General features: G+C 36.8%; 1 protein-coding gene across 1 annotated transcript; it reads left to right on the top strand.

Moving 5' to 3' along the window:
- Positions 1 to 14,804: 14,804 nt before the first annotated feature.
- Positions 14,805 to 63,692, top strand: ADAMTS5 (ADAM metallopeptidase with thrombospondin type 1 motif 5). The gene is made up of 8 exons (XM_032220475.1): positions 14,805 to 16,378; positions 30,212 to 30,344; positions 46,741 to 46,908; positions 54,300 to 54,583; positions 56,088 to 56,271; positions 57,240 to 57,415; positions 57,732 to 57,907; positions 59,103 to 63,692. Exons 1-8 carry the CDS (start codon positions 15,311 to 15,313, stop codon positions 59,668 to 59,670), a joined length of 2,757 nt encoding a protein of 918 aa, XP_032076366.1. The 5' UTR covers positions 14,805 to 15,310; the 3' UTR covers positions 59,671 to 63,692.
- Positions 63,693 to 72,089: the final 8,397 nt, after the last annotated feature.

The following is a 72,089-nucleotide window of genomic DNA, read 5'->3' as shown; positions in this document are numbered from 1 at the left end:
TCCTAAAATAAGCATAGCAGAATTTTAAAAGTTATATACCCCAATTTACATAGGCTCATCCATACTATATGTATTATAGTATGTATTATAAAGAAACATTTAAACAATGTGGTAATTATCAAAAATCTATATGTTTCTGCATTGTACATAATGACTTTGAAGGGAGATCTTTTGATTGCAGTTGCTCTCTGTGAAAAAAAAAACCAACTAGAAGATTTAATATGGATAAAATATATTGTTTCCCAGTGAACCTAGATTTGTTATGATTACCTCAATCATAAATCTGATGTAACTGTCTGAGAAAATACATTTTAAAAAGTTAAGATAACTCAGCTTAAGTCTTAGGAACTAGGCCTGTTATGTACACCTCAATCTTCTGTTTTCCTCTTTGACTGCTTTATTAGAGCAGGATAGCACTGAAAACTTTTTGGGGGACATATATGGGGAATATATTTTATTATATACTAGACTGTAGCAAGATTTGCCAATTGTAATTTCTTGATTTCACTAAGATTGAATGAAACAAAAATAGGAAACTATATATTGAATTAGGGAGAGAGTCCTTTAAACACAAACAGATCAACCAGGTAGGCTGCACATATCCAGTTGATTCAGTCCTAAATTAAAAGTAAAGCCCAACATTAACTGAACAAAAAAGAAAAATGGGTGCAGATAAGCCAACAAGATTTCTGAGAATAAAAAATGAGGAATACTATCTTTTCCATATTTAAACATTTATAAATATAAACCCATAGTTGAATTTCCCAAGATTTCCAGACAAGAAATGCTGATGTAGGGATTGGGAAAGAAGGAAGAGGAAAGACTGTTTGGAAATACTTTTTCTGTAACTTTCAATAGTCCAAACACTCTCTGATCCCTCTCCATTGTGCTCTTTCATTGTATAAAATAAGATTTTCACTCAGGTCAAACCAAGTTAAGAAATAACTAACAATCAATAGATTCCACTATCCATCAATCTGAATGTGGAGAATGAAATTTTTTTTCTATCCTCCTCTCCTATTCAATGAGTAGTTAATACCTATCTTTATGAATGAAAGAAGACCCAGGCAACATCAAAACAGTGTGATAACCTAATATAATTCTTTAAATATTGCTTCCCAAAGCAATATTGATGATGATAATACTCAATCCACCATAAGCACAGTATTCAAGTTAAAGCTATCATAACTGGACTTCAAAAGTCTGGATGAACATTTGATGAATAATAGCATTTCTAATTTTTTTTTGTTGTTGACATGTTAAGGTCATCTGGATTTTTATCAGCCAGATAAAGTAGGCCTATTGAAGTCATTATTCAGGCATAGAATTGGCAAATATGGAAATTGTTTCCCATATTACTGCTTGCACTGCAGTGGCTGAGATGGGCTCCTAGAATCCAGAACATTTTCCTGGTTTGGGGGCATGTCTCCAGCCCCTGAGATGCCTCTTTCTAAAGTGAAACATCTGTTCACACTAGCTGGAGTACTCATAAATTGTGGACTGCAGGGATCCATAGAATTGCAAATGTCTTAATTAAATATATAAATATTTAGCTAATCCTAAATATGCTTATTTGTCCTAAAGTCTGTTTGTGCCTTCATGATCGAAAAAAGAATGTTCAGAAAAATGAACCCTCCCAAAAAATTTCCAGAGGGAGAAAAAAAAAGATTATTGTGATATGCAAACAGCTAACTGGAAATCAGGAGTAGAGGGAAAGGAAAATGCATGTAAACAGGGTGGTGGCTAACCACAGTATCTGAGTCTGAAGTACTAAAATATATGTGATGGAGCGTGAGAGCCAAAAAAGCAGTAACAAGGTTCCATAAACTCAACATATTGTTGACATTTTATGAAAACTGTTTGATGTTGGAAACTTCATCAAGCTTGACATTATACAAAAAAGTGCAACAGTTCTAAAATATTTTGTAATGCTGCTTTCTTTACAGAAAAAATATAATTTTTTAACTAAAAAACTTTTTAAAAATACAAATATTTAATAACACAATTTTATGATGAAATAGAAAATACTTAGATTATAAAAATGTTTTCATTGCCATATTTTATATTAATTGTAGTTTCCTGATATTATTTTAAAGTTAGTCCCACAAATACAGAGTGCATGAAACCTAACTATAACCATGGCATGAGTAATTGAGGTCAAGCCAAGTTTTCTTACAGGCAGCTGCATTAATGAGCCAGCTGAATGTATAAATATCACTTCAGTGGATAGACTTGTACAGTGAGCACCAAATCCATAAGAATGTCCAAAATTGCATATCACTTGTATGACCTTCCATACAAATAGTATTGTTGCTTTGAATGTATAGCATTATTTGGAACTTATTTAGTCAAATATTAATGCTATCTTTGTGTCTATGATTTGCAGTTGAACAACACCAATGGACCATTTCCTGAGATATTTTTTAAAGCATCAATGCCTTAATAAATAGTCTCTTTTTTGGCATATTAAATAATGTGATATTAATGGATCCCAAATGTATGTATTAGAGATGCATTGTGAAACAGAACATATTCTCCACAGGAAACTAAAATTGATATTAGCCAACATATTCTTTCCACCAAAGTTTGTTTATTTAATATATGAGAAAGTCTGAGATTTTATCATTTTATTTATCAATGCATTCTTGATTGGAATCTTCCACCAACTGCTCTCTACCAAAACCACACATACCCACACACATGTATGTGTGTTGTGTATACAGTATGTATGTATGTATGTATGTATGTATGTATGTATGTATGTATGTATGTATGTATGTATGTCACACTCGTCATCTTCAGGCTGGTGCCTTTGGCCTTTGGCAAACTAATAGGAGAATAAATGCACATATCGCAGAACACAATAATGTAGTCAGACAAGAAGAAAAAACTTTCTCCCTTTTCCAGATCCTTAAAGGAACAGGAAATGAAATTGATTTTGAAAGAGCCAAATTAATCTCCAAAACTGAACACTTCAACAAGAGAATAATTATGGAAGTTATTGAAATAGAGAAACACTCCCACAATATGAATAAATGTGATGATACCTCCCGCCTAGCAGACATCTGGAAACTAACACTAGTCAATAAACGAGTCCCAGCCACAAAAACCGACACAGGATCCAGAACAACTCAGGACACCATCACTAATCACCCTCACCAAACATCAATTCTATCAACCAATCAAGATGTGATAACACAGCCAACCAAACCATTTAAAGCAACAAAGCCAACATTCCACACACACCTATATTTATAGAAAAACGGCTGCTCCCATCACGCTTTGCTGGCACAAGCACGAAGCCAAAGGCACCAGCCTGAAGATGACAAGTGTGACCTTGTCGAAACATCACCAAGATACTGTCAATCTTACACGGGAAAAGACCCAAATGCGCCAAGACATACACACACACACACACACACACACACACACACACACACACACACACACACACACTCTGTATTAGCAAAAGAAATGGGAAAGAAATGACATATAAATACTGCTTTTATTGTTCAGTGTGGGAAAGGTGTTAATCCTAGGCTTCAAAGAAGTATTTTGTGGATTCTTCAGATGTGGCTAAATCTGGAAATTTATTTTCAAAACCACCATTTTGGAATCCTCCATCGGTGGGGTGGATCCTAGAGAACTCCACATGAGAGTGTGCCAACGACTGATTTTCTTATGGAAAACACAGTTCTAGTAAATGTTTATAACACTAACTACTGTATAAATCCTGTGGTCTATAGTTTTCTCTTGATTGCTCTGCAATCCAGCAAAGTGCGAACACCCAAGTTGGCAAATAAAAGATATTTCAGCCATTTGAACTAAACAAAAACATCATAGTTCCCCCAAAATTCTTTCATACAATACCATTTTTTCCTATGAAAGGTGTAACAAATTTCAGAAATAAGAAGAGACTTCACTGGGATTCATCAGAGTAAATATATGGGAGATGGTCATAGCATTTTCTCTTAATCTACCAATTATATCTGGTTTTTGCAATGTCTCCTGACTTTTCTTCATTTTGTTCCAGAGTCTTGGATGCCCTACATTATAAACCAGATTTGGTTAAAAATAAAGATGTTTCTAAATGATAAAGGACTTAATGCTCCATGTACATGCCACACCATGTTTAATTAACAATATATATTTTGAAGCAGACATCAAGAGGAGAAGGAAGAATCAGAATACACAGTGACCATTGTGTATTTTGATTCTTCATTTCATCAATTTCATCTCTATATGCAAAAGGAATGTTTATTTACCATCTTCTGTTCAGCCAATTGTGATATACAGCTTTAAAGAAATGCATGAATAATTTTTAAATTTGTCTCAGCTTGGTGCTGTTCATTTTTTTCAGGTGCTATTCCAAAGAGAGTATGTACTCTTCAATGCTCATTGAAGGGACTTTAAATGTCTCCTACCAAAACTTCACAAATAATGGACAGAATGGTAATGTCCTTTAAATTCTAAGGAAGCAAGATACAATGCGACATATAATGATTGACTAGTACCACAAAACATGGTGGTGACATGGCTCACTTATTCTTTTTCCAATGTACTTGTAATAAACAACAGATGGGTTGCTATCTCCTGAGCATGGAAAAATATGATATAATTAGCAAGGCATGCTTTTCCGATTGCCATTGTCATATCCAGGAAAAAGCCCCCACTGATTTTGCATCACAAATCAAACATTGTAGACCGTCTCACAATAACTTTCATTTACTTAGTTCTACAGTATTTATATTGATTGTGGGCTCTGCTTTTTTATTGAAATCCATGCCAGTTATGACATTTGTTCTAAGGCTATATTAAAAGATATAATCCCATTAGTTCTTGGTTCTGCAAATCTACAATGTTACTCAATTCTTTCGAAATGGCATCCTTAGTCATTTATAATAAGGTGGCCTTTGTGCAATACCCCCAGAGCAATTTGTTCATTACTTATATATACATGAATGAGTTATTGTCTGGAGTAGTTACAAACTCTATAATGAATGAATTAATTAATTAAATGGTAAGACTATAGTGCCATTTGTGAGTTTGTTTCATACTGTTTTCATCTGTATCTCTCACACCCGGCCAGTGAAATGTATCACTAGTGCTAAGATATATTTGAAGAATTATTTATTTACTCTAACCAAACAGATTTACTAAGTTCTTCACAAATTTTACAAAACAATTTATAATTCGTTAATCAATCTGAAAATGTCTTATACCGGAATGTCTTTGAGAGTGACTGCTGCATTGGATGCTGTTCAATGACAATTTATCAGGGGCAAAAGAATGTAATTTCTTTTGTAAGTTGTCTATAATTTCTCTTTCCCTTTGTTGACTGAGTTTTTGAATTAGTGTGCAGAACAATAGAAGAAATAAGCTGGAAAAGATGCACAAATACATATTTTTTCTCTGATTTGTACATTAAAATGGAGACATGGAATACTCTGCCAAGAAGAATACCTGTTTCTTCAGAAGACATTCAAGTTATATCAGTTTATCAGTCTGGCAACTCTTATAAGATGTGCAATCAAAAAAGTATGACATATCCCTATTTTGTGGCTGTCATAGACTTCTTACATACTAAAATGACTGTCAGGGAGAAAAATTGAATGCTCATGCTTTCGATATTGTTATGGCAATAGTAGGTAAATATTAAGAATAATGTAAAATGTATTCAGTAGACATCAAACAGCTACTACAATAATAAATAATAATTAGGTGCTTACCATAGATTCCCCCTCCAAAGAAAGATAAAATTATGGCTGTGATAATAAATGGATGCAGAAGTCTAGATTTTTATTTTATTTTTCACAAGCCTTATCTTATACTTTGGCTTTGCCAAAACTCAGTTAATATTTAACCCGGTCTCTGATGAAGACAGAAAGAGAGGGAGAGAAGTATTGCAAATCTATTTATAGACTTTTGAAGACATGGCAGAAGACATCTGGTGGTGAATTCTGAGTGAGCTGCCATCAGCTGTGAGGACAACTGAGAGAAATTGAGCAACCACAGCATCAACAAAGGGCAACTTCAGCTGATTCACTACTTACTGAAGCTGCAAAGTCTATGCCTTCCCTTCTGTTTTGCTTTTTTGGAGTGAGAAAGTTCTCACTAGCTTTTTAAAGAAAAGAGAAAAATATATCTTTTTTCTGTTGTAAGATTTCAGTTCCAAATAATGAAGTCTTCCCCCAGAGTGTCTTGATCAGACAATTTCCTTTCTTGGAAGTTAAATTCTTTCCTACTGAAGTGTTGGAGCAAGACATCTTAATGCAATAGAATTTAGGTTAAACTCTAGAAGTAGCAGTAGTTAAAAAATTAGAAAATGTGGAAACAAATGAACCTCAGGATCAAAGAGGTAAAACTCACAGAAACACCAAGGCATCATCCACACATCCTGCTCTCCATGGAAGTAAAATGCCCTCTCTTTGTAGAGAATGTACACTTATGGCATTGGCTTCCTATCCTTCTTAGTTCATGGCTGGGGCAGTCCAAATCAGTTTTAAGTACTCTGGTGTAGAACTGGTGTTTTCCCCTCTTATCTCCCCGTGGAGATTCGTACCCTCACCACCGTCCAGACCTTCCGCATAGCCCTCAAGACCTGGCTATCCCGTCAGGCCTGGGGATAAGATCACAATCTGTCCCCACCCGAATGAAGAATGAATGTTGTGTACCATTTTACTCTTATGTATTGTTTTATGTTTATTGTTTATACCCCCCCTCCCTATTTTATGTAAGCCGCCCTGAGTCCCCGCGGGGAAAAGGGCGGCCTATAAATATTAATAAAATACTAAAATACTAAATACTAAAAATCTCTGCCCAATATCTCCTACGTAGACAATCTAGGGTGCAAGGGCAAGAATACCTCTGAGGTTTGGTAACATGCTTGGCTTCAATTAGCCTCTCAAGTTAATGCAACAAAAACTAAGGCAAAACTCTAAGGAGTAACATAGCTTATATTATTATTGGATGTATATGAGACATAAAACAGGAACAATGCCAACCATGTGAAGGAAATTTTAAAAGATAGAAGATGATCTTTAAAAAGGAAAGTAAGTTTGTAAGGAAATCTGGAATCAACACCCATTCTACCCAGCCTCCATATATGTGTTTGTATATATTGTATCTACATGCACATGCCTTTGCACATATCAAGCCCAAATCTGTATGTTGTACTTTAGTCAACAAAAATATGCTGTCTAAATTGGTCTTAGATAATTCCATAATGGGTAGATTCATAGACTGCTCACACTAAACATACACCAAACAAACAAAACAAAACACAATAACCCTTGGTTTAGCATGATATGTGAATTTAATCCACCTTTTAAGACTTAACACTAATTTTCTTTATGGCAATCTTAAGCATGGCACTAAAAAATATTAGCTATTCAAATTCTTGAAACTGCTTCAAAGGAATAGTAGCTCAAAGGGACATATTTGAAATACACTTGGCTCCAATTCTATTTGCCCTTTCCTGCTACAGCTGTGCTGTTACCATTCCAGGGGCAGCTATTAAGTGACAGGGGGAAAAAGATAAACATTTGTTCTTATCATAAGGCATGATACTTGAAAGGTTTCAAATTGATGTTTTGTAAAGCAACAATTGGAATAGATGTCCTACAGAATGTATATCGTGTTTTTAAACAGTGTAGATTTTTAACATGAATCTGACTTTTCTTTTTTTTCTTTTTAAAACAGAGCATTTAACATTTTATTCTTCCCTTGATATTCTTGCTGTGGTTTATAGAAGAGAAGGGGTAAGAGACCATAAGCATCTGATACTTCCTCTAGACAGAGATCTCCACCCAACATGTGTTTTAAACACATCGCATATTAGGTTCAGTGGTCAAAAATTACCATTTATTTTGCACAGTGATTTCTGTGAATTCAGCATTTGTACTAAAGTTTATATAAGGCATCAAATCTCTGCATGTTACATAGACTTTCTGCTAATAAAAGCTACACTGAAACTTCAGCTTTTACTATCTCTAGTGTAGGAATTATCAACTGATCTTCAAGTATTGGAATTATTCACAACATGAAATTATGAATATGAACCAGAAACGCAATTGAATTTTTAAATAGCATTTTTTTCATACACAGTACATCACAGAATGTTGCTTCTCCTAAAAGAATATAACAATATACCCATTAAATTATTCTTAACCCAACATTAACATTAGTCTTTATCTGGCTAGTTTCCTTAGTTGTAGGGAATCCATGAAATTAATACAAATTTGTATCAAACACATTCCTCTTGACAACTAATACAGTTCTCTCTTTTTTTCCCCTCTTCCTCTGAGAGAGAGAGAGAGAGAGAGAGAGAGAGAGAGAGAGAGAGAGAGGGAGAGAGAGAGAGAGAGAGAGATCTCAAAAACACAAGATTGAAGCCAAAGGCGTTTCCTTTACTTCCCACGCTCCACTCTTTCAGGAAGATATCTTGATCATAAAGAAAAGCAAAATTATACTTTAAAACTTACAGCGTTCTCACACAAAAGAAGTAAAACTTGTTCTACAGTAAAGGAAAAGTTTACCAATTTTAACTGGGATAACAAAGCATAGCTACCATAGCATCCATATTCTGCTTTTCTAAAAAGTTAATTTGAGGGTGTGTTCATATAAATAGTTAAGTCAGATTTTTAATACATTGTTCATGTTTTTCAGTCAACCAAAAATAAACAGTCTATGGTTTAGCATGATGTGTGAACTAAGCAGTGGGAGTGAATTGTTCTTGAAGTAATTGCTCTTGAAGTTGTATATCTTACTGGAAAAGAAAGTGTTAGTAAGAAGTATAGCAAAGCACACATGGAGCTGTTCTGAATGTTATTGTAAACAACAGAGCTCCTTGATCAGTTCCTTAATATTTTTTTAGCGTGAAATAGGAGTGTAAGTAAAGATAAATTCAATTAATTTCTGTTTCAAATCTAGTTTCAATTTATTTCAAATGTATTAATTTAATCAGTTCATGGGGCAATTATCAAAATATTGACTTGGGGGGGGGGGAATGCCATCTCCACTAAAAGTAGAACCAACAACTGCTACAAAATGAAAAGCTAGTGACTAGAGTGGCTTCATAATTCCTTTCCAGACAAAAAGAAGACTTGAGATCACCCATATGGGTTCCATTCAGATGTTCCTATGAGGAGACTGTAAGAAAGCAGTTCTTCAGTGGGTTTAATGTTCTGGGAGATGCAGGAAAGCCACCTTTCTTGTACAAAACGTGGTCAGAACTTTTGAAAGGACATTGAGTTCACACACTTTCATTTTGTGTCACTTTGTAAATTGCTTCTTAATTGCTTTTCAGCTATTAAAAATCTTTAGATTCACAAGTTTTATGGCATTGAATGAATTGCTTTCATTTCTTAGTAAAAGATTTATTTATTTATTTATTTATTTATTTATTTATTTATTTATTTATTTATTTATATACCACATTTATATGCTGCCCAATCCCGAAGGACTCCGGATGCTGTAAATAAAATAAAATAATTTCAGAATGAAGAAGCAGAATAGTGAGTAGAGCTCTGGTTTGAGAAAATTACAAATAGATGAACAACCCAGATGGATTTGAAATAAAATTTTAGAATTGATACAAGATTGATATAGAAAAAGGTTCTACACCGGATATACAAATGGAACTGCTGAGGTCTTAATAATTCAAAAGGAATATAAAAATATAAAACCAAAAGAGTGATGTGGTTAACTTTTCTATATTACATTTACTAAGTTAAATCTTTGAAGAATTAAGAATTGAGAAAGGATAAAGTTGGAATATTTGATCAAAGTTAATCTTAAAATAGTTATACTGTTATCTCTAGTAACCCTTTGTATTAGTTTTTATCTTTTGAATTGTAGTTAAAAATACTATAGATTAGATTTATTACATCTAATCTAACTAAAAAGGTTGAAAGCTAGAATATTGACTTCAACATTTGTTTTATTTACTTTTGCATTTCAACCCCAATGATTTTTTAAAAAAGAAATCAAAGTAGAAAAGTTAAATGGTTTCAAAACTGAAAACACAAGTTACTATTGCAGCAATTGCCCTTCTACCCCTTTCCCCAAGTGACTAGCCCACCTGGACCAAGCACACCAACACACCTTGGAAGGAATTATGGACTTTAATGAATACAAAATTAATATTAAAGTGATATAACAATTATAGTTGTTACGTAACAATCTCTACATAACATTATCTCTGTGCTGAGTCAGCAGTGCCCAAATGGGATTCCTTAGCCCAGAAACAATACAGAAGACATTTTCCCACTGGCCAAAAAAGAGAAGGGTCTCTGGGGTGGGAGAGCCAGCAATGGTGGCCTACGTGCAAACACATCATTGTGCAAATGATATGTCTTATGCACTTACATGAAACAGCAAGCATGTAAGTGCCATGTTTATATGATGATGTATTTGGCATGTGATGTCATTCTGATATCATTGTTTTTTGTTGAGGCTATTGTGGCCTCTGATACTAAAGATGTCAGAGGGGGTTGGCCTAGAAGACATCCAAAGTCCTTTCCAACTCTGTTTATTCTATTCTATTCTATTCTATTCAGTGTTGGCATGCACACACCCCATTCCAAGTTTGGGGGCTTTTAACTGGATCAATGCTGGGATACTGCCAATCGCACCTGGGCTTGAGAAGCTGGACCTCTCCTTTGGTATGATGGACGCTCACGTACACACATCATTCTGTGTGAATAACTTGCCTCCAGAAGTTGTGAATGCTCCAACACTGGAAGTTTTTAAGAAGGGATTGGACAACCATTTGCTGAAATGGCATAGGATTTCCTGCTTAAGCAGGGGTTGGACTAGAAGACCTCCAAGGTCCCTTCCAACTCTGTTATTCTATTCTAAACAGGCTCTCTTGAATATCTTAAAAACTAGACAGGATTCATAATGAAAGGGGCCTTCTCTCAATCAGGCTCCAAGCTGTTTGGAGTTTTGATAGTCAATGTCTAAAATATAAATCTGGCAAACATGTGTATTTCAAAACTTACGTTTGTGTTATCAACATCAATAATAGTCTTCTGCCCACCACCAGCTCAGCAGAGCTGCCAATTAAGGTAGGACCTAAAAACAGATTGGTGTGTGTGTGTGTGTGTGTGTGTGTCTGTGTGTGTGTGATGGGAGATGTGTATTTGGAGCTCTGAAGTCACCAGCAAACAATACAGCAGCTGAACAAAAAAGGTGGTTTATCTTTCAGGAGGAATAGTGGGTGTAAAAGAGAGGAAAAATGTATAGCAACAGAGCAGGAACAAAATACAATGTTAAAAAAGGGCACAAATTCTGGCCATTAAGAGAAAAAGGAGACTTCTCAGTGAGAGAGGACTTGAGACAGTACAAAGTGTCCAGTGTTTTTGTGTGTTTCATGAGTTTGGATTAATCCAATTGGGTATGCAAAACAAAACAAAAAAAAGTAACATTAGCACATTTAGAATTATGTAAAAGTATGCTATGTCACAGCTGCTACCTGAAAATGGGGTGATGTATATTTCCAGTGAGCAAACAATTCTTTCAGCAAAAGTGTAGGATCTGTCCAAATTAGGATGAGTTTCAATTCTGAAGTTCAGCTTTCTATATATCAATGCCCCAATTTGTCTGCTTTAATTTTAATGTGGTATCTTGCATGCAGTCTATTATACAGCTTAGGCAATTTTAACACCTAACATAATAAAGGTAAATTATTGCCTCTAATTACCTTATTAGCATGCCAGAGACATCTAGGAATCTTTCAGACAAAATTCATTGAAAATTCTAGGAAATCATTGCACCACCACCACCACCACCACCACAACAACAACAACAACAGACTTCGTTGTCATTGTAAATCATATATACAATGAAATTTATGGCCTCTACTGATACAATTCATAACAGAAAATACGACAACATGAATAGTATAGAGAATAATCCTTATACAAGTAAGGTAGGGGGGAACTAGTTATATGTTTCCATATGTACATGGAGTGATTGTGATTGTGTTTAGGAATCTGACAGCCCATGGGTAGAAGCTGTTTTTAAACAGCTCCAGTTGGCTATACTTCTGTGCCTTCTGCCCAATGGTAAAAGTGAAAAGAGACACTGGCCAGGGTGTGAATCATCCCTAAGTGTCTTCCTTACTCTGCTGAAACAGCAAGACCTGGCAGTGTCAGTCAGTGGTGTTAGAAGGCAATCAATGGTTTCTTGTGCTGAATTGATCACGCTCTGTAGTGCCTTCCTGTCCACGGCTGTCAAACCAGCGTACCATACTGTTATACAGTATGTGAGGACACTTTCTATTGTGGACCGATAGAAAGAAATCATCAGCCGTTTTTCCACCTGATTTTTCTGCAGTACTCTAAGGAAATGAAGTCTCTGTTGAGCCTTACTAACCACCAGGGACATGTTGTTTTTCCAGGTGAGATCTTGACTAATGAGCACTACCAAGAATTTAAAAGAATTACAAAGTCAGAGAAGTGATGAAAGGTAAAATTAAAATGTTTGTGTACATTATCTTGTATCCACCTTTTCCATCCCCCCACCATAACAACACCAGAGTTAGTTTGAGCTGAGATGCTGTCTCAAAGCTATTCAGTTAGCTTCTCTGCCTGAAGCAAACTTGAATTTTGATTGTTCTCTCCCATTCTAGTAGTATCATTAGTACCTACTCAGTACCAAATCAATCTGCATTTGCACATGAACAAATGTTCTGTATTCTCATCAGTTATGGAATCAATATAGGAAGATTTCCAGACTTACGTATGAGTACTTTAATAATCTGTATGGAGGAATTATCACATAGAGTTTGGCACCTTGCCCAGTGACTATTTACCACTTGCATTTCTACTTTCCATTTGCATTACATTGTGGTTTGTACTGGTAGGTAGAGGTAGGTGTAGTCCAATGCACAACTTCATGTGGGAGATGTTATAGTGAGTATACTGGGCTTTGCAGTGTAGGAGAAGACTCTTGAGAGCGCAAAGAAATCAACCCAACTCAAATCTTTGGAAGGATGGAGATTGAAGCTGAAGCTCAAATACTTTGACTACCAAATGAGAAGAAAGGACTCATTGGAAAAGACTGTGATCTTGAGAAAGAGTGAAGGCAAAAGGAGAAGGGGATGGCAGAAGATGAGATGGTTAGATAATTGTTATTGATGAAGTGGGCATGGGTTTGGCCAGACTCTGGGAGACAATGGAAGACAGGGAAGCTTTGTGTGCTGTGGTCCATTGGGTTGTGAAGAGTCAGACATGACTTAGCGACTCAACAACAACACTGGGCTTTACAGATGAATAGATGTGTGTGTATAAGACTATTACAATTCAGTCTTATGGGTAATGTAACTAACCATCTTATTAGAAAAGTAATTAACTCCTATAAAAACTGATACTGGTTTGTATTAGTAATAGTTCTAAGAAATAGGAAATTAGTAGCTAAGTGATGTCTCAGCTGAATTGCCTCATGATCAATGCCAATATTAAGTAATGACAAATTATGCTTGCTTATGACTTATTCTTCATGAGTCCATAATGTTGCTTCATTTTCCTTAATCCAACTCTAGATGAAGTCCGTAAGATGTGACAGCCATGGATCAAAATTTTCCCCTTTACTACATGGATCATACCATTAAAATGGTGGGGTTGCATCACACATTTGTAATTATCTATCTTTTTTATTACCACTGATTTTTAATATGGCCTTACAAGCATTGTGTGACATTTCAAAAGATGGTGATGAAACAGCTCAATAAATAAAGAATATCTTAAGGCATTTGCCTTAGTGTGGGGGGAGAGAGGAAAAGGTATAGACAAATTCAAATTAATATTAAACTGTATTTATTTAAAAATAGCTAGCACTAATGATGTTACCTAGTTTGGGTAATGAAACATCTGCAAGGAAGCAAACAAGATCAGAAAGCACCGAGGACCCCTAATTATTTATTACATTTATATGCTACTTATCTTGTGGTTCGAGGTGACTCCTTGTGGCTTACAACATAATAAAATATAATCCACATATATTGCAGTAAGAGTTAATTCTTCCTAATCATTTTCAGACCTTCCAAACTGACAGTTGACTTCTCCAGTTCTCCTTAAGCTAAAGAGACAAAGAAAGGGCAGATGAATTAATTTTCTTTCTCTTATACCAAATTCTGGTGGCATGGTGCTGCTTTTCCATAGAAGTGGAAGGCTCCTTTAGACAAAATGATAGTGTCATAATGGGTATTCGTTTGCCACCCATTGGCCCATAAGAAGACTCTGGGCAGCTTACAACATTAAGAGTCAGTCACTGTTTGCAAAAAAAAAAAAAGCCTCGTTAATGTAGTATTTTCTTTTTGTTTTTGCTCACTGAACTTCTGCTGAGAAATTCTGAGCAAGAGTCACTCTTTCTCCTCTACCCACAAAGTTGTCGCACCACCTCACTGACATGGCTCATAACAAGAGCAATGTCGAAACTGGCCGGACGGAAAGAGGGGGCTGAAGGGAAAGTATCTCGTCAACCTGATTGCTGAAGAAATAGCAGCCTTTTCCCGAAAAGGCTGCAGCTTGAAGGAAACTTGGGAATTCTCCCCTTTCTTAGTCAAACGTCGCCTCCCAGGTCCCCCCACTCCTCGCCTTCTTTCTTTCTTACCTCCGTGACCCCCTGCCCTGCTCTTCTCCCCCACCCCCTTCCGAAGGAAGTGTGGGAGTGGATGTTTCGAAGCTCTCCCTTTAAGAGGCAGCCTGCAATGACGAATTATTGAAATTGCCATTGCAGGATGGCATTCCGCTATAAATGCATTGTTCCACCTCCTCTCATCTTCACAACGCTCGCCGGGTTCTTCTGGTTCGCTTCGGCAGACTGGGGCTAACCGCCGCCGCCGCCCGTCAACTCAAAAGAGGAGGCTCGTCACTTTAACCTGGGACATCTGTCTCTCCCTTCCCCCGCGCCCCGCTCCCTTAACCGGCAAGCGAGGGCTTGTTTTCTGCCCTCCCGCTCCTTCGCTCGCTCCCCTTCCTTCCGCCAAACGACCGAAGAAGGGAGAAGAGCAAGAATAAAACAAGGGGAGGAAGGAATTGAGGGGTTCCTCCGGTCGGAGCGTGGCTGCAACTGCCGCTGGCTTCCTCAGCCGGATGACTCGTCGGCCGCCAAGTGAAGTGTTGAAGTCTTTCAACTTCTCCCATGCCTACTGGCCGCGGGAAGCGCGGCGTCTCTCTCCCCAAAGCTAGTGAGGAGAACCAAAACGATTGCCTCCGCCGCCGCCTCTTTCGCAAACGCTCGGTCTTCGCCCCGCTCGGCCGTCCCCTGCCCGGCCATCGCATCGCCGGTCCCGGAGCTCAGCACCATGCAACTGAAGATTGTTTGCTCGCTGCTGCTGCCACTGGCTGCAAGCTTACAAGCTGCCGCTGCTGCCGCCGCCAGAGTTTCCCCAGCAACTTCAGCACCTGCCTATGATAAAGCTTTGCAGCAATCCAAAGCGGTTGCGGCGCCGGGAACGACTCGGCTCCTCCGACCTTTTCTCCGGGAGCAGCGACCTAGCGGGATAGTAGAAAGCATAGACCAGACCTATGCCGGAGGAGGCAAGGTGGGTTACATCCTCTACCTGGATGAGAAGCGCTTCCTTTTAGATCTGGAGAAGGACGCGTTGCTTGGAACCACCAAGCAGCTGCTCCAGGGCAAGGGCCACTGCTACTATCGGGGCACGGTGGATGGGAGTGCCCAGTCTCTGGCAGTCTTCAATCTCTGTGGCGGCTTAGATGGCTATTTTGCAGTCAAGCATGCCCGCTACACGGTGAAACCTTTGCTCCGAGGCAAAGGTATAACAGAAGAGGAAAAGGCTTCTCACGACTGGATCTATGGAGATGTGTCTGGTCAGATACTCCATCTCTTCTTCAGGGATCATTTCAGCTTTGAAACACTGCCTTCCCGCCCCAGCTGTGAGACTCATGGTTCTTCCAGGACCCCACTTTTGGATGAAAAGAAACTGGCCCAAGGGCAGGAGGAGAAACTGGGAATAGATCTGACCACCAGAATGGCACTTTCCCCTATCACTTTTGCACCTCCCGTGGACTCTAGAAAAAGAAGGAAACGCTCTATCTCTAGAGCCAGACAGGTAGAACTTCTCTTGGTGGCTGATGACTCCATGACCAAAAAGTATGGCAAAGGCCTCCAACACTACTTGCTCACCTTGGCCACCATTGCTTCTCGGCTCTATGGACATGCCAGCATTGAGAATCACATCCGCCTGGTGGTTGTGAAGGTCGTGGTGCTGGGGGACAAGGAGAAAGGTCTAGAGATCACCAAGAATGCAGCCACCACACTCAAAAACTTCTGCAAGTGGCAGCACCAGCACAATCAATTGGATGATGATCATGATGAGCACTATGATGCTGCTGTTCTTTTCACCCGTGAGGTAAGTTGGGGAAGGGGCCATGGCTGAGGGAGTCCAAGAACACTGACTTCCATTTTCAATACCATTTCATAGCAGGTGTGTCAGATGATGATGCAGCTTCCTCCAGAACTTTATGAGGTTAGTACTGAGTTATAGTTGAGGTTCTGGTTTAACTTCTATTCACATCAGCACTTTACATATGCTGCTCTACTGGAATACTAATGAAAACCCAAAGGTGCATTTTTTTTTTCTCAAGAGGCAACTGGACTTTCTGGTTTTTCTTGGAAGACATTTTGCTTCTCATCCAATTAGCTTCTTCAGCCCTGACTGGATGGTGGAAAATGAAAGGATTTATGTCCCTTGCAGACAGCTGGATATTTACATTATTTAGCCAAGTCCAGTTGTCCAGCAGTCTGCAAGGGGTATAAATCCTTCCATTCCCCACAATCCAGTCAGAGCTGAAGAAGTTTCAGAAAGTCCAGTTGCTTCTTGGGAAAAAAAAAGCACCTTTGAGACAATCATGACCTGGTTGACTGTGACACTAATGAAATCCTAATTTAGATTTATATATCATATAATTGCTGGAAAATCCAACAATTATTGTATCTATATATTAGGAATTTCAAGGAGAAGGCAAGTGTTATCACACAAGTACCTTGTTTATGGGTTTTCTGGATATCACATTGCAGAAGCATCAATGGTAAATGACAACAGCATCATAAGTGTGGTGCTGAAAGTTGCATCCCTTTCATATGTATGGTTATGGATTCAGTCTTCAACTGCAAGTGTCTATGCAGCTATTCTTACTTGGGCTTTTTATAAACATTAGATAAATTCGTCACCTATTAGATCTGCTCAGAATCCACTTAAGTTGGAAATTGATCTTTAACTGTAACATAGAACAGGCATGCCTAATACATCATGATAATGTCATAAAATCCTGATATATGTGCTATGCATATCTTTCAGGGATCTCACAACATTTATGTTTTTATTCCACCTGGAATCTGATAAGATATTCTATGCAACTTCTACTAACCCTAACCGATTTTGCTAATTCAGCTTCTGGAACAATTCCGTAAGCCATAGAATATTTTCCATTTTAAAGTTGGCACTTAAGTGTGATACATTAAATTTCTCTTAGGGCTCTAACTTAACTAGGTACATTGGCATGAGCTATTGCTGAAGGTTGCTGGAATATTTTAAAAAATGTGCTCAGTGAAATAAGATATGAATAGAAAAATCAGTAATCCATCAGATTGCATTAGTATTCTTTTTTTTCTCTTTTAAGTGCTTTAAAGTTATTATATAAATGTGACATAAGCAAGTAAAAGGATTCTGAGCTTCTTTGACTCAGATCCAGAGTTGTATCTGTTGATATTAAGTAGGAACAAATAGTGTGATACAGTGTTAGGAAGCTTACAGCCTTCATGTATAGCTGCTGGCAACTTAACATGGCATTTTCAGCATGGAGGGAAAGCAGTAATAAAATTGGTGAGGCACAACATGTGTGGCTCAGGAGAGAAGAACATAAATTCAAACCACATGTAAACACAGCCGCAGAGTAGTGCACCACGTTAGGTGAAGGGTGGGGTTGCAGTACCTCACTATCCACAAGATAGAAACCGGTCTCCCAGTCTGCCAAGTCTTATCCCTGCTACTTTTGGAATGCATTCTGAATGTTGTTTTGGAAAGATTGGCTAAACCAGTTTGGGGGCATGGCTTTGGTGTGGAGCATGTGGCACTGTTTGTGTAACAGAACATCTTATAAGAAAAACTGAGTTTTTGTTTCAAATGTCTTGTTCGGAGTGTTATTCCACTTCTCCTTCTTTCAGAAAAACACATAACTTTCCATTAGTTCCCTTCTTCTGCTACAGCACTGGAGAGTGCCAGAAAAAGAAGGGCTTGGGATAGTTTGTGGAATGAGTTACTCTGGTTGAGGGAGTAGCGAAAGAAAAAAAAATACCCAAGCTGTGTATTTTTTTCTGTTACTCTAAATACTTGAAATATTATGATGTTCTAGTCGTGCTGTACTTGTGCTATATGTTCTTGAAGTAAATATAAAAATACCTTTTGAACAGAAAGTTTCAGGACAGGAAAATGCCCCCATGTTTTGCAGATCTTAAAAACATAATTTCATGCACAGTTAAATTCCATTGACAAAATTAATCTCTAAAATTAGGTAACAAATTGTTATTTACTTTACTTCTCTCAATGACTTATTTTACATCTTGTGCCAATCCATAATATGGTGGTTTTTTTTTTCTTGTTTTGTTGCATTCTGCAGCCTCAGCCAATTTTTCTATAAATCCTGGTTAAGCAAATCATTGTTTAATAAGATATGTGGATTCAGCCATTTTTCAAGAAGGTGATAACAACCCATCCAGCTATAACAAAAAGCAGCTTTCTTGTTCTAATCTTCTTAATCATCTCTTAAAACAAAAAAAGCAAAAGTTGATGTGTTGAGTGAATATGAATATGGCAAACTGGACTAGTAAAAGCTACATCTTTCCTCCCATTCATTATATTGTACAAACTGGGGGTGTAAGAATGAAGACTAATCAGTTTATTAAAATGATATGAAAATAAATTGGGTACCATTATATTTTGCATAGTTCATCAAGTAACATGAGTCATTTTATGCGTACTCATCACGATACTTAACTTATTTCATTGACTTTTAAGGTAGATGTTTGTCAAGGTGTGCCTGCTTCATATATATAGTTTGATTTCTATACCATGTAGTTATAATAATATTCACATCATGCACATTCTGTCTTCGTTGTTATGTCTTGTTTCAGGTCTGGCTACATCCAGGTGATACAACATAGGTTAGATTCATAGGTCATGTTTGTTTTAACCTTGATTACTTAAACCCCAGTAGCCTGATCTACATATAAAACTGAGGACTCAATTATGATTTACAAATCATACTGGATGAATTACACATCATGCTATACCAACACTGCATGATGGCATAGCATGATGAAAGAAAACTACTGTAGCATCTGTTCATTTCAACCAAGATACCTCAATTTGTTTAAGCTGCAAATTGTGTATTTTAAATTCACTGCAGATTTTCCAGTGAATTATTTGTTTCAATTGGGAACATTCTGATTTTAAACAATGGTGACAATGCAAACATTTGTGGATTTACTTTGGTAGGACTAAGGCCCATTCTTCATCAGAGACCAGTGCTAACCTGAGACAGGTGCCTATATTTCTGGAACTTAGAAGAAAATTGTTGACTTCTGTTCTAAAAGGAATTCTGCAAAGACAATTGTGCAGTATTCTATCAAGAGATGTATGGCAGGCAATGTTGGAACTTTTGCTTTATCTGATTCCTAGGATGTTTAACAAATTTCAGGTTTTGCTTTATCATTGTAAATATTTTATTGACAATGTATCAAATGTCTTATTTATTAAAGGATGCTAGTATGGTACTGTTCATATAGTTAAAGTACCTTGTCCTTATATACCATTGATTATATAGGATAAACATGTTTTCTTTTTATAGTAATCTTAACCCAGGTATACACCACAAAGCTGTCTATATGAAAGTGTTTCTTTTAAATGTTACTATCAAGTATGCTGAACAGTTTAAATCTGAATGAGTATCTGCCTTTCAAAAGGGCTCTATATGCTAATATTATATACTAATATTATAGGACATAATGTAATGTTAAAAAAACAAATTGATGTGACTGGTGTAAAGGTTATATAAAACAAATCCTTAAATACACACCATATTTCATTATGTAAGAATGAGGATCAAAAATATTAACCAGATTATTTGTTTTCATAACTTAAAATATTTTATAAAATCATATATTTTGAAAAAAAAACCAATTTGGCTATCAAATCCTATTCAGGAGTTCAGATTAAAGGCAATCTCTGTTTTAAGACATCCCATAAAGAGAGGGAGCAATTTAAATCACAGAAAGTAATTGGTTGCACTGTCCATCTGCTCTCACTCTTAGGGGTTTTTCCTAATATTCAATTATATATGCTTTCCTGGAATTTAAGAACTTTATTCCATGTTCTGCAGTCTTGCAGTGAAAAGAGGCAACTCTTTTAAAAGATGTAATAATATTCTTCCTCACTCACTCTTGGCTAAACAAAAGTCTCTCCTATTAAGACTTAGTTTAGATCTGAACTCTTTCCAAGTCAGTAGTTTTTTTCCTGATTGTTTTTTCAAATTCAAAGTAAAGTAGCCTTCAGTCTTCTTTTTTCAAATTATGTTAGATATTCCTACCTTAGATAACAATTAAAACAGATTTTCAGTATCTACTTTCTGTTTTATTGCATGTCATCCTTTAGTCACCAAGGGGCTGGGATAGTTTAGTTTAGTTTAGTTTAGTTTAGTTTAGTTTAGTTTAGTTTATTTGGATTTATAGGCCGCCCTTTTCCCTGAGGGGACTCAGGGCGGCTTACAATCATTAGGGAGGGGGTGAAATTCAAAACAAACAATATGTGCACAAAATAAATAAAGTAATAAAAACACAACTTGCATTCAACATTCACACTCGGGTGGGGCAAATCGAAGACTTATCCCCAGGCCTGTTGGGTAGGTTTCAAAATTTTTAGAACCTCTTCTGTAGGTGTGGCCTGTTCTGTGGGAGTGGCTTGCTGGCCATGTGACTGGGTGGGCATGGCCAACTTGTAAAATGTGGTGAAACTCACTTAACAACGCTCTTGCTTAGCAAACAAAATGTTGGTTCAGAAACTCTGGCATTTGAAGCACGCAAGTCTTAAAGACTTGTGGACTTCAACTCCCAGAATTCCTCCTCCGGTCATGTTGACTCAAGAACTCTAGCATTGAAGTGTGCAAGTCTTAAATCTGTCAAATTACAAGACCCTTGCACCCCTAATCCTTTAGAAAAAAAACCCAGGGATGTTCATACTTGACAGCTTTAAGACTTGTGGACTTCAACTCCCAGAATTCCTCCTCTTGCTCTTCATCTTGATGATGTGCGGACGGGCAGGGGGAGGGAGCTGGAACTGGTTCTAAATGGCACTGTAGATTTGTGGAACCTCTTCTATAGCAGAGGTTAGAACTGGAAGGAACCCACCCCTGGGCTGGGATATTATTTCATTTCCTGTTACTTTGAATACATCTAAAATGTTCTTTTTAGCATCCTTCACTAACCTCTATTCATCATGACCTTCTCCAATTATCTTCATTGCCATTGTCAAATCATTCTCAGAATTAATTGTGATTGTACTTTTACAGACTTTTTTTTAAAAAAAAATCATACCTTTCTTGAGCAATGGCTCCACTATTTTCTCCTGAGTTGAGAAGATACCTACTCTTTTACTCTCAACATCTTGAGTTTTTTACAACCTATTTTTTAAGTTCAAAGTAAGCTTTTCAGTACATGTTTTTTTCTCCCTCCCTCCCATCTTTGAGTCTATTGACTCCTGGTGACTTCTTGCACCACTTCCTGCAGTTTTCTTGACAATATTTTCAGATTTGATTTGCCATTGTCTCCTTTTTAGGGCTGGAGAAAGTGACTGTCCCAAAGTCGCCCAGTTGTCTTTCATGTCTAAGGCAGGGCTAAAATTCAGTGTCCTAATTTCTACCCTGCTGCTTTAACCACTACCCCAAATCAGCTCTCAGTGTGATTTTCTTTCTTAATGAAAAATCCTAAGGCTTCAATCTTCCATAATTGCCCCCAAAGGAATGAAAATACTAAATGTATTCATTCTTGTATTAAGTTGATATTAATAGACATATTACTTGTCTCCCCGCTGATATATCATCAACAAATAAAGCATGGGCCTGGTAAAAAGAAAGTATCTGCATTTGTTTTACATATTAAACTTAAAGCAGAGACATCAACTTATTTAATAGCATTGATTAATATGAGTGAATTTGTTATTATCTCCTCCACTCTCTAAAGCATAAAGTTGCAGAAAAGCAGATCAGAGATCTTTTGGAAGGATTATCAGATTTTTCTCACCTAGCATACATTTGTCTTGGATAACTGGATTACAGGATCACAATAGAAATTACATTCCCACAAACATTTACTATTATGCACCTTTAAAAAAAGATTGTGGAAATCATCTATAACTTCTATTTGTTGGATGGTTGATAAGAGATAATACATTCCACTTGGTTTAACCTTTTGTTTTTCCATCACTTCTGTAAAATTTAATGCTGTGTATCATAACTTTCTCCCTTTTATAGATGAAAAGCTTTCATGTTCTTTATTAATGAGTGGCTTTTCTCTTATCCTCTTTCTCCCCCCTATCTTTTTTAACTGTTTCATCACAATCTGTGTACACAAACTTAATTAGGTAACAAAGTTGTTGACCAAAGAGGAAGTTGGGTGCTTTTATGATGTATCATATTCTTAGTTTCTTATAATTCACATTTATCATATGGAACGCTGAAAAATGGACTTTGTTATCTTAACAGGAAGACTGCCAAATCATACAATGTTAAAAGAAGATTATACAAATATTGGAGGATTCCAACTATAAATAAGTTTTAATATTTTCAATATCATAAGTAGTACAATTCTTAATACCATTGCCTAGGTAGAGCTGAAGAGCTTCTCTCATTCTTATGAACTTCTCATAATCAACCAGTTCACTAAACATTTAAGTTGTTTCTATTATTTTTTTAAAAATCATTCCTATCAGAATGGTTTAAAATCTTTATAACCTTATCTAAAGCTACAGGTTGATTAGTTATTTGATTTATTTACAGAATTCTTTCAGTAGTACTATCAGGATGGTGCATTAAAAATGAAAAAAATGTCAACCTTTGTTGATTAAATTATTACAATGTGACAATTAAAATGTCATCTTTTTCTGCTTTCAGTAGCTATCAAGAAGAGAATGAAGGCAAGATGACATTTTGATTTTCAGTCTGAAACTAAATGATACATCTATTATTCATCCAATCTTCCCCCACTGAAGTCCAGGGCTGCATCTTTCCACATTTTATTCCTCTATCTGTTATTTGTATGAAAAATCTATTATAGGAAGCAAAGGCTTAAATCCTACAAGAATCCAGGTCCTTACTGGGTCATCTCTATACTGGCTGCTTGCTTTCCAACTATCAGACAGCACATTTACAACCAACACTTTGGAATAGACCAGTTGCAAATAAGTAAATGAAAGAAATACTCCCAATTATACTTCTTTGAGAGCTAAGAGTAAAAGACTTGTACATATGATATTTGCTGCAATCTGAAGAGCTGTAAATCTCTGTGGTATTTCAAGATTGGCTATTTGAGAGCTGAGCCAATTTATTTCAGGGCAATATGAAACGACTGCCGCACCATGTTTCCTGATTTCCATGTCCAAGGTATTCAGATTCTGGTATTTTTTTAACTCTTTCTCACAGAAAATGTGTGTGTGTGTGTGTGTGTGTGTGTACGTACATATGACCAGACAAATGCAAATGAAGTGAAGTAAGGACCCCCTGGGATCAATAAAAGCAAACCCTTTATCTTCTGATGGAGTGAATATGGGAGCTTGCTTGCTTGTTTGCTTGCTTGTGGTGGAAGGTCATCAGTGTTTGCTCATTACTTTTGACCGAAGTGAAGCTGATTGAGATATTTCTTCAAATTGCTTTTGAGGCATTTGGGAAAAGAGCCAGCAGCAATGTAAAAATGCCTACAATGAATTACAATAAATTCTCTGCTTATGTCCTTAATTTGTATTATTAGCAGGTACCAATCACCATAGTAAGCATCTAATTGTTTATTTGATTCTGTTCAAGACTACTATTCATAAGAAAAAAATGGCAATAAGCATGTGAGCAGTTTGTATGTCTGATTTAGATAGCATACATAAGTGTAATCATTACATCCCAATAATTCCATATTACAATACTTAATAATATGCAGGATCACAATAATAGATAGTTTATCTTTTTTGTGGAAATGTTGGATGCCAGATTTTCCTAGCAGATTATGGTGTATATAATGGGTACCAAATGTATTTTATGTGTATATCTGGTCTGCTCAGATCATCTGTTTTTTCTAATTGATCAGCAGACTTGTAAAATGGGGGAAAGACAAAGTAAAACAAATAATTATAGTTTCCCTCTTAATAAAAGCCTATTACAACAGTTCTCTCAATTAAGCATTCACATTGGATACGCTCATAGGCAACCATGTAAAGGTCAAAGAGAGTTGCATTGAACAAGCAGTCACGTAGATTTTTAAAGACTTGACATAACAAACAGGGCAGCAAAATAAACAATTAAATGTAATTAAATTTAATTTTAATTAAAATGGATTATCCAGTTTTCCTAATGAAATCCAGACATTGACTTCTTCCTAAACTCAGCAATATAGTGTTCCAAATCTAGCCACTTTCTTGAATGAAGTTGAACAAGTGCAGTTGTGGAAAGATATGGACAACTATAGTATAACAGTAATTAAAAAAAACTGTTAGGAATATAATCTAGGTTGGGTTGGCAATATATAAATCATATAACAATGCTATACCTGTTTCTTTAAATCATACTGTAAAATGTGATTGGTTGCTGTGTTCCTCAATCAGCCATAAGAGGGAGCCAGAATGACTGTTAGCTCTCTGTTTGTTAGATGCTGGGCTGATCTGATCTGTTTTGGAAGCTAGCTGTTAGAAAGTGCCATGAGCTATTGTAAGTTTTGCAACTGCTAGCAAACTTTGAGTACTGGACTGATTATATGATACTGGACTATGTTATTTGGATTATCCCTTAACTGAAAGACATTGATGACTGACTGTCTTATCCGTGTATGACTTAGACTGTTTGATGGACTCTGATACCTCTATTCCACGAAAGTAAAAGCCTATTTAAACTGCAGTGTCTCTGTATGCTGGTTTGTGTGTTATCCAACACAACTCTAACAACGCTTCTCTGAATGTACTCGCTCTCCCAACGGGGAGCTTACCTAACAAAAACAGAGCCTCAAAATATTTGTATACATTTTGCAAAATAAAAATTCCATAAGAGGTTACACATAGGTAACTAAGTATCACTACTGTACAGGATATTAATAATATCATCTGTTGGTGTATGTAATTTTCACGGAAGTGGTAAATTAGTAAAAGGAATCTTTGAATGAAACAGGATAATATAGTATTTGAAGAAATAAGACAACCTGCTGATGGATTTCCTGGCTGGTTTCTTGTAAAAACAACATTATTGAAAAGGCACTCACTTAACCACATATTCTATAAAGAATGGAATTGGCATGATTGGAATGACTCCTAGAGAGCATCTGAACTGTTTTCACAGGTGCTGCTTTTAATCAGAGTTTTGCCACATTTACTATCATAAGCCATTCTTGAACATATTGCAGATTGACTCTCAAGCCTCCCCCATGAATAATGATGCATTCATCCATTTACTTTGGTGGCAAGAAATACCTTGCACAGTCATATAACATACTTCTTTAGAAATACAATAAGCTCTGCTCACAAAGATCTGCGATCTTAAAGTTCTACAAAGTAGATTGTACTGTACAAAGTAGATTGTACAGTATATATACAAACACACACATACTGTAAATATATATAGTGCTTAAATATGTAAGCAGGAGAACCATTTGGCTAAAAAATATACCTGAAGAAACCCAGGTTATGTTTAATAAATTCAAAAAAGAAAGGGGAAAAAATTAAATCTGGAGAATGAGACATAGTAGACCACTACCTTGTCCAATGGATCTCAATGGAAGATGATAATGTAAAGGAATGCCATATTATATGTGGTTGACAGCCATTCAGCAAGCTAAGCATAATTTTCAAGAACGACCTCCCCCTATGCCTGAAGACAAAAGTTTTCAATCAGTGTGTGCTACCTGCTTTAGCATATGCCAGTGAAACATGGACACTAACCTCACAATTGACACAAAAGCTACAAGTGGCTCAAAGAGCCATGGAAAATACATGCTCGGCATTTCAAGACAAGAAAGAAAGACCTGCACATTAGAGAACAAATGAAAGTACTGTATATGATATCATCAAGAAAGTAAAAGAATTGAAATGGAAATGGGCTGGTCATATAGCAAGAAGAACTGATAGCAGGTGGATCAAGGCAGACATAAAATGGATCCCACATGAAAAAAAGCATCCATGAAAGAGACCTAAAACAAGATGGATCAACGACATCAGTATATATTGCGGGCCAGACACACAGAAAATGCTTTCATCCTGCAGAGGATAGACAATGGCTAAAATGATGATGATGATGATGATGATGATGATGATGATGATGATGATGATACACGCAGGCCTACCTACATAGACTATGTATGGAATATATATACTTACTATAATTAATAGTACCACAGAATTATAGCACCCCAACAGAATTCAACATACGAGGAATGGTGATTAGCCTTTATGCATTTGTTTCTCCTTTTACAGGATTGTAGGATGAATCTTATCCAGATTATTTCATGTTCAGTACTTACAGTAATGATAAAGAACAAGGAAGAACAATTACATTAATCCATATATATCCAAGGGGCAACATCTTGATCTTTTGGAATAGCAATAGCAATAGCAGTTAGACTTATATACCGCTTCATAGGGCTTTCAGCCCTCTCTAAGCAGTTTACAGAGTCAGCATATCGCCCCCACAGTCTGGGTCCTCATTTCACCCACCTCGGAAGGATGGAAGGCTGAGTCAACCTTGAGCCGGTGAGATTTGAACCGCTGAACTGCAAATAACAGTCAGCTGAAGTGGCCTGCAGTACAGCACTCTAACCACTGCACCACCTCGGCTCTATATCATGTTTTAGCATGTTAGTAATTAACCAAGCTCACGATAAGCCTGTGCACTCTTCCTCCTACCTGTTATCCTGACATGTAATCACATACACACAAAAATCAAAATTATTTACTTCCATATCAGAATAAGAACTGGTTGCCAGTTCATATGTAATGGGGAGAATTACAGCATTTTATAAATACAGTGTGCCTCAGTTCAGAAAGTCTAAAGTATGATAATATTTTTTTAAATAGATATTCTTCTAGATCAGTGGTTCCCAACCATTTTTGGCCATGCCTCACCTAAGCATCTTTAAAATCCTAATGACCACCCCCCCCCCCCCGGTGACATATCATTCTTACTTTACTCAAAAAGTGAACTCTATTCATGTGGAGGAAGCCTAAAAGGCCATTAACTTGGTTTAAACAAGGTACAATTGCCTCCATTAAAAATCAAATTGCCTTCCTGTGGGACGTGGGCCCCACACTGGGAATCACTGTTCTAGATATATTCAAGATATCTTCTTGACTTTTTCATCTGCATGTACATTATTCTTGGGTTACATTTTCTTGTGCATCATCTAAAGGCAAGCATCATTGATCCTACATAGGCTGTACTTCCCTTTTCAAAGATTCACTAAGTTAATAAGGATATCTAATGATATGCAATACTATATTAGTACGAAAGTCAGGGATTCAGGTTGCCCCTAAATTGTATTTTTACCAGATCCTTATTTTAAATAACAAGTCAGAGCAATATAGCACTTATTGCTTCACAAGATTGTTAAACAAATATAGAGTGGAAAAGCTAATTATAAGGAATGCATAATTTTATTATTGTTTACCTTTAAATGAAATTAATTTTACAACAATTCAAAATGCTTTTCTTTTAATGTTTTCCTTTGTTCTTTGTTATATTACAGTACATATGTACATTTTTGCATCCACATTTGAAAAAGTGCAGCGGGAGAAATTCTCATGTTGGTTAAATAATTGCATAATACCAATTGTGCCAGAAAGGGTTCATCTCTGTTCTTAGTACCTAAGCTTTATCCATCTGCCATCTTTCCAGAATGTTTTCCTTGGCTGAGAATATCAGATCAACAGGGACCATTTTCCCCCTGCCAGTCAACAAAAGATACCCCAAGCCAACAAATATGTTTCATTAAAAGATGCTCACTTTGAAGCAGAAAAAATAAAATGAACAATTCTGCTAACACAGATGTCCAAAAAATGTAATTGCTTTATCATATATTTGAGAAATAGCAATAGCAGTTAGACTTATATACCACTTCATAGGGCTTTCAGCCCTCTCTAAGCAGTTTACAGAGTCAGCGTATTGCCCCCAACAACAATCCGGGTCCTCATTTTACCCACCTCGGAAGGATGGAAGGCTGAGTCAACCCTGAGCCGGTGAAATTTGAACAGCCGAACTGCAGAACTGCAGTCAGCTGAAGTAGCCTGCAGTGCTGCATTTAACCACTGCGCCACCTCGGCTCAATAAATTTCCACCCAGCCATAAACAGACTTGTCATACCTCCAAGGGTGCTTGACAGCAAGTGTTACAGTACATGACTGTAGATTAGGAAATTTCAACTAAATTGTATGTATGTATAATTTATATAATTTCTAGTACAGTTATACACTCTTACACTACAATTTAACCATTCACAGATAATTAGCTCTTATTTTTGTAGAAGACACAAATAATACAATTAAGCATTGCATAATGGCTCCTAATGTCTTTATAATAACATTACATATTCGGAATTGCCATTTAGTGTCCATTTATTGTATTGCTATATAATTGCTAAATTTTCTTACGGAAGGGGGAAAAGATATGATGGAACATACAGTTAAAAGTACTAGCATATGATAGTATCATTGTAAATAAATGCTTAAGTTATGACTATATGCATCATTTATGGGTTGTCCACTAAAGAAAATTATATTATCCTTTTCCTCTTATTTTATTATTATATGGAAATTGATTATATGGAAATTGGTGGGGTAGTTAAGGTACCAAGCTAGGAACCAGGAGACTGTGAAGCTTGCTTTAGGGACAAAGCCAGTTAAGTGATTGGGCCAACGATAACTCTTTCAGCCCTAGGAAAAAAGCTATGACAGGTATTCATTCACACAGGATTGAAGAATGACTCAGAGGCACAACCCCACCTTCCAATATTCTTAATGATCTAGTTACCTCATCAATTCCTTATCATGTAAGTTGACACTACAGTGAGTTCAGTGACTGTATTGCAATCATGTTCTAAATCATACTGAACTTTGGCCTGCCAGCTATAATAATCTTTAAACAGAATGATGTCATTCGCCTTACTAGACCTGAAGTTAGGCAGTTAGAAGAAGTTAGAAGGAAAGAAGGGGAATATCCCAACAAAGTTTTATCTTCCATACTTTGGATGCTGTCTGTAAATGTAGGGCTCAAAGTTGGAGGTTATCCATAGGAAAGGTTTACAGTGTATAAAGTCACCAATATCTTCATCAGCAATCCTCATTGCATCAAAAATACATCGTAATATTATTCATGGTCTTAAAATAATAACTTTATATACGAGGGCAACTAATTCAAGGGGTGGCATAAATATTTGCAATAAATGGACAGTTTTAATTTGATTTTAGCAACCAACAGTTAGGACTTTGTGATCCTGTCTAGACCAGTGTTTTTCAACCACTGTGCCGTGGCACACTAGTGTGCCGTGACATAGTGTAAGGTGTGCCGTGGGAGAATTACTTTATATATAGTCAATATAGGCACAGAGTTAAATTTTTTTAACATTTTCTAATGGTGGTATGCCTTGTGATTTTTTTCATGAAAAAAGTGTGCCTTTGCACAAAAAAGGTTGAAAATCACTGGTCTAGACCATCGAAGTAGCATTTCTCTTGATTTCTTGCTAGGATTACTAGCTAGCAATTGCAGTTGCAACACATTTGCAGGACCTCATCTTTGGATAGGATGGTCCAAACCATAGCATTGATGTCTTGTCCTTATCTTGGCTATAATCCATATTTGGCTTTACAGTTGGTAATCAGACTGCAGCTCAAAGCTGTCAGACCCTGTGGGTGCAAACTATGCTTCAAATGCTTTCTTTCCCTTCCCTTCCCTTGTAGGATTTATGTGGGCATCATTCATGTGATACTCTGGGAATGGCTGACGTTGGAACCATATGCTCTCCTGAACGCAGCTGTGCAGTGATTGAAGATGACGGCCTCCATGCGGCTTTTACAGTGGCTCACGAAATTGGTATGCAGCGCCTTTTTTTTTGTTCCCGTGCCAAATACAACACTTGTAACAGCTGCATTAGAAACCAAAATACCCTACAAGTAATTCCAGATTTTCCCCTGATTCAGATATTCATTTGGGGATTAAAGCTGTGTGCATATGCATGCACTTTGAGGTCAATTGTTAGGGAACTGAAGGCAAATAAAGGTATATAGTAGCATACCTTTCTGACAATATCTCTTCTAGGAACTAGCTACAGTGGCAACTGGGAAGTTTCTATCTGTACAGAAAGTTTTTTTTAATGTTCTATCTATAAAGAACTTAAGCATTCTTATTAGTAAACTGGGTAATTTAATAGATACTTGTATTCCTAACAAGATATTTATAGATCTAAGGTAAACAAAAGTAAGGTTCTATATTTAGGCAAGAAAAACAAAATGCACACATACAGTATAGGTGGTACCTTGCTCAATAGTAGTAACTGTGAGAGGGATCTTGGAATCCTAGTGCACAACAATTTATATATGAGCCAGCAGTGTGCAGCAGCTGTCAAAAAAGCCAACACAGTTCTAGGCTGCATAAACAGAGGAATAAAATCAAGATCATGTGAAGTGTTAATACCACTTTATAATGCCTAGGTAAGGAGGGAGTCAAGTTATTCTCCAAAGGACTTGAGGTAGAACAAGAAGCAATGGGTGGAAACTAATCAAGGAGAGAAGCAACTTAGAACTGAGGTGAAATTTCCTGACAGTTAGAACAATTAATCTCCAGAAGTTGTGAATGCCCCAACACTGGGAGTCTTTAAGAAGATGTTGGATAGCCATTTGTTTGAAATGGTATAGGGTTTCCTGCGTAGGCAGGGGGCTGGACTAGAAGACCTCCAGGGTCCCTTCCAACTCTGCTATTGTATCTAATTGGTCTGTTTATACTGTACTAACTTATTCTTCTGTAATCACAAAAAGTTAATCAGAAATTTTGATGAAAGGAAACTCTTTTTCCATAGGGATTCGTTATTACCGTAATATAATGTTTAGGGCAAGCTAGGTAAAGGATATAATATAATTGAAATAATCAGCACTATTTCACCTGGAATTGTAAATAATTATAAAATAGACTTAGAAGGTGCAATCACTAGGATATTGAAAGTATTACCTAATCTTAAAAAGTGCCTGCTTGATTTTAACTTTGTAGAGCTAAAGCATTTAACTGAATAATAGAAATGGAAGGGACTTTGGAGAGCTTCTAGCCAACCCCCTGCTCAGGCAGGAACACCTGTACCATTTCAGCAAATGGAATAGAAGAGATCTGACAACCATTTGTCTTAAAAAATTACCATACCCTAGAGATAATTATACTTCCAAGAATCTACTTATGATATCTGCATTGTCATTCATATCATTGTTAACAAAACAGGATACAATGCAGTGATGGATTGTTTTGCACACATCCTTGGCTTAGTTTGGAAGTGGCTCATAAGTAGTATATTTGACATGATAGGTTCGTTTTTTAAAAAGTCCTAAGAATTCAAAATCATTCTTCATCATAAATAGTAGTATATGCACAGAGAACAAATGTTTTTGTTCATTTGCAGTTTTACATGAAATTTGTTTCTTATCACTACAAAGACAGCACAAGCCTTGTTCAAATTAATGTCAGGGTTGTTTGTCATGCAGTACTGCGTATGAAAATGCATTTTCTCACAGTATGCCTCTCCCAGTTAGAAGCAGAGGTTTGATGTAGAGAAAATAAAGGGATCAGCCTTCTTACAATTCCGCAAAATGGCCTAACAAGATAAAATATAGTGTTGTAAAGACTGTAAGATTCCCATCTAACATCCTGTGGCCATTTCAAGGCATTTTAGGCAATTATAATTTAGCTTTCATTGTTTTCCACCACTACCACATATCTAAACATGTGACAGAAAGATGTCAATGGTACTGCATTTAATGGATGGTTCCTGGCTTCCTTCAGTGGCCAAATACTGATGTTATTCAGGAAGGCCTATAAACAATCGATATAAGTTCATGAAAAGATCAACAGATGGAAGAAATAAACACAATGCTTGCTGTGTAGAATGAAATCTTCCAGACAATACAGTCAAGGTGAAGCAAAGATTGCAAAGAAACTGTTCAGAACTTCAACAAATATAGTTATTTTATAATGTTATTTTACACACAGAATTATATATGGTCCCACTGATATGTCATGTTCTTGGACTAATTTGTTCAGTGAAATTTTAGTAGATTTTTATCAAGAAAGATGTTCACGCTCAACCTAAAATATGACTTGTGGCATAAATTGTGTTATGTGACATATTTGGAGACCTCTTTTTATGGAAACAATTCAAGAAGTTACTGTTTTTCAAATAGCCATTCCATAGAATAGAATAAAGCAACAACTATTCAGTATTAACAGCACCTAAATCCCAGAGACAAGTAACCTGATATTCTCAAGGTCTTTTAGATCAATCTCATGATACATGATAAGGGGAAGTGGGAATTGTGCATAAAAACATCTGCATGGCACCAGGTTGCTTAACACTTTGTGTCCTGTAAGACTTTTCTCTAGATTCAGACCACCCCAAGAAAAGCAGACAGGAAGCTTTAACTTGTCTATAGAAATATTGTGTTATTAATTTGAATAACATAATTTCCCAAAATCAGTGTCATCAGTACTATCAGAAAAATGAAAAACCCAACAAGACCAATGTGGAAATCTTAGAGTGGGCTTAGTAGGTCTAATGAAAAATATTATCTTATCTTGCCCCACTAATGAAAATGATTGAAAATGCTGTAACAGTAGCACAGCTAATAATGCTCTTTATAATCTGAGGACAGTTTTGTAACATGGCTAAAGACAGACTTGTAGGAGAAGCATCGAGAACTATCATTGTTTTTTATAATTTATTAAGTATTCTAACTAGTGAATCAGGATTGTGATCCACGTATGGATTTTTATGATTGTGTCATAGAACTTGCCCAATAAACTATCCTTTCAGCAAAAATGTAATAATGAATATATTCCATTTATGAGTGGAACACAATTAAATGGAACATCAATTGGATTTAGGGCTTATTCTCATGTGCTGTCTCTTGTGACTGAAAGGTATTTTATTCATCATTTTAAGGATATGTCTTTGTGATGCCACTTTCATCTCCTAATCAGCTTATTATTGAGGCAACCTTCAACTATCTTCAGTTCTAGTTTGGAAGTAGTATTTTCTATCTTCTCCCAAGACAAAATTTCCCAAGCTGACAAGCAAAGACACCTCAGTGGTAAACTTGAGATGACACAGTCAAGGAAAATGATCTGCTTGGCTTTAGTTGGCCTACAGATCTGCTGTGGGAATGGTCCCACTCCAGCTGATTATCAGACACTGGGTGTTTCACTTGTGAGAGACTATATTTCATTCTTATACTGGAATATCAAACTCACAGAACAATAGATCTGCTATTTGGTGTTTGTGTTGTGCATATACAACATATAATGTTGAATGTGATGGAGAGATGGTAAAAGGGAGGGAGGGAGGGAGGGAGGGAGGGAGGGAGGGAGAGGGAGAGAGAGAGAGAGAGAGAGAGAGAGAGGGAGAGAGAGAGAGAGAGAGAGAGAGAGAGAGAGAGAGAGAGAGAGAGAGAGAGAGAGAATATGGTGCATGGAGGGGGAGAAACCGTATCTCTGACCAAAATTTATTCCCATGGAAAACTGGACAGAGAGAAAGCAGAAATATTCAGAGATTCTGTCTCAAGCTTGAGTGCTTTGTATTTCAAATTACTCTTCTCATTGCCCATACAGTTCTGAGCGGGGGGGTTGGTTGGCATGAGTATATTCCTCTTCTATCTATTTCTCTAAAAGAAATGTACTGATTTAATTACAGTAATTATTTTATAGTTCAGCAGTCCCATCAGAACAAGCACACAGTACATAATAAAAAAAAAATAAGTCAATGTTGTCTCATAGCAACTGTATAGAGAGATAATCTGTCCATAATTTGGTCTTTCAGTGAGGTACCCATCATCTCTATTGCAGAGTCCATTTACCTTGCTGCTTCCTCTTCTCTTTCCTTCCACCTTTCCCAGCAATAGAACTATGTCTTCAAATAAGGTGCACGAAGTAGGATAATTTGAGCCTAATCATTTGTACTTCGTGATAATGATGATATTTAAATATTATTATTATTTTTATTTAAAAAAACAAGGCTTGATGCCTCAATCTTTCCCTATGACAGATTCAGGACAGCAATTTCTTGTTGGTTTTCCCACTGTGTGGGACAGGAAAGGATAGCAGGAGTTCTTCATTTGCTATCTAAAATTCCTGTATTGAAACTCTGTAAGAGCACTGCTGAGGTGTGGTAAAGATAATTTGTGAGGGCACCACATTTTAGGTTGATATATTTTTCTCCCAATTTATGGATGCGAGGAAAGCACATTATTAGGGACATGAAAAAGGCCCTTTTGTCTCTTTTCTCTAGTTAGTCTTCATAAATTTAAAAATGTACAGAGGTTTATAAGAAACATCTGCTGTGACTCCCTTCTCACTATCTCTAATTTTTCTGAAGTTGTAGAGAAGATTTATAGGGAAAATGTACATGATTATACATCTCCCCTTGAATATAAACCTTGATCATGTAGGTTCTATTATATTGTGAAGGTTGCTATTGCATTTAAACATAGAAGATTGAACCCAACAGATTTGGTCTCTTTGAAAAATCCTATTAGGTATACCATGTTTTTGTTTTTTTAGGACCATTTTATATGTTGCTCATAGAATTTGTAGTTTTGATACATGAAGCTGAAAACATGTAACCAAGAGTTCAAATAATTATTAGTGTGTAAGCTCTTTTAAACATAATTTGATGCAGGATGCAGAATTTGATGATGTCAAGAATGCATGCCTTCGCTGATGTACTATCAATTGTTCAGTCAGACAATTATTATAATTAATGATATACCTACTGTAATGCAAAACCATGCAAATTCAGTTATGTATTTCAGAAAATATTTTGCTAGAAACATCATTTTAGCAATTTTCACTCAAGAAAGATGAGCAGCTTTTATTACAAAAGAATAGAATTTTAATTATGTTTGAAATGAAAATACAATATATTTGAATATATGTGGAATATCATTCTCAATGTAAAGGAAACATAACTTACTACAGTATATAGCTCAAACAACCTCAAACTTTTCTTCCTGAAAGAAGCAAATGATGAATTTATTTACTACACTCTTTTATATACTGTACCTCTATCTAGTAATAATCTCTATCACTAGTTAGCTGATAATGGACTGCACTTTGGACCAATTGAAGTTTCAGAATTGTCTTTTCAAAGGTAGCCCCTTGTAATATGTTGCAGTAACCTAACTTTGAGGTGGCAAGAGTGTGAGTCATTATAGTTGGGCTTTCATAATCCAAAGAAGCATGCAGTTGAAAAAGCACCAGACTTGGTTGATCTCTCTAGCATAGTTATTACCTACTGCTTTAGCAGGAACTCCAATTCCTTGTGGAGCTGTAACTAGTGGATTTTTTCCTAGGGAGAAGGCGAAAGGAGTCAATCTTACACCCACATTTACTTTGTTCTAGTCTATAAGGGTTGAGAAGACCCACTGTACATTGTAAAATTACATGATGCAGGCACTATTCCATTTCATTTCTGTTTTATTCCACTACTAGTGTTGTGTATGTGAGTGTGGGGCTGATACCCATTTAGACCATCTTGCCCTCAAAATTAGCCCCTACAAGGCAGGCAATTGCATATTCTGCATCTGCTTTAAATAATGGAGGGATAATAGATCAATAAATAAATAGTTTGTTCATTCGTTACATATGACCAGATAGTAACAAATGATTTTGCCCATCTTCTTGAGATTTAAGATTACCCAACTCTTGAAGCTAATAAGTACAACCACAACTTATGCTAGAGGAACATTAGTGAGATGAGAATTACTAATAAAAATTTGCAATCCCTGAACTTTTTGAGAATTGCACTATAGGTAGTTTAAGAAAAAATACTCAAAACCTTACATCAGAAGAAAATGTAAGATCAGGAGAGACTAAAGATGAATGAAATATGCTAAGGCTGGAACAAAATATCTGAAAGCAAGTAGTAGAGGTTATGAATGTTATCTTACTATAGATTTTGTGATTCACAAATCTAAAAGTTAAAGGGCACTGTCTATGGCAAGACGAACATGTTTTGACTATGCTTGTTTTCATTCAGTATTACGACTCCTATAATCTCGTCAAAACACAGAAATTGTTGGTAGCATACTTACAACAGCACACACCCTGAAACTGTCCTTGAACGTTGTCAGAATAAGATTAAAATGGTACTTATGCTCTGCTTTACACTTACTTGTAACAATTAGTTTATCTTGAAATTCATTGATGACAAATGGTTACAAGGATTGCCCATGCATCTCGATTGTAGTAAAAATTTTCCCCTTTAAAAACCAAGTTTGATTGTGTGCTTGTTTGTGTGTGTGTGTGTGTTTGTGTGAAATGCTGTACTGTGGAAGAACATTAGAACATAGAATAATAGAGTTGGAAGGGATTTTGGAAGTCTTCTAATCCAACCCACTGTTGAAGCAGGGAACCCTATACCATTTCAGATAAATGATTGTCAGTCTCTTTTTGAAAGCATCCAGTGATGGAGTACTCACAACCTCTGAAGGCAAGTTGTTCCATTGGTTGATTGCTCTCACTGTTGGGAAATTTCTCCTTAGTTCTAGGTTGTTTTTCTTGGTTAGTTTCCATCCATTGTTTTTTGTCTACCTTTTAGAGCTTTGGAAAATAGTTTGAACCCCTCATCTTTGTGGGAGCACCTCAAATATTGTAACATTGCTATTATCTCTCTCCTAGTCCTTCTTTTCATTAAACTAAACATACCCAATTCTAGTAACCATTCTTCATGTGTTTTAGTATGTCGCTCCTTAATCATTTCTGTTGTTCTTCTCTAGATTCTTTCCAGAGTCTCAACAACTTTTTTATATTGTGGTGACCAGAACTGAATGCAGTATTCTGAATGAGATCTTACTAAGGTTTTGTAAAGCAGTACTAGAATTTCACATGATCTTGATTCTAACACTGTAGGATTGTACAATCTAGGATTGTATTGGCTTTTTTGGCTACTGCCATGATATGTTTGGAGTAAACTGAATATCGGTAGCAAAAACCAAAGATTCCCACATTTTGGACTTTAGAGTAATCTTTGTGGAATCTTTATTCATGAACAGTGATTTACTTTAAGGAAAACATCATGAGCCTCAACAGCAATAGCAATAGCACTTAGACTTATATACCGCTTCACAGTGCCTTTATAGCCTTCTCTAAGCGGTCTTACAAAGTCAGCATATGCCCCAAACATTCTGGGTCCTCAATTTATTCACCTCAGAAGGATGGAAGGCTGAGTCAACCTTGAGCCTGGTGGGATTTGAACTGCCAAATTGCAGGTAGCCAATAGTCAGCAGAAGTACTGCACTCTAACCACTGCACCACACTGCACCACCGAAGGTCAAGCTAATTTTCAAACTAAATACTTTTTTGTTTACCTTCAGAGAGGGCCAGTCCACTACAGACAACAAGAAGAAAAAAACTAATGACACTTTTTTCTGGTTTTTTTTTTTAGCCTTTTCTATTTTTCTTGATACAGTAACATGCACACAGCAAGATTAAAAAAAATGGCTCTGCTTATCCAATTATTTGTAGTATTTTATTTTTAGAATGTAGCTTGAAATGAATGGCTCTGTTAAAAAAAAAAGTGCTGTACAGTAGTGTTTACCTTTTCAGCTCCTGCATGCCATTCCAGCCAGGCTTCTTTTCATTGCAAGAGAGAGGAAAAAGAATAGCTGGTACCTACAAATGACCCATGCGACCTGGATCATCCTTGACACTGTACAGAGCACTTGCTGCTCAGACTGTGGGCTGTAAAGAACACATATTAGCCAGCTATTTACTTCCTCTGGTGGTTAGAAAATGTATCAAAGCTTTTAGCTTCCTCAGAATTTCACAGCAGCATTTTTAAAAAACCTTTTACAGAAATGGAAGATGAGTGAAATGAAAACCCTAAGCCCTTTACAACAAGGGTATCAAACTCAAGGCATCACAGCGTCATCACATGATGTATTGCAACTTTTCCTCCAACGGGCGTAGGCATGGAAAGCACATAAAAGAATATGGTTTCATCTATATGTTGTTAGGATACTGCCCTTTTTCTTGACCTAGGAAAGTGACTGCAGCTTCCATAGAAATATATAATTTACATCAGCTAGTATGTTATTTAGTGTATCAAATGGCTCTCTTCTTTCTCTTCTCTGCATTAACACCCCCCATATATGGAAATGGCATAATGAGAGAGCTTTGCTAAAATATATACCAAATTCCAAATTTATATAGCCATTCTGATTCAAGGAAAAACCTATTAAAACAGAATCTAAAATCTAATCAAACCACACATGCTCTACATTTTTAGTTGCCCAAGAATAAATATAGTGTCCTATAACTGTAAATTCTCAGAGTCTGCAAATGTGTTAGGTATACCATCTAGGCAAATTCTTCCTATCTGTTACACTTGTGAAGAAAGAAGATGGGATGGAAAGTGTAAATACAAAATTGAATGTCATTGTTGATTCAAAGTAGAAAGTTAGAAACAGAATGCTTTATATCAGGGGTCCCCAACCAACCACTGACTGGTACCAGTCTGTGGCCTTTAGAAAATGGGATGCACAGCTGGAGGTGAGCATCAGGTGAGCAAGTGAAACTATCACTCACCCACTCCCGGTCCGTGGAAAAATTGTATTCTATGAAACCAGTTCCTAATGTCAAAAAGTTGCTTTATATAATTACTGATTGTGAATATTAATCCATGGACAGATAAATCCACTCAACTAAGTTTTAATGTACTGCATAGGAATTTTAGAGCAGGTAATACAGCATGGAGGATGGAGGGGGGAATGAAGCAAATACAAATGTAAAATATATCAATGAAGCATCTCAGATAAAGAGTTAAAGTAGAAGCAACTTAATGTATATTCTAAAATGTATTATATATGAATATAAATATATAATGTAGTGTGTAGAATAGGAATCTCAATTCTCTATGTGTTTGGCTTTTTCTTTAGGGGAAAAAAGACATCTGAAGTGTGTTATTGGGCTTAGGGAATCTAAAAGGGTTAAAGAATTTTTAAAAAGATGGAGGGAATTAATAGATATTATAGCCATGTAAGGGCTATAAACTGCAAACTGGTGGCTAGATAGAAAAGAGAAGATGAAGCAGTAAAGACAACAGAGGACTGTCCCAACAAAAGAGTTTTGCAATATTACAACAGCTCCTTGAGGTCCTACTTCCTTATTATTCCATTGCTACAGATTATTATTTGCATTCATAGAAAATAGACTTCTTTGTAACAGGTTTATTTAAACTTGCCCCGCATGTGTTATGATTCAGTTATATATATATACAATAATAAGCTTAATACCAGCATGCACTATATTAAGTCTAACCAACTTTATATATGCAACTTGATATTTAAGATGTGGAGATCAACATTATGTATGTGATTTTCTTTTTCTTTTTGCTTCTTCTGGTTGTGGCTGTACAGGGTGTCTTGTGAGTTGAAAGCTTGTCAAGCTATCATAGATAAGAACAAGCCCTAGGCTAGACAGGAGCAAATCTTTTGAAGTCTCGTGGGAAGAAGAAACTATTGTGAAGGATGTCTAGCTTTCATCTTAGCTTTCTCTGCGAGAGATAAAGTTTGGGCAAATATCCAGGTGTCTGAATGGGGCTCTGTGGCTTTTAAAAAAAAACCATACACATATATAAGCACACAAAACTTGCAGACTATAATTAAACCACAGCTGTTCTACTGACATTTGTGGGAAGAAAATATTTAATGCATTTGTATTGTTACTTCTTCGTGAAGTCCCCAACTTAACCTCCAATGCGAGTAAGGCGTTTGTATTAAGCCCTCATAAACATGCTTGCTCTGAAAAAAAAAAAGATGAAAGCTCAGCATTTCACTGGAGTGAGAGGTGAAAAACAGGACAGGGACTGCAACCTTGAATTTAAACTATGCGCTATATTTTTACTATACATATATAAAAAAACCTGATAGGTAATGCCAGTTCACATTCTGACCACAAATCTTTGGCTTGCAAGAACAATTTTTGCCCCATGTGCTAAATTTTTGATGGTTTAAAATAGCCTTTTAAGCCATCTAAGTTTTCATAGGTCTAAAATGGTGCTATAACTCCTGGGAATTTGGGAACTTGTAATCCCAAGCAACAAGGAAGTATCACATTGGTTAAGGCTACTCTTAAATACCCACCTTTTAACATGAAAGATAGCCTTTCTTTTCACAGGGAAGTTTCTCTTCCATGCTGTTCAGCTGTTGGGGACTTTAAGTGCTTTTGAAAAGCAGATTCTTAAACAAAGGCTGTGAAATAGGCCGTGTGAAAGTCAAGGAAACAATTTTGTCAAAGACCAAAGGAATGCCTCAAATCCAACAGTAATTCCACTTCAGTTTGGCTGCGGTCAGAGGTTTTATGCAATTGTGCTGATCTCTGTGAATGTAGTTTCATGAAGATTTATATTACCGTATATACTCAAGTATAGGCCGACCCGAATATAAGCCGAGGCACCTAATTTTACCACAAAAAACTGGAAAAGTTATTGACTCGAGTATAAGCCTAGGGTGGGAAATGCAGCAGCTACCGGTAAATTTCAAAAATAAAAATAGATACCAATAATGTTTTTGAATATTTATTTCAAAGAAAAACAGTAAACTAGCGGTGTATTCAATGAAATACTTCACTCACCTCATGATGCTGATGTCCCGCTGTGATGATGATGTCCCGTGCAGCCGCGGGAGCGATGTCCCGCCTCCTATGACACACGGCACAGTGATTCCTATCATTGGATCACTGTACCAGAGGAAGTGGAACATCGCTATGTGGCTGCTTGCCATAACAAGGAGGAGGTGGGACATCGTTGCAGAGCGGCAGGAGGGGGAGGAAGGGGAATCGTAAGACAGCCCTGCATTACATTAGAACGTGAGGAGGGGGGATGGTGTGGTGCGCGCTGCGCGGCAAACTGACACAGAGGGAGGGGAAACTCACAGGGGCACTGGGCCATTCACGAGTGTCACCCAGCGGCATGGCCCCGCCCCTTTTTCTCCTCCATTTCGGGCAAATTTTTCACTGACTCGAGTATAAGCCGAGGCGGCTTTTTTCAGCCCAAAAAGTGGGCTGAAAAACTAGGCTTATACTCGAGTATATACAGTAAGACAGACTGTGTTTTCAAGAGCTACATAGCAAAGTTGAAAGTTTATGAGCTAATATGCAGAGCGCTATTGACTTCACTTTGGGCAACATTGTTTTAAAAATCACATCATACAGTGAATAGATATCTCTGAAACGTTTTCCACAAGTTTAGCATCAGTTCCATCAACCACTGCATAGGAATGTGGGAGATTTAAACATCTGTTTAGGGCTTTTCTAGATAGTCTTTTATACTAATAACAAGTAACAAAACAAGGTAATGCTGGATAGCAGTGTAATACCAGCATTACATTTTGACATTTGTTTCTGAAATATGGCATGCTCCCTCGTGACAAAATATATCATCTGTGGAAAAAAAGCATCCTAATTTGACAGGGATTATTATAAATAATTTAGGAAAAGTACTATTTACGATTCCAGCTATGACTTTTTGTGTGCTGAGGCTTTACATAAAGACATACCTTACCAGGATTTCCAATTTATAAATCTGAAGGCTTCACAGAAAAGTGACTTTTTTGAGCCCCCATCCTTATTTGGTAGATCCCAGAAGGCTCCCTGTAACTGATAGCTAGAAGTGCTCTTAACATAAATGGGGGCTGGATAGATTCTTCTGATTTCCCATCCACCCTAAGAAAGAGGAAGTGTTGGGTAAAATACAACAGTAGTTAGATCCAACTGGAAGTGCTCCTTGAGTCCCAGATAATTAAAACAAGTAACTAAATAAGGGATCCAATAATAGCAATGACAAATCATGCCAGACTTCTGGAAACTGAAAGTTATCCCCAAAAATCAAGATGCCAATGTCAGTTCTGATTATCCTCAAGATTATTATACTACCAAGATGATATATGTTTAGACTGGTAATTGAGTTTACTCAGCTCGGCATCTCCAGATGCACCGAAAGCACAACTTCCAGAATTCCCACCCAACATACTAGTTGAAATTCTTAGAATTTCTTAGAATGATATATTTTGTAAAGATGATTTTTAGCGTGCCAATTGTAAGGATCAATCAAAATGTTTTTTATTTTATTGATCAATAGAATCAATTGCTGACTCTTCTTACAGCTTCTATGATACTGGAAGAATTAGACAAAAAAACTAGCTACACTACAAAAAGAAAAAAGAGTGCTTTATGTAAGCTGTGAATTTCTGGGTAAAGATACCACTTGACATCTAGCATTCCGAGCTTATGATATCACTTATCAAGCTATGCTCTAGTTTACATATTACTGTAATAGGATGATAGATACCGTGGGATAAATCTAATACACCTAGTTAATATTCCTTTTCAAAGATTCTCATAGGATCCTAAGAAACTGTGTTAATGTTTTAAGGAGCTGCAGACTGCAACCTTTCCTGCTCCAAAGCAACTGTCTGTTTTTGAATCAAAAGCATACACACACCTATGATAATATTTCTTGGATATTGCTATGAATTGTACTTGTCTCATAAAGATATTAGATTATTCCACCTAGATCCATAGAAATTCAATAGTTAAAGATGCTGAACTATCAATGGAGAGTCCCAAGTACTAGTCCTTGATTCCTCTGGTTATGGAAGTTAGCTGGTCAACTTGGGCCAGTAATTCCTCTTAGACATACTGGGAAACTGAAAACTATCCCAGAAGAAAGTACTAGAAAACCACCTTTAAAAGTGTTACCAAAAAACTTCATGGACCAAGTGTCAAATTGATTCAAAGGACCCTAATAACAACCTAGATTCAAGTACGATTTCCAGAACATTTTGTAGGGTAAAATGTTGCGTGGAGTCCTTGGTGTTCTCTGAGCTTGGTTGCTTATGTGTCAACATTTTGTTGCCCAACTAGGTATTGTATTCTTCCACAATCAATTTGCATTAGATTTTATGAATCACATTATTTGCTACTTGAATCAGAACATCTGGGCGATCTCAGATGATAATCTGGGTCATCCAGGTAAGGTTTATTGTATTGGAAGTTCAGCCATAGAAAACCTGGCTGACTTTCTTGGACCTGGCTTGAGCATGAATCGAATTGGGAATGTGAGAGGCATCCTAGGAGGAGGAAATGGTGACTTTTGTCAAGAACTGCACAAATATATGTTTTATTTTTATAGGAAAGATAGGGTTTTCAAAATAATTCTGCTTGATTTTTGGAATCTAGGTAATTGGTAACTTGCAGAATATTATTATAACTTCTCTGTTGTGACTTTCAGATTCAGTTCAGCAAAGCATTCTCTTCATCTCAGGTCCAACGTTTTATTTGGCACAACACTGTATATATGCTCCTCTGCTATTAAAGTGCAATTGAAGCCTATGGGAAAAATTCTGTAACTTCATAGGATATTTGATTACCGCAAAAGATTATTTTATTGTAATTCATTTCTCAGATGTATGTGTGGCATTTCCTTAAAGAGCTGATGTTAGCCCTTCATGGTGGCTCAGATAGAAACCCAAAATCAAGAGCACTAACAGCTTCTTTATTGGAAAGTGATAGTAATAAAACGTTGCAGGTCTGAAAGCACTTTTCCCCTACCTTGTCTTTATTTTCCAGAAAATTAAGGTGGATCCCTTCTGAGAGATGCTTTCTCCAGCCCCATTTCTTGTGTGGCTTGAGATACCTCTTATCTAACCATTGCCCTTGCTGGAGTTCTTCCTCGTTAGTCTGACAACCCATTACATTCCTCATGGGAGTCTGCATTTTATTTCCCAATGCAAAGTTGTATTTTGTTTAATATGCAGTATGGTCACATTCATTACCACATTTTAATTTATGTTGAACTGAAATGTGTGGGTGGCTTTCTTTTCCAAAAAGGAAAACAAAATGCACCACCAAACTAAAACAAATACCTGATTATGGGGGGGGGGGGGGAGGACAATAAATTTTTAAAATGTTTTCTAGCCCTGGAGGAAGAGATCCATCATTTTTTTATAGAGTGCAGCATGGTTTTACTCATAATGACTTTTAAAATAATCAGAAATGTGCTTATTAAAAGCTATATTGATTGGACGATTTATATATGCGCACTACTGGTAGTCTGAACTGTTTCAGACAGAATACACAGAATCTGAACAGAACTAGATGGATGTCATGTCTTTGTTACAGAGACCTCTCTTGCAAATGGGAAACAAGTCCACATATTTCTACTTTGACTGAAAATAAGTGCTTCCAACAACAGCACTAAATACCTCTGGTGTCAAAACTCAGCAATGTGGCATGGGTTTTAGTTCCTGAACATGTGGTCTACAGAAGAAAATGATTCTCTATTGCATGGGTACACCTGCATGCTATGCATGAATGCATGCAACAGTTTAAATGTTTACACAATGTTAGTTATGGTTGAATCTATCTAACTGGTCCCTATGGTGAGACATCAGCTTGATGGCACATAATCAGTCAATGATCAAATTAGTTTAAATTCATTCATACTCCAGGACTAATATCCCAGGAGTACTTTTACTGTATTTTTGTTGTTGTTGTTGTGGAATTGTCACTTTTTTGGTAGGGAGAGTGACAACAACATGAATAGAAAGTTAAACTCTATTATTCCGCTATTTACATTGTTCTGCTCCCTTTCCTGGCAAAAATATAATTCCATCCATGTAATTATTTGCTGTTTAAATTTGTTGTACCAGTGTGTCGTGTGACTCATGCTGTAAAAGTGATGACAAAGATGCAATCCATCATCTGAGCATAATTCTATGATTATATCATTCTGCTTTTCTAGGTTGTTTAGTTCCAAGTGGCTCAAGAACTAATGCTGGAGATGGTTAATTATGGTGTGGTCAGCTATAGTGACCACATCCTTATGGCACTGGAGTCTCTCAAGCTTGCATTGAAAAACAGTTCTCAGGACAGAGAAAAGTGTTGGGGTTGCAGAACATAATATGCCAATTACCCAGCTTCCAAATCATGGGTGTATTTCTTTAGTATTCATCTGAGAGAACAGTACATTTTATACTATTTTTTACCTGCTCGGTATGCATTTCAGATGCTTCTCTGTGATATTACCTAACCTGGCAATTATCATTAAAGGGATAGCATATACAGTAGCTACAACCACCGTAACTTGCTCTTTTCCATGTAATCATACATTCTTTTAAGAAATAATGCCCACATTTTTGTTTGCATTGCAATATTAAATCAAGAGAAAAAAGATATTTGTATGTAGGGATCCTATGCTGAAATCATTTCTTTCAGGTATCATCAGATTTGGCAGAGTAAACTCATTCACAGAGTCAGAGAATAATATGTAATCATCAGAGTCTATAATTCAGTGACATAGTAAGGAAAGCTGCAATCCTGCCCACAAGTACATATATTTCAATAAATTTTAGGAATGAAGATGAAACGGAGCTTTTTTTTCCAAGGTTTGTCTCAAAACCACAATGCTTCCTTGGAACCGGGGATAAATATAAAAGGCAGTAAGATTAGGAACTGGGAATAAAGTAGCAGGGTGATGATGACACATATTTGGGGATTTACTATTTTATGCTTACCTTGCTTTTCTCCCAGTGTCTCATAAATCTGATAGAGTTGCTTTTGAAGCTTATGTGATGTAGGCCAAAAGTTTGAAAATTCAATAATAAACTTTTTGGGGACAATATAATTTCTTAGAATGAATTATGGTAGAAAAACAAAGAATCCATTATTCAAGTTATGTTTCTACAACTTTCTAAAGCAGCAGTGCCTAATTAGTGTTTTTAGGCTGAGAGCCATACTGTATTTCTTCTCTGAGTTCTACCTAAGATAAGTTGGGTAGAGTCAGGAAAAAAAATACATAAATTTGATCAATTTAATTATAGTAGAACTGATCATTTCCCATGAACTTCAAAGTTATTCCTTATTGTGAATTGGTTTGTGCTAATCATGATTTGGAGTTCCTTTGTATACTTTCATAATACAAAATAAGTGCTTGCCTTAAAATAATAGGATACAATCCCATTTGGAAAGCTATAAAATGTAGTTTCCAACTGTTACAATAAAAATATACAGGGTCACAAAACGGTTACAATTTTTCCTCATGCAGTACAAACCCACAATACAAATATCTTTAAGTAAATGGCAAAATATTTTCATTTACCTGTTTCAGGAGAAAAATACTTTCTTTGAATTTATATTTCAGCAGTAAAGCATTACAGTTGTGGTTGTTTTGTTTCCTAAGGGCACCTCCTTGGACTTTCCCATGATGACTCCAAATTCTGTGAAGAGAACTTTGGTTCCATGGAAGATAAGAGACTTATGTCTTCCATCTTAACAAGCATTGATGCTTCCAAACCATGGTCCAAATGTACTTCAGTAACGATAACAGAATTTCTGGATGATGGGCACGGTATGTATTGACATTGGATATCATGCTAAATTTTGAGAACCTGTCAAGTTTTAAAAATTAAGTTTATAGTTAGTTTTAAGAGACAATCTAATAATAAATAAATACTTCCACACTCCTTCAGTGTAGCATCTACGCAACTCCAGAAATGATTGGTATCTGACTCCAGTGGCTAGGCAGAGTACTGCAGCACATTTAATACTCTGTTGTTGCTCTCTCAATTAACAGTAATAGCAGCATATAATAATAAAGTAACAGAAAATGAAGAAAGTAAAATGCTCTGGGATGTAAGAAGTCAAATAGATAAGCACTTGCCACATAACACTCCAGACTTAGCAATTGTTTATAAGACTAAAAAGGTTGGATAGTAGCCTGGAGACAACAGAAGAGAGAAAACTGGAGAAAATCACAAAATAGGAAAATCTGCAAAGAGAAGTAGAAAGACTGTGGCTAAAGAAAGCAAAATACCAATAGTATTAGGCACTTTGGATCCAATCCCAAAGGAACTAGAGCACCACAAAATCCATGTCAATCAATTGCAAAATGCAGCTTTACTTGAAACAGCTCACACCCTGTGAGGATACTTTAACACCATGTGCCTATCTCAGATCCTCGTGCATGATATATGAATAAAAATGCCTGATATCCACTGACTCAAAGGCACACACACTCAAATATAAATAATATAGGGTTACATTTCAGATGCAAAATCCTGATAACAATGAAGGACCCCAAAGAGATAGAGAACATTATCTTTGCTGCCCTAGAAATTGTTTGGATTTATGAAACTCTAATCTAGGACATTTGGGTATATACAAAGAAGTATTAAACAAATATGAAGTAGCAGTAGACTTATATACCGCTTCATAGGCCTTTCAGGCCTCTCTAAGCGGTTTTACAGAGAGTCAGCATATTGCCCCCAACAATCTGGGTCCTCATTTTACCCACCTCGGAAGGATGGAAGGCTGAGTCAACCCTGAGCCGGTGAGATTTGAACCGCTGAACTGCTGATCTAGCAGTAGCCTGCAGTGCTGCATTTAACCACTGCGCCACCTTGGCTCAAAGTAATGATAACAGCAACTAATTCTAAGTACGGATAACAATAGATTAAAAAATATGGAATAGGAGAATAACTGAAGCAAAATTGATAGTTAAGCAGGCATTAGTACCTTGGTTTTCTAGACTGTTAAATAAATGCTTCATACAGCTTCAAGGAACTCACAGCTTCTTATTATCATATAGTATTATTCATCAACTTTTTAACAAAATGCTTCAGTGCACTCATAAAGCAATTGCAGCTCTTAACTATTTTAAATTCCAGAAGACTTAGACAAAAATGACCTAACTGAGGAATGGATCCAGTTGTTATGGCAACTAAAATACTTATAGATGAAAAACAGAGTTTACATGCAAAACTCTAGAAAAGCACTATGTGGGAATATTTGCAGTACGATACAATCATATGTTTTATCCCATTTTTTTCTATTATTTTTTGTTTCTCATTGAGCAATTAATAAGCATTAACTCATGCCAGCCCACATTCTATCTATGAATGAACAATGGATGTGCTATTTTTTAGTAATTATCCATATGGGCAAGAATAGGTTTGCTATAGAATCCTATATCTTCCCCCATCACCCATTCGCCACCCCCATCCCCCTTTAGATGAAACTAAATTGTTTCATCTCTGAATCCCCTTAGAGGATGCTGAGGTATTTAATTAACCTTTTAGTGGTTAAAAATTGCTCAGAGTTGTCTGAACCACAAGATGGGCTGCAGATACGATAGATGGACGGATGGATGCATGCATGATGGATGGACAGACAGAACCTGCTCAGCTTTTCTTTCAGTCAGTCAATATGCATTGGATTATATCACAAGATTGTGAGAAATAGAAGAGAAAATTTTGTGAGTTCTAGTTCTACCTTAGATATGAAACTCATCTAGGTGATTTTTATGTCAATCACTGTCTTTTAGCCAAACAAACCTTATAGGGTTGTTGTAGGTAAAATAAAAGAAAGAAGGAGTATTATGTACATTTGTTGCCTTGAATTACTTAAAAAGTAATAAAGAAGGAATTTAAAAAAATATTGTGTGCCCTTTTGGGAACTGATTAAACATTGATAACACAGACTCCAGCTTCATATCAGCCTATCTTTCCAAGCAGGGGGGAAAGCCTAAATTGATTTTCATTTACAAAGTGCTTTTCTTCAGAAATATTTAGAGTTTATCTCCTGCAATCTGCCTATCAAAATGTTCGTAGTTCTAAATATAAAGAATCTTTTTTTGCCTCTCACACATGATATATATATATATATATATATATATATATATATATATGTGTGTGTGTGTGTGTGTGTGTGTGTGTTGTTTTTTTATTTGTGCTGATAAATAAATAAAGGGAGACTAGTATAGATCTATTTCAAGCTATTTAGCTCTCATCAGCTAGCCATACCCTTACTGGGATTCGAACCTGTGCTGTATTACATCTTAGGCAGACGTCTTAACCATTAAGCCATAGGTCCTGTGTAAGGGTATGGCTAGCTGATGAGAGCTAAATAGCTTGAAATAGATCTATACTAGTCTCCCTTTATTTATCAGCACAAATACAACACAAATGTAACAAAAGGCAACAGTAAAAATATTGGGTTTCTGTCATGATGGTCTCTTGTGATGAGCCGATGGACAGAGAATGGAAGCAGTTAGCTTCCTCCCATAATTGGGGCATACCAGGGGTTGTGACTATATATATATATACATACACACACACACACACACACACACACACACACACACACATACATATACACACACATACTCAGAAGCATTATATTATCTATATTGATATATTGATAAGAGAATTTTTCCCCTGGAAAATTAGATTGAGTTCTACATATTAACATGACAGGATTCTGCTTTTATTGTTTCTCCTGATAACAAAAATTAATAGGATTGTAATCAAAACCCAGCCATTGAAAAATAATAGGTAATTATCTTAATGTAAAAAAATCCTGACTTTGCAGTAGCAAAAGCAGATTTTTCATTTTTGGTCCTGAAATGGTCTGAAAGCAGAGGTGAAATGCTACCGGTTCAGACTGGTTCACCCGAACTGGTAGTAAAAAATGCTACCAGTTCGCCTGAACCAGTAGTAAAAATGCTACCAGTTTGGGCGAACCGGTATTTCCAACGTACAGCTGTGAAGCATGATTTATATTAGCTAAAATCATCGAATTTCCTGCTTTCTAGCTAATCTAAATCATGTAGCACAGCAGATTCCCACCCCCACCCCACCCCCACTTTGCTGTTCTACTTACCTTTGCAAACTCAGAAAGCTTCAAAATGTTCCTTTTTTTAGTGCTCTTTAAAATAGTCCAGGCACATGGTCCAACAATGAATGCTGTCTTAATTTTTAAGTTACATTAACAGAATCTTACAGACCAAGGCTGCTGTTGTTATTGTTACTAATAAATTTATTATAATATTCAATTATATTTTGAGGAACAATATCACAGGTATCCTAGCAATAAAAACCTACAACTATAATATTTTCCAATAAGCTATTCCTTATCTTATTGTCATTTGCAAATATCATTTTATGTTCAGGCCTCTTTACACCATTAGCTGGTTTTTAAAAATTACCATAATAATGTTGAGAGTCTCCTGTGTGTACTTAATCTTTATTTGTCAGCGGTTGTTTTGATTTCAATTCTATCAGCTTCACTTTGGATCTTTGGTGGGTGGGGGACAATGGCAATGTAACAAAATTGGTAACAAAAATAGCAATAACTGCCAAACTCTCTCTCTAATTGGTTCTTAGGAAGAGATTAAACCACAAACTTCTGGTTCATTTTCTTTATGAGATCTCATAAAAATATAGATCACAAATGTTATAAATAATGAAGTAAATGAAATTAACAGGAGAACATGCAGCATATTTTCATGAATAGTTAAAGTTTATGAAGTGTCCCCCCCCCCCCTCCTCAGTGTGGTTACAAAGGAAAGGAGTGGAAGACAGAATGATGCTTTTCTTCTTTTTGAGGAAATGTGGCTAGCCAAGTATTCTAGCTAAAAAGAAAGCAGAAGTGACTGCTTTTGCCCACCCAAAAAAAGACTTTCTTCTCTCTCCACAGTTGGTAGATTGTACAAAAAATGGATGCCCTTCTATGAGGTGTCTATAATAAAGGCACATGCTTTGGTGTACAATGTAATTAAACATAAATGCTTCCTTACATAGTTAAAGGAATCTTTCAGTACCTGTCCTTGCAGTAGCTCCATGTACTATAAGCTCAACATTCTATTTACAGTTGCTGGAGTATTTCTTAACCGTAGCCTGCAGAATTCCTTGTGGCCACCAGCTGTTTTCTGGGCAGTGACACTTGTCTTGTTGTTGACTACTGTAGCATTTCTCTGTCTACATGCAGAACAAATGCCAACTTCCAAGCAGCATACTTATTTTTCTGTTTATTGTTAGAATAAACAATGTGGTAAGTCAATATTGAGTGTCACACGCTAAGCTACCAAAAATACTATTTCTAAACCATTAATTGGGTCTTAAAAACAATAAAGATGCTTATTTGTAGTTTCTAAATGTGTTTCTCCAAAAAAAGGAACAAGACTTTTTGGGGGAATGCATACCCCTATTCTCAGTATTAATGCTGCCTTGCCTTGAGAGGTGGTCATTGTTAAGTTTTAGATCATGATGCCTCCTTTATCTTGTCTATCCAGAGATCCTATAATCACTGGCTAGGAAAGTAGAAGTTGCTAGGAAAAAATTGCTAGGAATTCTTTTTCAAGAATTGAATCAAATTTTGAATATTTATCTCAGGTCTTTTTTAAAACACTCAAATTCTAACAGGGATTTGGGATAAAAACTTTAGCAACAGCTGTTGCTCTCTTTACCATCTTCTTCAAAGTAGTTTTGAATATTCAGGGGATATAGCCTGTTGTAGACTTATAGGGCTTCTAAGTCAAAACAAGTTCCTTTCCAGGTGAAAACAAAGCTCTAAAAAGCAAACCTGAAGGTTTAAAATCTTATTTATGCACCTTGGTATTCACTAAGGTCCTAAGTCCTGTTGGTCCAAAGTCCTGTTGGAATCCAAAAGAGGATTCCAAAGTCCTCTTTTCTGATGAGAGCAACTTTTGTATCTCATTTGGAAACCAAGGACCCAAAGTATGGAGGAAGAATGGAGAGGCCAATCAAGCACAGTAATCCCACGGTCATTGAACCAGTTTTTGGTGCTTTTGGCAAAAGGACTTTGGACCACTGTGCTTCATTAAGACCAGGGTCAATGCAGCAGTCTGCCAGGAGATTTTGGAGCACTTCATGCTTCCTTCCGCAGATGAACTTTATGGGGATGCTGACTTCATTTTCCAGCTGCCCACACTGCCAAAAGCACCAAAACCTGGTTCAATGACTGTGAGATTACTGTGCTTGATTGGCCAGCAAACTTGCCTGACCTGAACCCCATAGAGAATCTGTGGGGCATTGCCAAGAGAAAGATGAGAGATATGAGACTGAACAATGCAGAAGAGCTGAAGGCCGCTATTGAAGCATCCTGGTCTTCCATAACACCTCAGCAGTGGCACAAGCTGATAGCTTCCATGCCATGCCACATTGAGGTAGTAATTGCTGCAAAATAGGCCCAAACCAAGTACTGAGTACATATGCATACTTATACTTTTCAGAGGTCCGATATTGTTTTATGTACAATTCTTGTTTTATTGATTGGATGTAATATTCTAATTTTCTGAGATGATGGGTTTCGGGTTTTCATGAGCTGTACACCATTATCATCACAATTATGACAAATCATGGCTTGAACTATCTTGCTTTGCATGTAATGAGTCTTATCTCATATATTAGTTTCACCTTTTAAGTTGCATTACTGAAATAAATGAACTTTTGCACGATATTCTAATTTTTCTAGTTTCACCTGTAGCTCTCATTGAAATATGATGGGTTAGTTCTTCAAGGAAATGTACAGTTATTGATTTTTTTGAAAAAGAAACTTTAAAGATGAGTCCTTATATCTATCCTCATTATGCTTCTAAAGCATCAGACTTGAGACTTATTATTTAAATGCTTTCATCTTTGATCAACTGGAAGGAAGACAGATTGTAATAAATTGTTTTAACTGAAGAGAAATAAAGATTCATTAAATCCCAAGTAGCCACATACAGTAAGAATTTTGCAACCTATTTTCTCTTACAAGAGCTATAAATAAAGCAGACAATCTTTAAGATTAGTCAAATACCTCTGCACTGATATTAAGTGCAAATTATATGTGAGTGGCAGGAATAATTCCCTTCTATTCATGCTTTTCAGATTTTAAATCCTGTGCATGTTTGGTCCTAGTAGTATTGTGCATAAGAAAAACAGAAAACCTCTGTTTGGGGAACCATAAAGAACAAAAGAACACTAAACTAGTTACAACACCAAAGATCTATCCCTCTCCAATAATAAAACAAAACCAGCCCACTATTGTGTAGCCATGCCCCAAGTTTCACAAAAAGAATGGGAGAAGTTGAAGAGAATATCCATTTAAACTCCAAATAGCGGTAACACATGCTGCTATATTCCATACTCCTTATTACCTAGAGCAGAAATCCCAAGACAAATTTACAAGCTATTTTCAAGAAAGTATCTGTTGTCAAAGTCTGTCCATCATAGATAATAACTTTTGCCGTTTATTAAAGATGTCGATATTTGCTGTTCAGTTTTCTGATTTAGCTTGCATTTAAGCATGTTTAATGAATTCCTGCCATCAATATTCTATTTCCTGTACCAATTTTGTTTTGTTTTTAAATAGAAGATTCTCACCTGCTTCTTCTATTCTTAAATGATTTTGTTGGCTACAGTTTTAAGTTATACTTATTCTGGCTTTCCTTTAAAAGCTTTACCTTTACAGAAGTTGTATTGCCTCAGGAATTCTCAAATAGCAGTTTGGGTTATTTTTTAAAAAATGTTTATAAATTCAATTGATTAATATGGAAGTTCCCACTCACAAAGTCACTTTAGGTAAATGGAAACAAACACATGAAAAGTTCTATGACCTATTTTGCAATTCATTCTATCAATTGTAAATTGAAATTTAATTTAATTCAAAGCAAATATGTGCAGTTACATGTAATGTATAGCACAGTTTTTTTGTGGAACTATGCTAAAATAAATTAATTGTGACTGGCAAATTATGAGATCAGCTACATTAGAAAGAAAGGGGTTTTACAATATACAGACACAAATAGGATGTAATGATAAGTTGCCAGATTTGCACAAATATGAGTAGTAAATGAAGTTGAAAGAAAACTTTGAAAAGTTTATCATGTTGGAAAATTCAGAAGTATGGCAAGTATCTTAGAAAGGAAACAAATTATAAATGAGGTTGTTGTTTCAGGTAACTGTTTACTGGATCAACCACGAAAACATATCTTAGGTCCCGAGGAGCTTCCAGGACAAACATATGATGCCATTCGCCAATGCAAGCTGGCATTTGGACCTGAATACACAGTGTGTCCTGGAATGGATGTGTGCTCTCGTTTGTGGTGTGCCGTCGTTCGCCAAGGTCAAATGGTGTGCTTGACCAAGAAGCTTCCTGCTGTGGAGGGGACACCATGTGGAAAAGGAAGGATCTGCCTACAAGGGAAATGTGTTGATAAGACAAAGAAAAAATATTATTCGGTATGTTGCTGTTTTACTTATAAAACTAGGTGAAGTTTTAATCACATTAGGCACATTTAGTTTGATCACATTAATCTTTTTTAATTAATGTTTCAAATAGAATAATCGCTTGGAAGAGTGATCAAGGATTCCCACATTCCTTTATTGAGGTGCAATTGACATTGGAGCTCTCTTTTGCTCATTTTATTGAAAATTTTATCTTATCAACCGTACATGCCTTTTGATGCCATATGGTGTACCATTCTAAATACCTAATTAGGGCTTTCATCTTTAGTGTAACAAATTTACTGAAAAGTTGAAGAATTTCCTTATAGACTAATGTGATCATTCATTAAATGACTGACTGAACATTGTTCATGCATTAATTTATTATAGTTTCTCCAAATTTCTGCACATCTGGAAAGTATTATATAATGCAACAGCCTGGAACATTATTAAGATCAGTGACTGACCAATGTCATATACCTTTATTTTAAAGACAATGTTGTTGTTTTTAAATAAGAATATTTAGTTTATTCAAGGAAAGTTAAAATACTAAAATAATAATAATAAAACAGAATTATAAAATAGGAATCTAAGTAGAGATGTAAATAAGGACATGGTGGCTCAGTGGCTAAGATGCTGAGTTTGTTGATAAGTATGGTTGGCAGTTTGGCAGTTCGAATCCCTAGTGCCGTGTAACGGAGTGACCTCCTATTATTTGTCCCAGCTTCTAGCCAACCTAGCAGTTGGGAAGCCTGTAAAAATGCAAGTAGAAAAATAGGAACCACCTTTGGTGGGAAAGTAACAATGTAACACACTGGCCACATGACCACGGAGATGTCTTCGGACAGTGCTGGCTCCTTGGCTTAGAAATGTAGATGAGCACTGCCCCCTAGGGTCAGGAATGACTAGCACATATTTGCGAGGGGAATCTTTACCTTAAGTATAGATGACCGATACTTGACTTTTTCCCAGCGGTTCCACCACAAAACCACGTTCGACTAAAGCGCGCTTGACGAAACTGCGTAGCTGACGTCATCAACAGGGCAACAACAGCGTGGAGACAGAAGCATACTGTAAACGCTAAACCTAAAATTAACCCCTAAACCTAAACCTAACCCCCCTAAACCTAATCCTAAACCTAACCCTAAACCTAACCCTTAACCTAACCCTAAACCTAACCCTAAACCTAATCCTAACCCTTAACCTAACCTTAAACCTAACCCTAACCCTAACCCTTAACCTAACCCTAACCCTAACCCTAACCCTAACCCTTAACCTAACCCTAAAGCTAACCCTAAAGCTAACCCTAAACCTAACCCTTACCCTAAGTTGAATCGGCTTGCTTTCAAAGCGCTATTTAAAGCGCCCTTCTTTCTCTGTGCTCGCTGTTGTTGCCCTGTTGATGACGTCAGCGACGCGGTTTAATCAGGTGCGGCTTAGTCAAGCGCGTTTTTGTCATGCCACGTTTCCCAGCTACCATCAATTGGTATTCCATAATATGGTGAAATTTATGTTTTAGGCTTCAAACCATGGCAACTGGGGATCCTGGGGACCATGGGGACATTGCTCTCGTTCATGTGGTGGAGGTGTCCAATTCACCTATCGGCACTGCAATAACCCAGCACCTAGAAACAACGGTCGATATTGTACAGGAAAACGCGCTGTCTATAGGTCCTGTAACATCATGCCCTGTCCTGCCAACGGTAAGATTTCTATAAACCAAAAATAGCAACAAAAGCAATACAAAGGCTAGGTTAGACTATAGCCAAAAACATGGGTAAAAGCATGACCAGAATCTATTGGTCTGTTTTTGCATATCTGAATTCCAAATGTTTAACAATAATAATAAAATTAATAGTTCCTCTATGGCTAAAAAGAAAAAGAAATGAAATTAAGATGTCATATTGATTTCTTGGAGAGGAAGGGCTGTGAATTAAGTTCAGATGGGAATTTTGAGAAAATTCTGGGCTCAGATTTATGTAAATCTAAATTATTTGCAGCAAACTCTACTTGGTGAACAGCCTGGGAAGAGACAAAGTTCCATTTTAGTTTGTGTACATAAATCCAGTCTCTCCAGATATCATACAGTATTGGTCAGGTTGTAGGAAGCATAGTTAAAAAGAAACAGAAGGATTGTCTTTGCCAATACATTGGTAATCTCGTCACAATTCCAGATCTGGTAGCTACAAGCTAAAAAGGTGACTATCCTACACTGTCCTGTATCACAGTTATGTTTTCTGTTGCCTGTGAAAGGAAGTTGAAATTAGTAGTAGAGGGGAACTAATTAGACACAACAGCTTGGCCATCTGTATGGCCTGTATAGAAGGCTTCTGTGGTTGGTCTATTTATTTGTTTGTTTGTTAATTGCATGTATATGGTCGCCCATCATATGTCAAACTCAACATGTGGCTTACAAGCTGCAGGTGGCTTGCATTACTACAGTGAATGGTACACAAATCATCATAATGGAACTTCATTAGTGATGGGTATTGTAGACAAATGTTTTTTTTTTGATTAAGTAAGAGTCTTTGGCTTTTAACTGCTTTGTCCTGAAATAGAACCTGACTCTTACAGTACTGAGGTGTTAGAAATACACCCCTGATGTTTACATTAACTTTTGAGACACTATCCACACAGTATGAATAATAATGAATGAGTTGTTCTTCTTCAGCTAAAGCTTTCCGCCAAGAACAATGTGAAGCAAGAAATGGTTACCAATCAGATGCAAAAGGTGTCAAAACTTTTGTAGAATGGGTCCCAAAATATGCAGGAGTGCTCCCAGGAGATGTTTGCAAGCTTACCTGCCGAGCTAAAGGAACTGGCTACTATGTAGTTTTCTCTCAAAAGGTAAAACTCTGCTTGCTTATCAAATATTTACATTTCTGAAGTTTTATGTATAGAATGTTCACTAGTAAAATCAGTATACGTATATGATTGTTGTTTCAGAGTTCAGCATGTAGTAGCCCTGACTGGCTTTCTTTAAACAGTTAGAGAAAGCTAGTCTAATATAAAATTGCATATTTTATTAATATATTATTATTAGATGTAAACTATTATTAGGTGTATTACCAATGTTCTATATTTATCCATAATGTTTATTGTTTGTGTGTCTGTGTGCAACTAAAAATAAAAAGAAATTCAAACATAGTTATTTGTCGAACAGGTGACTGATGGAACAGAATGTAGGCCATATAGCAATTCAGTATGTGTCCGTGGAAAATGTGTACGAACTGGATGTGATGGCATTATTGGTTCAAAACTCCAGTATGATAAGTGTGGGATTTGTGGTGGAGACAATTCCAGTTGCACAAAAATTATAGGACACTTTAATAAAAAGAGGTAAGTAAGAAATAAACAATACAATAAGTCATTTTCACCCAAATTCCCTATTGTCATAGGAAATAGCATTTATTCAGAATTCAGAAAAAAATGTATTTTATAGAACAAACATATGATAAAGAATATTGTATCCTGTATTACAATGGTCCCATGCTTGGCTATCAAAGTTTTAAAAATATATATGCAGGGTATACTCAGATATGGAGTGGAACTCATCAAGAGACAGATCTGTTGCCTCCGTATTTACTTACTGAGAACTTAGGAATTTAATAAGATTCTAGCTCTATGAGGACAAAGAACTATTCTGTAACATGTAGTGGTCAACTAGATAAATCAGAGAAGCTCACTACAGGAACGGAGAGTTAAAACTCTTATCCATGTCGGCAGCTACTATTTAATATATTCTGTCTCATTCAAGAAGCAGAAATCAAGATTTTAGTTACATTTGTCCCTATGCTAAAAAAGGTAAATTGGTACTTGTCCCATTTGATAAACTGCATGGACTATGTTAATTAAGAAACACATTACCTTAAAATCCAGAAACATTCCATATTTGGTTTTAGTGAATTTGAGTCAGAGGTGGGTTGCTCATGGTTCGGCCAAATCAGTAGTAGCAGCGTCGGGGGCTGCATGTGCAGAAGCATTGCGCATGACAGCAAGTGCACACGTGACTACACCCAAACTGGTAGTAAAAAAAACCCTCTGATTTGAGTGACAATTTCTATGCAAGGCATACTTTTATCAATTTTTTAAATAAAAAATATCCTTTTAAGACTTTGCAATACAGTATCTTTTTTGAACTTTTTATTCAGGCCAACTAATTTGGCTATCTTTCTATTACATGTCACTCAGCCATCTATAAACAAAATTGAAAAACAGTGATCTCAGACCCCAAACTTGATGTTGTTCCATTTTGTATGTTTCTCCAATGTGAACACCATCTGTTTATTTCTTCTTTCTGTTCTGTAGCCAATTACTAGTCCAAGGGATTTTTGTAGTTGTTTTAAGTGGGGAGTTTCGTGAAAGATTCTTTTTTTTTAATCCAAGTATACTATACCTATTAAAGTAGCTTTTTGAAAGTGAAGGCCATATTTAAACCTTTTGAAGGAATCAGAGTGTGAAGGCCTTTTGCATTTTGGGGAACAAATGTCAGGTGTTTGCTTTGCTTGGCTGACTTATTTTTTCTTTGTTTCAGTAAGGGCTATACAGATATTGTTAAAATACCAGAAGGAGCGACACACATCAAAATACGACAGTTCAAAACGAAAGACCACAGTAGATTCACTGCTTACTTGGCTTTGAAAAAGAAAAATGGTGAATATCTTGTCAATGGAAAATACATGATCTCAACTTCAGAGACCATCATTGACCTCAATGGAACAGTTATGAACTATAGTGGCTGGAGTCACAAAGACGATTTTTTGCATGCCATGGGACATACAGGCACCAAGGAGAACTTGATAGTACAGATTCTTGCAACAGATCCAACTACACCAGTGGATGTCCGCTACAGTTTCTATGTGCCAAAGAAGCAAACCCAAATGACAAATTCTGTCACTAACAACAGTAGTAACAAAATTAGTCCATCACTTGCTGAACCCCAGTGGATAACTGGACCATGGCTTTCTTGTTCTCGAACATGTGATACAGGGTGGCATACAAGAACTGTCCAGTGTAAAGATGGGAATGGAAAATTAGCTAAAGGCTGTCTTCTGTCTCAAAGACCTTCAGCATTCAAACAATGTTTATTTAAAAAATGTTAACCTGTGGTTACCGACTTCTTCAAAAGGAGTCTTCTTGAATCTTATTTGGCATATTGACGTAAGATCTACCCAGAAACAAAAGGAAGACAATGCATCAATATTCTCTCATATTCTTGGCAATTGTTCTTGGCAGGACATGCCTATTTGGACCAAAAGGAGATATGAGCTGGTCCTATGAGGTGATCTCAATATGTCAAAAGCACTAAGTGTTAGCTGTTACGAGCCCTTTGTATCTGCAAATAAGAGGATAAGCCAGTGGAGAAGTTATAATGGGATATCCAGTTACAGAATCATCTCCCTTTTCTCACCTACCTCTAACATAGGATGTCTTTAGACACTTGTCAAAATTACCCATGATTCTACAATAGCTTCTTTTATACTATTTGTAAATATCTTTGCTTTGGTATGTCACTTTATATCACTTGATTTTCTTACAACGAACAGCAGCCTTTATGTTTAACACAAGTGATTGACCAAAGTACTAGTACGCCTGCAGCCACTGTTGACTCATATGCCTTTCTTTAAAAAAAAAGTGGCTGTTAGTATTTTACTGGAAAACTAAGAGGTTGCTGCTTTAAAGAAAAAAAGTAATATCTTTCTGACAACAGGAAATACATTTCTATTCTAAAAATTTCCTGACAATAGAATTTATTCTATATTAATGCCTTTCTGATGAGGAATTTTTATAGGCACAGTCTGCAGCAGTAGAAAAGGAAAAAAGGCTGCCAGTATGATGCTTTAAAATTTGAAAAAGAAATGTATTTTATTTTATCCATGTAGAACAAGAGTCCTCAACCCCCGGGCTGTGTCTCATTCAGAACCAGGCCACGGAAGTGTGCCTGCTGTTCATGTGGAACCATCCTTTCCCCCACTACCTTGTCCACAAAGCCGGAGAGGTTGGAAACCGCCCATTTAGAACACTGTACCTCAGAAATTATCAAACTAATGAAAGATGTGCCACAAATAGAGATAGAAGGAATTCATTACGTGGGAACAGCACACATAATATAATGGAGAAGCCTCCCCCAATTGCCACGTTTAGGATATGACTAAATCCAGACTGGATGAAGCTAGAGTCTAAAGTTCTTGGGGCATTAGCTTTCTGTTGTCTCCCTTTCTGCTACTTCCTTTTCATCTCTATTTTTACTACCTCTTTCCGTATCTGCCACTTCTTTCCCTCTCCTTTTTCATCTCGCAGTTGCTATGGGAGAGGCAGATGACTCTTGTTAGAGATCTGTACTAACTGTTGACACATTTATTTTGAAAGCAGTCTGAAATTGCATGTGGGTTACTCATCCCCAATATATGGAAAGGGGAAATTTTGGTGAGACACTGGGTCATGCCATAAGTGTCTTCCAGCTCAGATTTATGAAATCTGTTCACCTCTGTTTTCCCTATTAGTTTTGAAGTGGTTCCTACTGGAAATCTAACAGCGTGCCATGAATTTGGCCTGTAGGGAAGAATTTTACTGTGGTTAAGCAAAAACATTGGGGTTTTTTCATGAAGCAATTTTTTGTCTAGTTCTTTTGATATTTGGCTGAATGTTACCAAGCACCACAGTCCAAAGTTTTGCACCTGCTCAGATTGGGTACATATCTTATGTGCACAAACTGCCCCATAATTTCAAGGACGATACATAACCTTTGGCACATGTATATCAGCTTCTTCAGTGAAATGAATTGGGTGTTCATTCAGCAGCACTTCAAAAATTACCTACACCTGAATAAATGGGGAGAATCCATGAAATATTTTTGTTGTTTTCAAATCATAGATGTATTTATTTTTTAAGTCATTACATATTTTTTTAGATAAGGCTTTAGTTTCTACCTACTTTGGGGAGTAAACTTTATTGAATTTAGAAGTAATTGAATTACTTATAGATAAAAGTTTTAATTGTAAAACTGAAGTCCTAAAAGTACTTATTAGGGAGTAATAAACAAAATGAGAATTTTCAGATTGAACATCTATAGGATTGCACTGGAAAGATCAAAAGAAAATAAAGCCATATTTAGTTTTGGGAGCTGTAGCTTACTCTCATAAGATTATTTTCAGAAAGAAAAGTCTATTTTTACCAACTATAGGGAAATGAATTTCCAGTTAGAAAAGTAATATAAATACCTCATTTGAATCAAGATAAATTAATTGACATTTAATATATAGTATTTGGCTGAAATATTAAAATATAGAAAACAGAGATGGTATCTTTGTTACCAGTGCCTTCCATTATATTTTGAGTACAGACAAATCAAGCTGCTTTAATTTCCAATGGAATTTCATTACAAATTTCATTGGAGCCATAAATATATATATTAAATATTGAATTTTTATGAACATTACAATCTAAAACCATTGCACTTAAATAATTGCTTCTATCACCAGCTTTTAATATTGCTGTGGATGGAATGCATCATTTTAAGAATTTGTTTTCTGAGGCAATGATTTTTAGGGGGAAGAAATCTGACTATTTGTTTAACCTACCTTGTTATAAAAGCCCTGTTTACATGAGTGAAGCCTACAGCTTTGAGATTTCATGATTCCACACAAACATTTTAGATTAGTAATAGAGTTATCACAATTTACAAATAAATAAACTGACTGAATTAGATGCAATTATCCATGATACAAAACAGTTGCAGTTTCATATCTTCAGGCCATCAAGTGATATAAGATTCCAATTTCTCAGTGCACCATAGGAACCTACACGTTTGGTTTCTAGAAAATATCTCTAATTGTAATGAAATACAATTCTATACTATTAGTTAAGAGAATGTCACTAGGAATGCACATATTAAGGCAGATATTTCAGAATATTCTCATCAAAAGCAATGCAATGTACATGAACATTACGTTTTATGTACATTTAGATGAGTAACTGCATATATAATTTGTATACATTTCTGAATCACAGATCCACAAAGGCACAAAATTTTATAGAGTTCTTCTCTGGATTGTGCTATAAAACAATAGTTTTATCTGTTTTGGCTTAAGAAAAATATTCAACCATACCATACGCAGGTTTGTAAGTGAAAATACACTTTTGTGTTGAGAAAATATGCAGTGTTTTCTTTAACTTTCTCAGAATTCAGCCAATTTCTATTATTATTATTATTAGTATGTAATAGAGAAAAGGCAGTACAACGTAAAAACATAAACAATGGTCCCAATTCAGCTCCAAGTTTCAAAATTTATTCTTTTAATAATTAAGAATAAATTTCATTTCATACTATGTTCATATTCTATTCTTATTTCAGCATTTCCTGAAATTCCTTGTCACTAGATTTTGTCATTATATACACATGCACACAAACAAATATACTGTATATACATACATGTATACATAGATAAATACCTACATGGAGTTGTAACAGTAAAGTGATTTTCTCCTGTGCTTGAGGTTTTCACCTAACAACAATCATCACATTGTCAGCCAGGAAAGAGTAATCAATGGAAGAATCTTTGAAGTTGATAGGATGCACTCAGATAGCAGTCTACGTTACGTAGCATGTGTAAGTAAGATAGATAGTTTTAAATAAAAGCATGAGAAAAATTGAGTTTCAGTTCTTTACTATATCATGACTAGAATTGTATTAACATGTGAGAGTGGTTGTAAATTTTGGCAAGCAGTAAGTTGAAAAATTAAACTGATGTGTATATTTCAGCTTTTTCCCATAGACCTGCACTTTCCTCTACTTCTGTTTTTGTTTCATCTTCACATCCCCTACACTACTTTGTCTGTTTGTAAATGTGACGCTGGTGCAAATTGTATTATCTTATAGTCTAGAGACTAATTTGGAATTAGGCTATTTTCAAGGACTCCGATCTAGTTACTACTCAATTATTCTGTTTTTCTGAAAATCTTATCAGCTAAATTAGATTAAATTGAATACTAAAGTCTCAGTTTATTACCAGATTTTGATCATTGGTAAGACCCTTCTCTGTGTTCCTGAACAGTCACCTAAGCCATAAAGTATGTATTTACAGTACCTAAATGTAAGTGCTAAAACCCAAATCATGGGTTCTTTGGAACACATGGGAAATAGTGGCATGTAGACTGTCAAAAAAACCTACTCAAATTAATTGAATATGTAGCAATTTTCCCTTTAAGTAGTAGTTGTGATAGAAAGGAAATCAATGAAAGTATGCAATGAAAATACGCTGGCAACTGATGAAACAGACGTACAAATGAAAACATACAAAAAGAAAAAAAGCAACACAGCACTGAAAAAATAATAATTTATTGTGCTTTTTTACAAATTGGTATGTGAATGGATGTAATAAATTTATTTATATTATTTAACATGAAATGCCAATTGTAAAAATTATTCTATATTTATATTGTTTTTCAATCATTATTTTGTCTATTTTTCCTCTTCTCTTTTATATTTATGTCTTATGTTTGAATCAAAAGTGCTATATGAATTTATCCCACACGGCACTAGTTGCTTTTATATTGTTTTTTTTAAATATTTCTTTTAAACAGAACATGTGTAAGTGAATGTGGTGCATGAAAGTGTGTGTATGTTAAGCAATATGAATAAATATATTTGGGTGCATGGAAGTGTGGCTGTATCACATATATAAACTTACTAAATGCATACACATAGGTACCAAATTATCACATTTTTCAGTGGTTGTTACTTAAGCTTCAGTGTGGAAATACAGTTTTCAACACAAGTTAGGTATAATAGGGGAAAAAAATCTTGAAAAAGCCTACTTATGTCACCTATGCATTCTAAACAATTGTATAGGTGAAGAGTTTCGTTTAGATCGGGGTGTCAAACACATTGTCATGTCGGCATCACATGATGGGGACTTTTTCCCCCTTTGCTAAACTGGGTGTGGCCAGCCCGGATTTAGATAAAGGGGCCTAAACTTCTCTTTTCCCGCAAAGAATGTTAAAAACGAAAGGTTTTAGCTTTACTCAAAATTGTTTTGTAATCAGAGAATTCTTTATACAAATGATTTTCCAGATAAATGTCTGGGATACAATACTGTATATAACTGCATAGAATTGATTTCCTGCATATCAAAAAGTTTGGTTAGGTATTATGAAAGCTGAGTCACAGCAGGAAGTTTCAAGACCAAGAAGGCAAAGTAGTTTGCTAAAAAAAAAAAAAGGTTTCTAAAAAAATATCTGCACTAGATATATGTGTATATCATTAGAACAGTGTCACTCTTTAAATTCAAGATCAAAAAGGTAATCCAAAAGGTACATGAATGCAAGTGTTATACCAGTGTGCTATTCCCTGTTCATTTTTATATTTGTAAAATTAATCTCTTTATTTTAGTTCCAAGATAATACAATAGTCAGTAGGACCAAAGAAAATGGTTTATTATTCAGTGAATTCAGTAGAGTTTAAGTGTGACTATAATCTCAGGTCATAGAAAAAGTGGTCTCTACAGTTAATTTTAAAATCAACAGATATGCCACCAACAAATAAACTCTTTATGATCCGGACTGATTGATAAGGGTACAATAGCTGCTTCCTAGTAAATGTCACTCTTAAAAAATATTTAAAAAGTAATAAATTGCCAAAATATCATGAAACCTTGCTTGTTTGGCATCACTAATATAGATGTCAAAGAAAATGTGTAAACACTAGTCCATATGCCAACTGCATTACAATATCACATACCTTATAAGTTGTTGACTGAAGTCAGTAAGACATGACTAATATAAATCCAAAAATTTTAAAAGAGTGACAAGTAACTTGAATTTGTGATTTGAAACATTTTATCTCAGACTTGATACCGCCATTCTTTCCCCATCCATCTTTGTTTATCTATGAAGAGATCATGGTCCTATATACATTGCTAGTACTATATACTAGTGATGGATATGGATATGATATCGCCATTAAACATAGAAATATCATTGTTGCTGTAATGATGTATATTCTGTGAAACAACCAAAACAACTGAATCAGTAGAAGCAAACTATATTTCAAAACAAAATTTTCAATTCATGTCATACAAGCAATGCCAACTTTTTTCTATATACAGAAACTTCAGAGGTACTAATGGCCACCAGTTGTAAATCATATTTTTGGGGAGAAGGGTATATCAAAGTGAAGCTCTGACCCTTTACCTAAATTTACATTCCAGCAGTCAGAGTGACTGGTTTAAGTGACAAATAGAAAAAAGCTAAAGATGTTAACAGCAGAGTAACCTGTGGTAATTACTACAAATTAAATAGCTAATTTGATTAGCAGAATATCCCCAAATTAATGTAATATGGAAATTGAAGCAAATTTCATTTTAATATGAAACCAAGCCTGAGAATATTCTGTAGGCGGAGCTGCTGCAGATATTCTAAGGCAAAACTGTATTGACTAAGAGCCAGAAATTAGGGTTGTGGTTTTTTTCTTGAGCAGCGCATACCAACTTTTATTAATATTGATAGAAAATTGTGCGGTGTCTATTAAATGGTATTTGTTTTGCAATATTAAACACTAATGGCTAATAGTTCTATAAAATAATGATGTCTAATATATACAGTGGTACTATTTTGAAATTCAAATTTGGTACTTAACACATTTTGATGTGAAAATTTTGTCCCGGTTCTCATTGTTTGTGTGATGCTTAATGCACACACTAAAATTACTCAGTGTTAGCTGCCTTGTGACTCACTACACTATGCCTTATGTGACAAATTTCTTTGGTACTCATCATTTTTGATACTCATCGCACTCCCGGAACTAATTAACAATGATTACCCAGGTATCACTGTACAAGCCCTATTTCAGTATTAACTTTGCGCTGGCAATTCCAATCATAATCTGGATCATACATTTATGTAATTCCCATAGGTTATCTATTTTCTGTCACTTTCAGATCCCAATATTTGATGAAAGTCACAGATCAGAAAAACATTGGGATCAAATATGGAGGGATAAACTGCTCAAGAAAGAATTCCAAGATGGACCACATTATATCAAAATTCAATGGGAGCTGGAGCGGGGAGGAAGAATCTCTAAAAAGAATCCTCCCATTGGATTTCTATTTCTGCAATTGGGCAGGGTGCTCAGAATGTTGATGACTGTTTCATTCTAAACTACCACTTTAGATATTAGATCAAAGCAAACCTTATGTAACCTGAGCCTGAATACCCTGTCCAGAATCCTTCACCCTCTGCAATGCCGACCCAGCAGCCCCACTACCGTTGGAGGTTGACAGCTGTTCTACCAGCTTTGGCCGAGCCTTAACACCCTGTCCAGGGTCCTTCACCCTCTGCAAGGCCGACCCACCAGCCCCCATACTGTCGGAGGTTGACGGCCACTCTACCAGCTTCAGACGAGCCTTAACACCCTGTCCAGGGTCCTCCACCTCCTCCAAGGTCGATGATCGGGGTGCGGGCCAGGAGGGTTGGTGACGGCCTCCCTGGGACATGGTCCAAGACCCTGGTACCCCACTGGGACCCTAGAGACAAAGTCCAGTGCTGCGGGAACCGGAGTCGACAAGGGCTGGAATCTCGGCGGAGTTCTCCTTGGAGACCTGGCCCAATGACACTGGGCACATGACTTCATGCACCTCCGCACATCATTTTTCAGATGGGGCCACCAAAATTGACGGGAGGCCAGGCGCAACGTCCGAACAAACCCCCAAAGTCTTGATGCAGACGCACAATGAACCTGCGAGAGCACCTGTCGACGGATGTGCCCTGAGGGAACATAGAGCTGGCCCTGACACTTCAAACAATCCCCTTCCAAAGTCCATGAGGACGCCGGCCCCACTTCCACCCCCCCCGTCGCTCTACCCAGTCATCACCCCGCTGCGCATCCCACATCAGAGACTGCTTGCTCACGGGATGACAAACGGCAGCGCAGGCTGCAATGGGTAGAAGCGAGCTCGCAGGGTCAGAGTTCTCTACTTTACTCAGCAGGGCATCCACCCTGGGACTCCACACAACCCGAACGCACACTATCTTGTGCGGACGGGGTATCACAGCCGTACCAGTGTGCTGGTTGTCCGACATGATAGTGCGTTGCTGAGGGATGGCTGCAGTCCGCGCAACCCTTCTGTTCTTCTTGGGGCAGCTCCCTGCCAGGTGTCCAAGATCCTCACAGTAGAAGCACAATCCCTCAGCACATTGTCTGTCCATCCCTTCCGTGACACTCGAGGTCTGACAGCACCCAACTCCATGGGCTCCTCCTAGTCCACTGCAGTCCCTTGCTGAACCGGCATGGTGGTGGTCTCCTGAAATACACGGTGAGGCCTTCACCTCTGCAGCCAGGCGTCAATCCGGAGGCACAGGTGGACCAACGCGTCGAACGTCGGTGGCCTGTCCACCCTCGCCAGTTCATCCTGCAAGGACTCTGACAATCCATCCTGAAACGTGTCCATTAGAGCTGGTTCATTCCACATGGAATCCTGGCTACATAGCCTGTATTCAGTCACATAGTCCTGCAATGAACCACTCCCCTGCTGCAGTGATTTCAGACTTCTAGCAGATGTTTCCCCCTTGATCGGATCTTCAAACATCCGTTTGAAGTACTGACAAAAGCCCTGGAAGTCATCCAACAAAGGGCTCTGCTGAACTAACAAGGGGGTAGCCCAACGGGCAGCTATGCCTGAGAGCAAACTGATAATGAATCCCACCTTTGTCCGGTCAGTGGGAAAGTCCTCTGCTCTCAAACTCAGGAACAGCTGGCATTGTCCCAGAAATGCGGCAACCATGGCCAGACTTCTATCATATTTATCTGGCATGGCTACTGGGCACTTCCTCCTAGGCTGGGGGGGGGGGGGTTGCAGCTCTCTGCAACTGTTGAATTTGATCCAACAACATCGCGATTTGTTGTGCCATTAGTCTATTTTCAGCCATCAACTGCTCCATAATTACGGAAATGAAGGCTTGTCAGGCAGGAGTCAATCTGTTCTGTCCCCCCTTCTCCGCTCGTTAACAAACGGCAGGCAGACAAACTTAAAAGGAACTCTCTTTATCAGTTCTCTACTCAGACTGGCTGCGAGCCCAAAAATAACATAAATACAGTTTCTGACTAGATAACAGAATACAAAACAAAAACTCTTACAACGCAATACACTTCTCCAAGTGTATCCTTGAATTAGGGTTACAGAAAACAAAGCACTTTTCTTTTTTTTTCTTTTTTTTTTTTTTTAACATATAATAAAACATATTTTTATTTCATTTTCATTTTCATTTTATACAATCACTTATATACTGTGCATAAAAAAAAGAAAAAAGGAAGAAAAAAAACCCAACATAACACTTCATTCCCCCATACACCCTCTCTTCTCCCCCTCCAACTTTCCTTTCACCCCTCCAGCATTCCCCTCTTCTACTTCCCTACCCCCTCAGACGTCTCCCCCTCCCTCCATTTCACCCTCCTTACATTCCCTCTCACTCCCTCTTTACTTCTCCCTTCTCTTTCCCTCTTCTCCTCACTTTGGTGTATCCATACAATTCAATTTGTTTTTTACAATAAAAGTAGAAAAAGAAAAAAAGAAAAAAAAAAGAAAAACGAGCCACAGTACACAAGTGAATTCTTATTGTTCTAAGGATTGAAACTGTAATTCCACCCTCCCCCCTCCCCCCTATAATCCCCCCTCCCCAACCCCCTTACGGCTTCGCAGGTCCCATACCCGGCATAATTCTTTAACAAGCATTTGAGTATAATAAGGCCAGCTAACTTTAAAATTAAAAAAATAAGATAAAAGTAAAGCCAAAAAGAAAAAGGAAAAATAGTAGAAAATAAGAAATAACAAAAAAAAAAACACCCACACTCACACACAAAAAGAAGAAAGAAACAAAAAGGGTCAATAAACCCACTACGTTAACACAGCTTCCCATTATCTGTAAATCTTAAACAATGTGACTCATTCCAAATTTCGATTATTTTGCTACTTGCAGGGTTTCAAACTGTATTAGAGCCAGGTAAGTTGATCAATTAGAATTCCCCAACTAAAAGTCTCCTTGCTTTGTCTATCTATTCAGACCTTTAATTTATCTCTTTTTTATCCAAATATCCAAACCTTTCTATAACACCATTAAACTCAAATACTTCTTTCATTTTTCATTTCCAACACCTCCCTTTCTATCCTTACCCACCTCCACATGTAAATTTTTTACCTTCCACCCTGCCTTTATCCATATCCACATATATATTTTATCCACATTCATTGCTCCTCCCATGTTTACTCCACTTTCCTGAAGATTCTCCGACCAATCTTTCTTAACCTTATATTGATATAGCAACTCAAACAAACATCAGCTTGCGTTCTAGCCCCAGGTAATCTAATTAAACTTTCGCTGCCCTTCCCTCTCCCACGCACCTCCCAACTCCGTTCGTCCCAAACCGCAACTCAAAAAGATCACAATTTCCGCTCTCCTCGCCTAAGAAAATAGTTCATGCACAATTTGAGTTAGAGTTCAGACAAAACTTCTGTACAATATGTGTCCACAATCAGCAACGCTTCTTTCAGTCTCCATGTCTCATCATCGATATGCCACTTTTCCATTTTATCCCAGACGGAAATCATAAAACTTTACAAACATCGCTTAGTCTTTATTCCTTAGTCTTCTGCCCTTCCGGAAGAGAAAAACAACACCCTCCGCCTTGTAGCCACGTGTCTCGCTGTTTGTCTTCTCCTTCTCCTTGTCTCTCCCCAGATCCGGATGAATCAGGAAGTCCCGCCTTCAGGGTCTCGTAGTAAAATTTTCGGGCTTCACAAACGGAGTTAATGCGGTGTTTTTGGTTGCCAAATGTAACTGTAATACCAGCTGGGACTTCCCATTTGTATGAAATCTGAGAGTTTCTGAGTTCTTCGGTTAAGAAAGCGTACTGTCTTCTTGTTCTTAATATTTGAAATGGTATCTCTTTAAAAACAATCAAGTCTTCCCCATCAATTCTCAACCTCTTTCCGTAGAGCCTCTGTATTATCTCATTTCTAGATTCCCTTGTAGTAAAGTATATTATTATGTCCCTCGGAAGCTGTCGCTGTTTTGCTACCCAGGAATTCTGGCGGTAAATTCTTTGAATCTGCCAATCAAAGTTAAGTCCCGGACTTCCCACCAAGCGACTGAAAGCCTCAAAGAAGATCTGTTTCAAATTCTCCTGTTGGTTTTCACGCAGTCCTCTAACTCGGATCGCAAAGGCAGTCTTGTTATAATTTATCATGACAAGTTCTTTTTGGGCAGATTCAATTTCCTGTTCTAACGTTTGAATTTTTGATATCAGATTAAGGTTAGTTTCTTCCAAAAGTTCCAATTTGTCCTCTGTTTCAGCAATATAATCTGTCATGACTGTCATTACACCGATCATATCCTGCTTTGCCTGAGCAATTTTAGCATCAAATTGATCACATAAATCCGATATCAGTTGATTAATCTCCTGTCTGAAATCATTAAGCGTTTTGAGAAGGAATTCTTGTGTTAGCAAATCTCCCGTGGAGGGTGTAGGAGACAAGGGTAGCGCCTTCATAGCAGTTTTTGGAGATATGTTATTAAGGAAGCGCTTCTGTTTAGATTTGGGAGCCATTCCAGAATAAAAATAAAAGACAAGCAATCAAGCGAGCCAAAAATCAAAGTCTGTGCTCCCCTCAGTTAATCTTTTAGCAATTAGTACGGAGAAGCCTTCAGGAGGGTAGGGTCAACTAGCTCCGTCAGATCAAACACAAAAGCTACGAGATCGCCATCTTGTGACGCAGCTAAAAAAGAAAGGGAGCCTTTTGCGAAATTGAAGCTGGTATTTTAAATAGTAATAGAAGAAATTCCTCGGGAATGGTCCCCGCCCGGATTGGCTTTTAAATAGCTTAGCTTTGTCCTGGGGGGGAGGCAATCTGCCTAGGCTGCAAAAAAGGCAGCGCGGAAAACTGGCCGGAGTAAAGGCTCAGCTAATGTTGAATCTCTTCTCCATTCACAGCAAAAAAAAAGCTATGAATTACAAAGAGATCCTAACGACTGACCTCCTCCCTGCCCCTTTCTGCCAGAAAGGGGAGATATCTATAGATCTTATAAGATATACGAACCAGAGTCCTGGCAGGAGCTTTTTTTGGCTCCCGACGGCGGCAGCTCCTCCCCTCGAAGCCCCGCACTTTTCCAAGTGTATCTTACATAAACCACGACTGATGATCAATCAATGTTGTATGAACCAAGGAACGTTGACTCCTGCAACAAGGGCGTGGCACCATCTGTCTTTTTATCCCCAGAATATCCCCTAACGAGCCCCAGCTGCATAATTAATCTTGCATTCCGAAAAGACTCACAGAAGACTTCTGCTGAGTCACAACACCTCTCTACAGGAGGGATCTTTCCCGCTTACCTTAAAGGACGCAATGGTAAGACTCCTCCTTAAGAAGCCTTCTCTGGATCCAGCTATCCTTAAAAATTACCGTCCAGTCTCCAACCTCCCCTTTGTAGGGAAGGTTGTCGAGAAGGTGGTGGCCTTTTAGCTCTGACGGAG

Source organism: Thamnophis elegans, chromosome 6 (assembly GCF_009769535.1).
Source record: "Thamnophis elegans isolate rThaEle1 chromosome 6, rThaEle1.pri, whole genome shotgun sequence".
Classification (NCBI taxonomy): domain Eukaryota; kingdom Metazoa; phylum Chordata; class Lepidosauria; order Squamata; family Colubridae; genus Thamnophis; species Thamnophis elegans.
Note: the sequence above shows the minus strand (reverse complement) of the source record. Positions and strands in the feature narration are given on the sequence as shown.

Bases quoted from the DNA above. Each gene is read 5' to 3' on its own strand.
- ADAMTS5 (XM_032220475.1), top strand. From the start codon at position 15,311: ATGCAACTGAAGATTGTTTGCTCGCTGCTGCTGCCACTGGCTGCAAGC. The intron at 54,584-56,087 runs GTATGTTGCTGT...TTTATGTTTTAG, and splicing joins CAAAGAAAAAATATTATTCG to GCTTCAAACCATGGCAACTG. The intron at 56,272-57,239 runs GTAAGATTTCTA...GTTCTTCTTCAG, and splicing joins CATGCCCTGTCCTGCCAACG to CTAAAGCTTTCCGCCAAGAA.